The 69,939-nt window shown below is 41.3% G+C and overlaps 2 protein-coding genes across 4 annotated transcripts; both read left to right on the top strand.

Annotated features, from left to right (window-relative positions):
• The first annotated feature begins 17,123 nt into the window (after nucleotides 1-17,123).
• Nucleotides 17,124-22,803, top strand: mdh1ab (malate dehydrogenase 1Ab, NAD (soluble)). Its single transcript, XM_069658254.1, has 9 exons — nucleotides 17,124-17,180; nucleotides 17,724-17,822; nucleotides 18,326-18,422; nucleotides 19,837-20,012; nucleotides 20,420-20,542; nucleotides 20,662-20,838; nucleotides 21,234-21,347; nucleotides 21,613-21,702; nucleotides 21,870-22,803. The coding sequence occupies exons 1-9, from the start codon at nucleotides 17,178-17,180 to the stop codon at nucleotides 21,990-21,992; spliced, it is 1,002 nt and encodes a 333-aa protein (XP_069514355.1). The 5' UTR covers nucleotides 17,124-17,177; the 3' UTR covers nucleotides 21,993-22,803.
• A 943-nt stretch (nucleotides 22,804-23,746) lies between these two features.
• Nucleotides 23,747-66,640, top strand: ugp2b (UDP-glucose pyrophosphorylase 2b). Of its 3 annotated transcripts, none has more exons than XM_069658252.1 (10): nucleotides 23,747-24,007; nucleotides 28,384-28,511; nucleotides 30,325-30,432; nucleotides 47,113-47,298; nucleotides 51,384-51,517; nucleotides 56,599-56,896; nucleotides 57,019-57,216; nucleotides 62,043-62,285; nucleotides 62,475-62,579; nucleotides 64,572-66,640. In XM_069658252.1, exons 2-10 carry the CDS (start codon nucleotides 28,413-28,415, stop codon nucleotides 64,677-64,679), a joined length of 1,479 nt encoding a protein of 492 aa, XP_069514353.1. In that variant the 5' UTR covers nucleotides 23,747-24,007; nucleotides 28,384-28,412; the 3' UTR covers nucleotides 64,680-66,640. The 3 variants fall into 3 exon arrangements, with proteins under 3 accessions (XP_069514353.1, XP_069514354.1, XP_069514352.1); XM_069658253.1 differs by lacking the exon at nucleotides 23,747-24,007 and adding an exon at nucleotides 24,314-24,460; XM_069658251.1 differs by lacking the exon at nucleotides 23,747-24,007 and adding an exon at nucleotides 24,548-24,981.
• Nucleotides 66,641-69,939: the final 3,299 nt, after the last annotated feature.

The following is a 69,939-nucleotide window of genomic DNA, read 5'->3' as shown; positions in this document are numbered from 1 at the left end:
TTCACAGTGACTCTATCTCTTTTGTGCTTTCAAGTCCTACACTTCAGCATATTTGTCTAATGACCTGCCGCTCCAGTCTCTTTACAATGACACAAAAAGCACCACATATCACTCATGAACATGCATCAACTTCAGTGGTGAATATACAATCATCTTCACATTTCTAATTTGACTCCTGAGTACAATTCTGACCTGCTTACTAACTGTAATCACTTCAGACCTCTCAGCTCATCATGTAATGTTGTAAAGTGCACCAAACATGTAGATGAGATATAATAAGATAAAAATAATAGGTATTAACTTTTTTGAGAGCTACCAGTCTGCACTCATAAAGTTTCATGTCACTCTAACATACAGCACACACACACACACACACACACACACACACACACACACACACACACACACACACACAAACACACACACACACACAAACACACACACAGCATGCTGCACAGGTCCTGGACAGCTGCCACACTCATTCTAAATTTCTGGCTGGGGTTGCTGCGGGTTACCTGTCCCCCCGCAGAGCTTTGTGGGAGGGGGGTGCACGGACAGTGTACAGAGGGCTGTGTGAGGGGTGGGGGGGGTCTAGGTTATTTTACCCTGTCTTTACACTAGTAAAGAGGCTGCTTTAACATCAAAGGAGGGGAGGGAAAACATACGACTCCTCTTTCAAAGACAGTCCACAGGAACTACGACCTTGTCTGCTCTCTGCATCTCTTTCTCTGCTCTCCTTTCACCGTCCCCTCCGGGTGGTTACTGAGTGTGAGAGTATGTGTGTGTGTTTGTGTGTGCGAAGAGGAACAAGAGCAAAAAGAGTGTCTTTGTATGAGTGCTAGGACATGCGTGCTTGTGTGTGTACCAGAGATGGAAGAGAAAGTAAAAGACAGAACTGTGGGTAAATATTTATTTGAGAAACAATGGATTGCAGTCCTTTCCTTCTCTCACTCTTTGATGCTCTCAACAGCCACAACCCAAAGAGACATTTATTTAAGCTAACAGACAGACTAACATAGAGCTATTGTTGGATACGTGCTCTGTGTGTGATCCTGGACAGAAGGTGTCTGTACGGCACAAATATTGTTCTTGGTTTGATTTTGACTGTTGCCCTTTCTAATGTGCCGTTCCTCCACATCCTGTCCCTGATGGAGGAGTGATATGTGAGTGAGTGATATATGGATATGAGTGATATGATACGATATGTAAGTGTGTTTGATTTCATGGGGTCCTAAATATGCAGAAATTAAATGTTGCCTTGGGAAATGCGATGAGATGACGTGAGAATGACGAATGATGATGAAAATGGAAGCACTGCTGACAATGGCCCTGAAAAATTGGTCACAAAGCTTCGGTTATTTTAAAAATACATTTTGCCTCGTGAAATAAAAGCTTTTTAAAGGGCCAGTCCGCCGATTTTCAACCTGGCGTAATGCGTAATGCACGCTGGGTGTTGTAGGAATGCAGAATGAGCGAAACCACGAGCTGTTTGTACAACTTTCTCCACAGCTATGGTGCCAATTTCAAATATTATTGCTTCTATTGATTACAGAGCAGAGAGAGTGCCTTGGATTTTTTTTGAAAGACAGTTGCATTTTACATTTCTGATTGAGCTCATTTTTCACCCATGCCACGTTGTTTTGTTTAAATGTAAAAGATCTTGATTGTATAGTGTGATGTGAAGCTCTGTAGTCATCAAAGACAGAAATACTGTAAGTTTTGGGATGGAAGGTTGGACAAAAGCCTAAAACTCACACATTGGGGAAAAACAGAAAACAGTCATAAGAATTGACCCAGAACCAGTGGGGTGTGTTGACCCTGTGTCAGTGTTATTGTGTTCATTCACTTTATCTAGTACTATTGGGTAGAAATGTATCCAACAGAAGTGTTTTGATCCAGTAACCCAACAGTTATGTTAAGTTAACAGCAGGGTCAAAGCAGCCATCTTGGCTGAGTTTCAACTTCAGGCCCTGGGCCTGGTGTAGGTGTAGCAAAACAAGGTCAGGTTGACGCAGTATTGCCTCTCATCTCATTCATTACATCCATCTGTGTTGTGAAGGTATCAGCTATGGGGAAAAAATGTAATGCTAAACCATAAAGTTAAAGCCATAGGATGCTACGATGATACTCCTTTTAATTCTTTACATTAGGCCAAGATACAGCTTCAGTAATAGATTGTATGTTCCTCATATTCTGTACCCGTTCTGCCAGCATATTGGTTGGGCTAACTGTTATAAAACCCATTACAATACAGCATCTAACATGGCCATCTGTACCCACTATCATCTTAAAAGGTCAGATGCAACATTGTTAAGTATATCGTTGTTAGACAAGGTATGATGTTTAGGTGCTTCACACTAGGGCTTGATGCATTTGACCTTGAGGGAGGTAGTGCACTGGGATTCACTGCAAACATCTGAAGGCAAAATGTAATATGGGATGCATTTTTTTTTGCCCCTGTTGGACACAAAAAGATTTGTCGACATCTTCAGTTACAGTAAGATGATGATAGGCTAAAGCCCCTTTCCCACTGGTCAAAAAACCCGCTAACCACTGGCTTTTTTGCTTAGTGGGAAAGGCTACAATCAGCATTCAGACCCGGGTCAAATGACTCTGCAGAAAAGAGACCAAAAGGAGTATACTCCACTGGCAGTGGGAAAAGAGACAATCTGCATTTATTAGCGGGTCTTCCCGGGTCTGAAAAATCTGCGTCAATGCGTTAATTTTGGTGAGAAAGGTGTATAAGAAAAAATAAACTAAGGGTTTTAGTTCCTAGGTTTTAGTTTTTACAACACATCACGTCTTACATGCCACAGGGACTATTAGGGCCTCGATCCAGATCTGGATCTCCACTGCAACAAGAGAGAGACAGGCCTGAAATGAAAGCAGGCTCTAAGACATTTTGTTTGACATCTCAAGAATCCTTTCTCACAGGTGTACACGTTTTCTTGTACACACACACACAGACACACACACACACGCCAGAGGCAGTGCTGTCAGTTGGCGCAGTGGTCCCATCAGTGCGAGAGGAGTGATGTGGTAAATTACAGGGTTAAAGAGCTGCCATGGGGTGACTGACACAAGGCCATCACAGCCTTGTCTCGTTCCCCCGCCCCCAATACACGCTCACACACAAACCTTTATTACACATCACACACACACACTGCCTTTCTCTCCTTACCTGGCTCTGTGTAAGTTTGTCAGTTTTTCCTTCATTTCCTCTCTTTTTTCGCTCATGTACCTTCACTTATCGTCCCTCCGCCTACTTGTCCCTTGCCTTTTATCTCCCACCCCTCCCCTCTTCTTGTCTCCCATGTTTTTCTGAGGTAGCTCCTATTAGAAATGCATTAAGCTTTCTGACCCTGTCTGCAAGCTTCACTCGCTCTTTCTGGCAATTTTTTACTCTCCTCATTCTTTGTCTCGTCGCTCTCAAAGGGCAGAATTTCAGTGTCTGATTTTCTTTTTCTCTCTTGCAGTTTCTCCTCCACTCTTTATTGTCTCCTCTCCCTTAAAAGGACAAAGTTTGAAATTTTCTGACTTTTCTCCTACAAGCTTTATCTCTCGCAGACACTTTCTCTCGCCTACTGCCCGGTCTTGTTTGGCTCTCAGAGAGAAACTCCGCGAAGTACATACAAAGAGCAACCAGAAAGTCCACAGAGAGAGATAGGTGGGGTAACAGTGTGTAATTGTGTGTGTATGAGCGCATACTTTCCAATCTGAGTTACCTTGGAGTTCTGCTGAGTCTCAGCCACGGCCTACATGAACACACACTCATGTATTCAGTAAACACACTTAGGCACTCAAGTCAGTCCTACATCGCTCGCTCTCCAATCTCACCAACTCCTGATATGTGAACTCGTGCTGCACACAGGCGCATACGTATGCATGGAAAGGCATATACAGTACGGTGCATACTCTCCTATCTTTTAACCTTGTGATACCTGAGGAAATGTACACATGCACACATTTACATAAATATGAAACCATGCACAACGACTCCCACAAGCTCTTATCTGCAGTATATTCTTGAGGGAGAAGTCCTCCAGCTTCCAGTGTCATATCAGAGCAAAGCAAGGTGGACAGAATCTGAAAAAATGCCTCTGAAGAAAGACTAAGATAATGAGAAGTGAAAACCCAGAGTAATACAAAGAGTGTGAGGCCTGAAAGGAGAGTAATGTTCATCACAGGAGGGCTGTGACCACTGAGACACCAGATAAGATGTGTTAGGGAAGAGAAAACACTGAAAGTGATATTAATGGATTTTTTCTCACTTCAATTTTGGAAGAATCATTATCTTAGTTTGGGAATACAGTTCCCATGATGCTTTGGCGATGCAAACAGGAAGTATATTGTTGCCAGGATTACATCATGGCCTACAACTTGAGCCTCGTAATCTCGAAGATCTCAGTTTCGTTCTCTTTGGCAGCACCTATGGCGATAAATGGTAATTGCAGGAGCACACTTCCCAGATATCCAGACAGTGTTGTAACTCTTGATTTTCCTCGCTGAGCATCTTTTTCTTTGGATTTTCACTTATTTTTGAAGTTGTATCTGTAGTCATCGATCTTTTCTTTGTTTGTTCAGCCATAGTAGATTACTGTTTACTCGCAACACTTGCAGAGACCAGAAAAGCAGCCGCTTAGCTCCGCCTCCCCTCTCAGACAGACCAACCACTGCTGGGTGATGGAAACGCGTCACTAACTGGGCGCTGCTTGTGATTTTTTCCTGCAAAAGTCGCCACAGACACCCAGTCTGTAATACTGCAAATGCAAAGGCTTTCATCAGTGGGCCTTACCTCATTTGGTGATAGATAGTGACTTAACATTTATTTAAATTAAATCTTCAAGATTGTCACTTTAGTTAGGTAGCTATGTTGAGGACATTATTCCTGTCCGCCTATTCCGCCTGTCCGCCTATTCCGCTCTGATTAGTCAATTGTTTCTCCAGCCAGGTAAGAACAACCATCAATGAGCACAACAGCAGGGAATACTTCAGCAGCGATTTGTATATAAACCCCACTGTATTAAAGCAATGCACATGCATGATACAACATGCTTTTAAACGCACCACAATTTCCCTTTAAATAAACTTTTGGCCTATTTTTTGATGAATGCACCCCTAATCCTCTACCACAGACTGCTCAGAAAGACATTTCCTGTATCTGTAACCTTCCTGTGTCCTTGTATAACGGTTGTTTCGCCATTGCCCTGCCCCTTTGGGAGTCTAGTAGCAGGTCCTGAGACAATTGAACCAAAAGGGAAACTTGAGCAAGAGCATGCCTTATTTTTCGACAGTTGAATCAGGAGAAAATGTATTTTGTAGGCGTACCTTGTGGTGTAATAAACACTGTAACTTCTAGGGGTCACAAATGTTGCTTAGGATTTCTAGTCAAACTCGACTCTCCTCCATCCTCTCTCCCTCACAGTCTGTCTGTCTCTTCGTCACTCTACTTCACTGGTTTTGTTGAGGACCTAAGGCGCTACAGAACTCGACCTGCTGAGAGAAGTAAAAGAGGGGACGAACTGAAAACTATTTTCCTCAGAGTGAAAGTGCTGTGAGGCCTGCCGGCAGAGTATTCACTTACACACCTACACACACACACAACCACAGGCAAGTACAGCGTATGTTCTCAACTGTCCCATTACAAAATAGAGTTTGGTGGAGGAGAGTGGAGGGTGGGCAAAGTGGCGCCAGGCAGCAGGCCGAAAACCTCACACACACATAGACACACACACTCATTTAACAAAGTCCCACAGGAGCCCATTCAGCTGTGGGCGGAAGAAGAATAGAGGTGATGGACAGGCAGAACAAAATGAGGTAAAGGTAATACTATTCAAGTGAGGTGACAGGTACAGTCACTCTGTATGCATGTGTGTGCGTGTGCATTTGTGTGTGTGTGAATGTGTGAAAGCGTTTTCCAGGACGTGTCAATCAGCAGGAAAATGAGACTGAGTGACATGACTGCTGGGCAAGTCTCCTCATTGAGTGATGTTTGAGTGTATGTGTTTGTGTCGCAGAATGCGTGTGTGTGTGTGTGCATGTGTGTACTTGCGCATGCAAACGCTCATGTATGTAGATCACCTGAAGTAACATTCCTGGTTTGGGGGGGCATGTGGAGGTGAGGAGTTGAAAAGTTCATGTGTCCAGAGATGGAGAAAGAGAGACTTTTTGCCCCATAGTGAAGCGTCTCACAACACACTAAAAGAAAAGCTATAAACACAGGAAATGGGGATGGATCGTTCGATTTATTACGACCTTATTCTGAAGCCAAAGAGTGTGAGATGCGTTACTTCAAGGTAATTAGGATATGTACAGCCAAAAAAATAATCAAGAGTGTAATTTGAAACACAATCATGCAGCCTCAGCATGTTCGTGTGCTTGTGTGTGCATGTGAAAGTGGGGGATAGAAAGTCGGACACAGGGTGACAGAGGGATGAGGGGAGGCTTTTCTGAGCAGATGTGTAAACGTCATTAGAGGGGGTAATGGACGGAGGAAGGTGGGAAGTGGGGGTAAAAAAAAAAACTCCAGCAGAGGTATTTACCCAATGCCTGGATTAGAAACACAAACACAGCAGCAGTAATGACTGAAGCACAGGGGCAGAGAAAAACAGAGAATAAAGATGAATGTCTTTTCAAACTAATGTTCTGCCTTATTAAGACCTGACTGCAGCAACCACAAGAGAGAGGCAGATCCCTGGCTTCAACAATCCAAAAATTCCCACATTCAGAACGGATTCCACTAAACCAATGACGGTCGTCTTTCACTCCTGTTCAGCTAATAGGCCTAATCCTGGCAAGTGTTTCACTAAAAGCCGAGTGCATCTGCCCCACAGCAACGCCCAAGGGCAGGAAAGACAATACTTCCAAACCAGCAGCACAATCGCTGGCTGACTTCAAAGAGATTCTCGGGGACTGTGCGCCTCTCCGGTGTCTGTCCCCTGTCACAGCGAAGGTGACGCGTGTCACACTGACCGCGGTTTTGTTTATGTTGTTGGATTTTCTTCCTTTAAAGCTGTTTGGTGGCCTGTTGTTCGCCCCTCACCTCCTGACCACAAACACACGTAACGACTGTGAACACACGCATGGACCCACAAACACAAACTGAAATATGTCGATTTATGTGAAGACACATGCATAAAAAAAACCAACACATTCATACTTACAATTAATGTACTGTGTGTGTATCACATTCTGACTGAATAAACACATGCATATAGCTAAATAAAAAAAAGGTATTTGTTTATCTTTTAAGCTTTTGTCTTTTTCTTCATACAGTATCTTGTAACTCTAATGCCAAATATTTGCAATTTCAAAAATACAATTTTATACTTCATCTTACCAAAACAACAAAGACAAGGCTGTGAATATGTTTAGTTACTGTCAATAGGAAGTAAGTCACAGACAGCGTTTCACCTGTGTTATGCCTCTGTTACAACCTCCGATACTGGCTCAGAGGCGGAACGACTTCACTATAGGTTTCGTTGACAATAAGAAAAATAAAGATTATTGCCAGCTTTATTCTAAAAAGCAATAAAAGGCTCATTAGGCCAAACTTAAGGCATTGCGAGATGAAGCCTCACCGGCTTCCCACCGCACAGAAAAACGTTTTCTGTAAAGCACCAGATAATGGAGAAGCAGGAAAGCTAAATATTACACCTAGATCTTCGCCAAACAGGATGACTGTGTTTTCACCCACAACAGGGCAGTTGACTTTAAAAACTGTATTTAGCTCAGGAACTGATTAGCTCAGGATAAATGGTACAAATGTGTGTGTCAGATACTTTTACCTGTATGTTTGATCCAAAGGAATGCAGCTATGACACATTACATGTCTGTATCTGTGTCTAGTGTTTATACATGTACAGAAAAGTACAGCTTGGCTAAAGCTTTCCACAACTGGTGTACACAACCACATATGCACTTTTCAGCACACAAACACACACACCTGTCAGGGGCTCAGGAAGACGAGGTCTTTTAAAGTTGTTGTCAGATGCACAGAGGGGGATGGACCCTGGCAAAACGAAAGGTCACGACGAACGTCCCCTAGACTTCTCAGCAGTCTTATTTCCCCGTCACACACTCACACACACCCTGTCTGTCACCTCCCAGACGAGGCCATGACATCTTGGACACCTCTCAGCAGGCAGTGCCTCTCTCTGCCTCTCTCTCTCTCTGACAGGTTGTCATGGCACAGAGTGGTCGGACATCGATGGCACTCAGACCAAGAAGTTTGTTCTCTTTGCTGTGACCTCAGAGATGGACCGGTGTCATATCGCTTCTCTTCCTCTCTGCAGCAGGACTCTCCTGTCTAGAAGGAGAAATAAAATCCCTTCTAGCGTCTACTTTCCTCTACCTGGCAGTTGTCTATCACATTTCATCCCTGTAGATCTTAAGTCTGGGCCATGGCATTTTCAAACTTATATTAATATTAGTGGATTCCAATGACCTTAATCTAGATATTAAAACAAACTATGACAGCAGCTAACAATCAGTTTCTGGATTGGAAGTTTGGAAAATGGCAAATATTTCTACTTCTACAATGTCAAGAGACAATGGGGGAAAAGTTCTCTCTGTTATGTTGCTGTCGAGTTATTTCTCGCCTGCACTAAAAGGTCAGTCAAGTTGCTGTTAAGGTTTGAAATCAGCAGAAATGAAGCACGAAATAAGACACTTGTGCATGTACACACAAATCTGGCTATTCTCCGTCTTTCAGAAGCCCAAACACCCAGCCGTGCATGATAACAGCCCGATTCTGACCCACTACTCTTCCTTCGAGGGTACAGTCATCGTGGGGGTCGAACAACACGGCCTTCACCCCAGGACACAACACGCAGAGGAAGGGGTAATTCTACCACACTGATTTCTGCTGATTATTCAAAACAATAGCGCGGCTCTGCCTCGACTGCTGGGTCAAGTCATGTCTTGTCAGACGCCGTCTCCTCTTTCCATTGTACCTGATGGTTACGACTCGAGTACCACAGGGGCCTCTACCGGGCCCCATGTTAAACACATTCACCCTGCAGTCAGACCTGTCTGACGTAAAGAGAACAGTCTCGTCTTTCACATCAAACAACTATCCAACCGTACCCCACGCCTACAAGTCAAACACTGCTTTAGGTAAACGGTTACTGTGGGCTGTAGAAAAGACGATAAAATGCAAAACAGCTGCTAGAAATTATTAATCGATATCTATTTAAGATTTTATACAGAATTTGTCACCCATCATTGTACATCTGTACTAACCCTAATGTCAATCATACATCATTACGTCTCAGGGCTGAAGAGAATACATTACTGAATCTATCAATTGATTACGACAGCAGTTGGCGATTAATATCCTTTCAAATGTCTAATCAACTAATCATTGCAGCCCTTAAATCAATACTTTAAATACAGAGTTTCCCCAAAGGATATTGACAATGATTTATCTTTCAACCATAATGCAATCTGTACATTAAATAATCTTCATTAAAGGCTCTGTTTGACAAGCACTTGAGAGCTTAGCAGTAAAAACAACCCATCACAGTAAAAACAACCCATCACATTAAAGCATCTTAAGTCACTGCTCACACAGGGGAAGTGATTTTGACGGATGATTTGCAACAGTTGGTTTAAAAGCCTGCGTGTGTTACTATTGCAAAACCAACACCTTACAGGCGGCAATAAAGCTGAGATGACTACATGTCAAGAAACCAGGTTAGAAATTGGGTAATAATTTTCACCCACCAAACAGATATGAAGGGGTCTGGGCCTAAATAAATCTGTCCTGTAAGTCTGTAAGTGTTAAAACATTCATACCAGCATGAGACGGGCGATGTCTGTGTGCATGTGAGCGATGATGAGAGAAAGTGTGGATGAATTAGTGTGTGACGACTGTGACAAATTTCCCACCGCTGTTCTTTTTTAATGTGTGACAGGCCCTTCACTGGCTCATGCCCCCCCATCTCTGTCATACATGTACATAGGCTTAAAGTCGTCTGGGCGGGCCGATCCCGCCGGCTCACTGTCGGCACAGCAACGAGCGCTATCCTGGCTAACATCTGCTGCACGACCCGGGGCCACTCAGAAAGGGCCTTAATCCCCACACAGCCATGTTGTGGGGGAAAACATTCTTTCCTTTTAGTGAGTGCAGACAAACAGGGACGAGCAGCGTCGCTGGTAACCTGCAGGCAGCCGGCCTCTTGGAAGGACCAGGAATGCTGTCGGTTACGTGGCCCCCAATTGTGCCGCGGCCCATTATGGCTGTGCAGAGGGGTGTGACCGCCAGCGTCGGCAGCGAGTTTCCGTCACTGGTCCAGTTGGATGGATTTGGGTTTTGAGGTTAATGAAAGGTGGTGCGAGCGGAAAAGGTGGGGTGGGTCAGGGAGGGTTTGTCAGCCAGCCTTGTTATGCTAAAACAACAGTTGCATTGGTAAAAAAAAACAAAAAAAAAAACAACACCTTCCATCCTCTCTTATGCGCGTTTGCTGCCACATCAACCGGCTGTGGATCCAGAAACGCTGTTGCTGCCGCATTTTTGGTCATCCTTCAGCGAGTTTTAAAAAGTGTGTTTGTTGCTGTCAACAGTAGAGGGACTGGATGGTGAGCTTTCAGTCAGGAGTCAGGACATCAACATGTGGCAGTTTGGTGCCACCTTGTGTCCACTATCAAGACAACAGCGGCTGCAGGAGCACACAGGAACACTCTTAGTTACACATAAAGACACTCACACCAAGAATCACTCAAAGTCAGAACACGACAAGAGTACAACTCCACTCCTCCCTGAAACAAGCCGAGCCATGATCCTTTATATAACTGTTTCTGATAAACATCTCTGGCGGTGACGCACAGCGGAAATGAAGACACAGCCCCATCAATCAGTCCATCAACTGCTATGAATTGTGTATTTGTCTTAATATGGAGTTTGATTCCATCAAACAAATTTCACGGACCATTTCCTTATGCAAACACCTCGGGGAGGAAGAGAGAGAGAGTGCGGTTGAGGCTCGCATGGAGAGGAAACATACCTCAGAGGGGGGCTCGGTGTGTGTGTGTGTGTGTGTGTATATTAAGAGATTTAATTGAATAGTTCTGCATCAGTGCCAAGAAGTTAGTTGGTGTGTTTGCAGAGGTCTCTGTTCTCTCCGATTGAGGGCTTGGTTGTTGGTTTTTTTCCCACAGTAAGCAAATACTTGGCTGGAAACAAAGTCCTTCTCAGGTTTCAATCACAGACATTCATTGAGAGAGAAACTCGCAGAGGTAGAAGGTGCATTAATGCTTGTCCTATAAAAGAGCCAATGCAACACAGTGACAACAACTCCACTGGATTTGAAGGCTGGAAGCAAGCAATTCATAAAATCTCAGCAGAGCAAATGGTAACTTGGAAACACACAATTCAATAGGTGAGAATGATTGAGTTATTAGAAGCAACTTTGTTCATACAGTAACTAATGGCGCAGTACGTCAGCTATGGATACAAATGTGGTGTGAAGTCAGTTTCCACATGACATGACAGAGTAGACTAGGCTCCGTCAGTGAGCGGTAGCACACAAATTCTCACAAAATCTGCGTTAATAATGAGCTCAAAGACAGATGAACTTCTTGAAAGCAAGATGTTCTGCAGTTAACTTTCCCCACCTGGCCTGCTTTCATGTTAAGCATCCTTTGGAAGTACCTTCAAAGGGGAGACGCGAAGGTTTGCAAGTGCAGGATGAATCCTTTCCTTATACATTTCAACAGCATGAACATGCTGCATTTTTGAACATCATTTTTCATGTTTTATATACTGTCTTCTCTGTCTTTTCAACCTCCCTTGCTCTGTATTTGTATAGTTCTACTTTGCTTTCTTGCTTAAATTGTTACACCACACAGGATCACTTTGGTGGCCAAGACATCATCATAGATAGAAGATGCTGCTGCTTATGTTGCCATTAGAGCCTTGGGTAGGATTTATTTCAAATGATTTAGTACAGTGGTTCTCAACTGGTCTAGCCTCAGCACCCACCACCACCCCCTTCATGACAAATCGCGATTCAAATTTGTGAAATTTTTTAACCACACAAATTTATGGAATGAAAATTTGTGCAGTTTGGACCTGAGATGAAACTATAATAATAGTCAACCAAAATGAGATAAATCTTCCATCTACAATAAATTTAATTAACAGCATTTTTTCAACAAAAATAAACTGAGTGCAACAGAAGTGTAACTACTGTAGGGCTCATCAAGTTTCAAGAATGTAAATGTAATGTAGCTGGGATTACCCAATCAGTGGATGCATGGAGTGTGAATAAATAACACTACTGTTGGAGGCATGTGATGGGAAACCTATGTCTTTCAAAATAAAAGCGCAGCATAGACTTTTTTTCTTCAAGCGACCCAGTGAAAACAGCTCCGCGACCCTCTTTTTTTTAAGGTCCCGGCACACCAATTGAGAACCATGTATTAAGTATGTTAGCAAGCAAATTTACAAAGAATGTAATTGCTCTTCTCTTTGACAATAAATTGAATATTTGTGGGTTGGATGTGGACAAAACAAGCCAACTGAGGAAGTCATCTTGGGCTTTGGGACACGCGGATTTATATATTTTTTTTGTACAGAACAAACAAACAAATAAACAACTAATCAACACTTAAAGTTGCTGCCCTAAACTTTTCCATTAACTGAGGAAAAAGGTGCGAGTAGTGTGGTTTTTGCCTGCCTGAGTTCACTTTTGTATGTACTTCACCATTAACACAGTTTTTAAGCAAGCAAAAGGGTGTTAAAATCGCTCTGTTTCACATAATAACCAAATCCCTGTGTGAGAATTTAAACTGGCGACCTTCTGCAAAGGCAAGGTGACTGCTGCAGCAACAAGTGTTTTCAGAGAGTCTTCAACACTCATCCATCAACACCAGTCTCCAAGCTCTATCTGACAGTCAAGTGTGGTTAACTATAGTCACATACTGACACCTAGTGTTTCATTATGGTTACAGCAAGTAAGAGCAAATGAAGGGACAGGGCCACAGAGGTTAAAAAAAGGACCAAAAATCTTCTTATTCATCTGATCTAAAGCTTCATCAGGTTCTCTAAGACAGGAACATGACAGTGATCAGACACAGATATGCCAAAAAGTAAACAACACGATGGCACAGGGATGCAGAAGTTAAATATGATGGGAGATAGCAGAGATGATGTAATTATCTGCTGTGTTTGTTGTTTATGTATTTATGTGGGTGTGCGAGCTCGTGTGAATGCAGCCTGCTATCTCACTGTGTCTGCTGGTACTCTGTGAGGGCTATTTGGTCTAGCAAGGCAGATAAGAGGCCGATGATGATGAGGTCGGTGGATGTGCCGGCTATCTGCCTCCGAGCTGCCAACGCACCAGGGTCACTCAGGTGCACTCTGCGGGGACAAGTGGAGGAGCAGAATAGGGAGAGATAAAGTAAGAGGACAGAGAGGGTGGAGATGAGGGAGGTGAAATGACGAGGGAACAAAAGAGGAGGAGGAGATAGATCGGACAATGGAGTGAGAGAGGGGTCAGCGGAGGAGACAGGCGCTGCGCAGAGAGAGAAAGAGATGTGTGACAGCGTATGTGTAAAATCCACACATTGCTGAGCTCAGAGCATGTTCGCACAGCACGTACACAGGTGTATTCATGTGTTTATTGTCTGTAGCTTAGGATTTGTGCATGTGTGAACTTTGCCCACAAGCCTCGCTTCGGTGGGGCTCCAGGTTTGGCCTCGTGGGTGGGACAATACACCCACAATGCCGATTGTTTTCACAGCACACACACAGAGGATCAGGCCGGCGTGGCAAACTGGCACCAGATATTATCATGTGTGCTGCTGATGTTTTTGGTTTCTTTCTGATTTCCTTTTTACAAAGTCGAGCTATACCTAATCCCTTCGTGTCAACCTGACTGTGGAGACAGCCAGAGAAAAAAATAAACATTGAGAGTCAAACTTGTCAAATAACAATTACAGCAACAGTCGTTTCAATAAAAACTTGAGGGGAATTTTAGGTGATTCTGACGGATATGCACGTTCATGCTGCACCGGATGCAGAGCACACTGACAGGCTAATGAATATTTGAAAAACAAACATTGCAAGCAGGGTTTCCCCCAGAAAGTTGTTAGACCCGCTGGCAATCATATGTTGGCTGAGGCTGGCAGCCCAACATCAAGGGAGCCGATTGGCCGCCAGCTTATTTGAAAGTGTTGAATGTCACTCTACACTCAATAAAGGAAAGTACACTTATCTCAAAGCTGCTGGTTTCCCTTTAGTTCATTCATGTTTTAACTGTCAAGGCTAACCTCTTTAAACATTAAGTCTATGTTTCAGACTTAGGTTCAAGGTAACTGTAGTTTAAAAGACATATTAAAAATTTCTATTAAACTGAGGTTTAAAACAACAGGCTGGTATACCCCGGTGGAGTCCCTAGCAATTATGGCCTTCAATCTTTGGATAAAGATCCTAAACATGAAGTTTAGTTTGGGCTTTCAAATATATTTGATGCCCTACAATTCATGCAGCCAGATTTAGATACTGCAATACGCAAAAATATGAAAAACAAGACAGCATTTTGTAGATGATTTTTGCTACTTTTGAAAAACATCATTATCGGTTTTGAGAACTGCTTCCGGCTACCTGACAAACCGTCACCATGGCAATACTGACTGAGAGTTAAACAAAAAACTGGATACATAACATCATATTACCACAATCTAGCCAACTATCTAGCTATCAATCTTTCTATCGACAGACACAAGCACATACCACACAGAGAGGAAAAACATGTTGGCTAACTGGATCTGAGAGGAACACTGCCAGGCTGTGGCAGGTGCTTTAAGGTGTTTCTGAACCAGTCTGTGTCAGCCCCTGTCACTGGCAGGTGGAGACCTACTAAGCATGGATAGTTTTGGCCTTTGGATGGAGAATTGTTAATTGGCTCTGACTCATATTGTGCTATAAGTTTAAAGAGACAAACAGAGGGATATTGAAAAAATTGAAAATTATTTTTATGACACAATAATGTTTCCTTTCAGATAACAGTGTTGAAAATCAAATTCAACTTAATACCTTATAGGACTAAAAATGTTTACTGTTGTACATATCCAGGATTTTTCATGAGTTAAACATTAAATTATATTGGCATAAAATTTGATTTAAGGTCATTGTGTTACATCTGTTTTCCGACAAACCCCACTATACAATGTCTACACTTCAGATCATTTTAATGCCACAGGGAGTAAGAGGATATGTAGCTTATTTATGTAAGTGATTTTGTCCCTGAAATTCCCTGAAAAATGTCAGAGGTCAGGGCCTCATGCAGAACAGAAGCCCTGCTACTTAATGATCAAGGACCCCCATAGTCCTGACAGTCACCTCATTCTTCCTGATAACTGGACAAGCTCCGATGAGTAAGTGTGTTGTATGAACAAGAAGTTAATGCATGAAAGTATATTATTTGGACTTTAAGGTAACAACAGTGTTTTAGGTATGACTTTTGGTGTTAACAGATAATGACCAATACTGAAGAAGAATGCGATCCAACCATAATGTCATTTGACAGTGTTCTATCCATACAGACAGCCAGACAAGTCAGCCTACAGTGAGATCAGTGACTGAGGCCAACCAGGTGTAACACCATCTCCTGCTTTTTGTTCAGGTCATGTAATGAACCTGTAATGAGGCCATGAAATATTGATAACCATGCTCACCCAACACTTGGCCAATATAGGGGTCCACTCAACTCAAAACATGATAGTAAAAAGACACAATTTAGGACTACTTCCTGAAAACTGAAGATGAGGAGTCTGATTTAAAAACAATATATACTCTCAAAATATTAACGTTTAAAAACATTAAACATGTCCACAGTCAAAGCACAACAAAAAGTAATGTGACAATGAAGATATAATGGTCTTTAACATATTAAGGCTTTAAAGACTGCCTGAATTAATTCCTAAAGCTTCTGGGAAACTGATGACTTAACGTTTATATTTGTTGACAGAAAACGGGGAAATTGACAGTCAAACCGAGAGAGGGAGGTTGAGATGACACAAGTTCTTTTTCTAACTTCGTTCGGCGTTTCACATTTATCAAAGAACCGAGGTTACGTTATGTAACCCAAAGTTACTAACTTACCTTGATTACTGTAGTGACGAAAGTTGCAGTTTCCGTAGTCTTTTCCAGGTTGCTCAGCGTCAATGGTTAACGGACGTAGCGTTAACTACCGTTACAAAACTTAAACCATGCCTTTTGCTACACATATTAATAGCTAAAATAAGCCTTTGAGTTAATTTATGATGACACGTGAACGCCTGTCGCTGCTCACTCGGAGTAGTTAGCATTAACCAAACCTAACAACATGCTTTGCACTGAAAACGTCTACATTTAACCAGCTTTATTTCATATGAATAACCTATGTTGACGCCGTTCGTCACTGTTCTGTTCATCGTTTTACACATGTTGCTCTTCCGTATTCTTTAAGCTAAGCTAAACCGACAAACAAACTGTGCTCTCGATGCTAGGAGCCACTTTGCTACTGCACAGGTCGCTTAGCAACAACAAGCGATAGTTCAAAGGCTTCTTCTTCTTTTTGCTTTATTGGCGTTATGGTGCATTACCGCCACCAACTGGAATGGAGTGTGGATCGGGTACAGGCTATTAACTTTTTACAAATAAATAAATAAAACAAATAAATAAATAAGTTAAACTAATTATATTCTCTCTTTCAAATTAGTCCTTTTTAGATACTCTAACAAAAATCTATAACATTTATCACCAGAATTCCTTTGCAAAATATCATAGAAATCCAATCTCCTCTTCATTTTCCTTCAGTCTCATTACCAATAACAGAAATCACAAAGTCCTATGCTAACGAGCTAGCATATGAGTGTCCATGTAGCAGCCTGTTATGAAACCACCTGACCGTTTAAATAGTGTTATCCTGTATTAACCTGCTTGTAAAGACTACACTATATAGCTCTTGGTGACAGAAACGTTTTATTACTATCGACGCCATTGCTTGTTAAGTTAAATTGGTTTGTTTCTGATAAAGGACTACATTAACCCTCTAAAACTACAACTACCCGGGTCTTCCTTCTGCCGTCAGGCGGTTACGAGTGTCGTAAACAACTGAGGACTTAAATAGGAGTGACCTCCGTGTTGATCGAGAAGTGGGAGAGCGAGCACCGTAAGCTGTCGTGTGAACATGGTGAGTCTAGACAGTACACGTTGGCTATTTCATTTCCAGTAATGCATTTTTTAGCAGGGAGACAACTGTAGCTACTTTGATTTATCCAACAAAAAAATCTTAAAGTTTCGCTTAGTTCGGTAAAGTTTGGTGGGCTACACAAATTGAATGAAATGGTACTTGTACAGTAGTGTAACTACCTTCCAGCGTGGTGTAACCCCCACTTAGGACTTTAAAGTTAATTTTGTTCAAACATTTAGTTCGTCATCATGTTATATTTATCCTTTCTGGGGTTTGAATGAATGCTGTTGAGTGTATTGTAAAGATGGCGATGAACTTGATAACCTAAGTACATCCTGGTTTTGTTATGCAACAGTGAGTCCTCTATGGGCGGCACAGTGTCTATTTTTGAACTGACTCCCTGCTTTAGTAAATCTTGTTGACAAGAATAGACACCCAGCCCACGTGCGCTGGACAATCAAACTGTCACTCTCATACCTGTCCTCTTAGTGAAATCAATGCTAATAGTACTAACATCTGTGTTCCTTGTCTTTTGTCTTGCAGTCTGAGCCTATTAGAGTTCTGGTGACCGGCGCTGCTGGGCAGATTGCCTATTCCCTGTTGTTCAGCATTGCCAAGGGAGATGTCTTTGGCAAAGATCAGGTAAAGAAGTGCTTGCTAGCGTAACAAACTTAATTCCCTGATCTTATTAGGCAGTGTAAGAGCAGTGTCAAAAGCCAACTGTTTGTAGAATCCTGACAGCCCCCAGTGAACAGCTGTGAACGTCACAAGTTTTCCAGGTCATGTTTGGGGTAACATTGAATAGATATCCCCCCCTGTGGAAAATGATCAGGTTGCACTTGCTCATGCATATGCCTTTGGGCGAGAGAGGATTGTCCTTGAAGTTAGTGAAACAGATCTTTTGCCAAGAGTATTAGGTCAACGTTAAAACCACTTGATCCATTCAGTACAGGCCAAATTATCAGGAAGCCGCATGGCTTAGGCCTTTACACTCTGATCTAGAGACACCTCCCGCCCCCTTACACATTGTTATGTAATTGTACATGGGAGTCATGATTTAAGTGCATTTAAATTGAGTTCAGCACATTTTATTAATTTCATGCCATTCATGCCACTGCCTACTTCTTCCCGCCTCCTTCTGTCAGCCAGTCATCTTGCTCCTCTTGGACATTACACCCATGTTGCCAGTACTGGAAGGAGTTGTCATGGAGCTTCAGGACTGTGCCCTCCCACTTCTGAGAGGTAACCATTTTAGGGCGGGACGAATAACTGACTCTATAAAATTGTCCTGAAATTTTTGTGAACAGTTTTCATGTTAATACTAATTTTCCTTTCTTTCTGGGACCACTAGTAATAACAATATTATGAGTTTTCCTTTCATTACCACTCCTACGAACTCCAGGTCTCTGTCCTCAGTATGTGCTATCAGCATGTCAGTATGTTTTACATAAAATAAAGGCTTCTGCGTAGTTTCTTGAGCCTTTAAATGCCATTTGGGCTACAGTAGTTACAAGGACATGCTGGGGTAAAGTGCTATACTCTGAGTGCATATTATGAATGCATGTTTTTTTCTCAGGGAAGAATCCAATCATTATAGTTCAAACCCAGTCTGTCGACCACATCAGTGACGATTATACATGAATAACAACTCTTGAAATTATTTAATATGTAGAGTAACGGATGGACAAACACAATCATAGTTGCTGTATCTCCTTGTTTTCTGTGTAGTTTGATTTACAACTTGTTTTATGCAGCTCAGGTGCAGTCTTGTGATGGAGTTATTCCAGACAGAATCTGCTACAAGATTTTTAAATCTGTCATCATCATTGATTTTTACACCTTTCAGGATATACTTTACTACTTGTTTGGAGCTATGAATAGCAAAGCAGGTCCTCTAAATGTTGGAAAAGAGGGATACATATTAAGACAGTTAGGACTTCTCTGAGAGACTTGGTTAATCTGGGCACTAGTTTTCATCAGAGTTTTTGGTGTCATCACAGTAACCCCTGTCATGACCTCAGTCGTGAGGCGCCATTATGTGCCACCTCCATTGTGACCTGGAATTTTTCCTTTGAATTGGTGCCGTCCTTTGCTTTGTTTAGACAGAGGCTGTGAGAGGCCCCTGTATTAACCAACTGTGCTGCAAAGACAACGCTTCACGCACTGAGATGGGCCATATAGTACAAACACTGGTCACACACGTGATGCGTCCAAAATGAAGTCCTCCAAATTGTGTGTGCGTATGATACAAGACAGGATAAAAGTTTGGTTTAAAACTGTCGAAGAAGGTAACTGTCATAGTAACATACTGTCAGATAAACCACACGGACATATGAGACTGTAGCTTTGTGCTCACTCTAAACATGCACTACCAACTTGGTTCCAAGTGGGAATCTTCCAAAAAAGCAAGTTTAGGACTTGTATAAAGTCATGTGAAATTGGTGTATCTGTGATTTTATTTTATATTATAAGAATTGATTGTAAGAGTTGGTATAATCACCGACTTGTATCCAACACTGAGACTTTGTGTGTCAAGTGTCAGCTTTGCCTGTTTGCTCAGGAGTAAATGTTGCCTTTGAAAATGTCAAAAAACAACACGTAGTGAATAAACCCGTTCAGCCAGCAACAGTCATACATTCATTTTAATTTGCCACAGACATTGTACCAACTGACAAGGAGGATGTAGCCTTCAAGGACCTGGATGCAGCCATCTTGGTGGGCTCCATGCCCAGGAGGGAGGGCATGGAGAGGAAGGACCTGCTCAAAGCCAATGTGGCCATCTTCAAGAGCCAGGGAGCTGCCCTGGAGAAGTTCGCCAAGAAGACCGTCAAGGTAATTGCACAGGACTTTAAGACATACAGTGACATGCAGATTAACTGCAACGCCCGATCCCTTTCTTTGGCACTTGCATTGCAGGAACTTGCAGAAAAGAATTTTGCTTCCAGCTAAGTCACTTGTGTTACATTGTTCTGAGGTTGCAGAAATGTTCCCTGTGTTAATCATTTGTTGCTGCTGTATCTGTGCTGTGTTGATTCCCATTGTTCAGAGCCTTGATGTTGCTGTGCCTGGCAACTAAAACAAACATACAAGTTTGTATTCTAATGCTTAGAAAGCAAACTTAATCAAAAGTGAGGACTGTTCTTGGGCTATAATCAGTATGTTACAATAATAAGTTTACATTTAGTCCGATCAGATAAGTCTGTGTGGTTCTATTTTAAAGTGTCCTTGTGTGTTTTCAGGTGCTGGTTGTGGGAAACCCTGCCAACACAAACTGTCTGATTGCAGCTAAGTCTGCTCCCTCCATCCCCAAAGAGAACTTTTCCTGCCTCACCCGTCTGGACCACAACAGGGCTCGCTCTCAGGTGCGTTCCTGATGCTGTTCTTTTCACACTTTTCTTCACAAATTTGACTTTGAGCTGCCACATTGTCAGTTTTTAGTCTGAGCTGTTTATGAAACCTGAGTTTGGTACTGGTCCTGTAGGTGGCAATGCGCTGTGGAGTCCCTGCCACCCACGTGAAGAACGTGATCATCTGGGGAAACCACTCGTCCACCCAGTACCCGGACGTGCATCACTGCTTGGTCAACATGTCCGGGAGCGAGCTCGCCTGCTTTGACGCAGTTAAAGATGATGCTTGGCTTAAAGGAGACTTCATTGCTGTGAGTTTAAAAAGAGTGACTTTATTCTACTTGACTGTAAGATACACTTTCAATTGTTACAAAGTTCCTGTGTCAGGCGCTATGCTGACATTATACTTTCCAGGTCTGCTGAAGTATAGAAAACACATACAGGCTAAATATTTTTACATTTTAATGAAGATTCTTGATGTATTTTCTATGATGAAAAGGAAGAGGTATATTTGATAATGCAAGTAAAATTAATTAAAAACAAACCTGAACTTTTGTACAAATAAAAAGCAATTGAATCAGATTTTTATTGATGTCCTATATCTAAAAACCTTGACAAATGGAACCGAAACAAGCCGTGAAGCTGACTCTACATGCTCTGTTCCTCTGCTCACATTCCCACTGATTGCCACTGTCTTTTATTTCAGACAGTGCAGCAGAGAGGCGCTGCAGTCATCAAGGCCAGGAAGCTGTCTAGCGCCATGTCTGCAGCCAAGGCCATCTGTGACCACATGAGAGACATCTGGACAGGCACCCCTGATGTAAACACCATAGTTATTTGTCCTGTAGTTTTAAAGTCTGCTTGTTCAAGAAGTGGTCATTACGTTGACCAAAACAATAGATAACAGTAACTTGTTTCATTGTAAGGTGGAAATTACAAATAAGATTATTACAGGTTACACATGGCTCTGTGAAGTTTTTATTATTGAATACCTGTGAAACATTGAGGGTGATGAGATTCCATACTAGGAATTAAAAGTATTGTATTTGAATTGCAGTTGTAACCAGTTTCTTCTCCTTTTTCAGGGTGAGTTCATCTCCATGGGTGTTTACTCCTCCGGCAACTCCTATGGAGTCCCAGAAGACCTCATCTACTCATTCCCTGTCCAGATCAAGGTCAGGATGATCTAACTTTCTACAGTTGGTTTGATCTCAACAAGTAAACAGCAATCAGCTATATTGTGTTTGTCCTCAAAATGGGAAACACTGTGGTTTTACAAAAGATGCACATGTCAGAACTATGTCAGAAAAACAAAACTTATGAAAGCATGCTGTTTCCTCAGGACAAGACCTGGAAGATTGTGGATGGCCTGGCTATCAACCCATTTTCCCAGTTGAAGATGGACGCCACAGCAGCAGAGCTGATAGAGGAAAGAGACACAGCTGTGGATTTCCTGAAAGTATGACTAGACTCCTCAAGGCCACCCAACCAGCACTTAGACCGCCCCAAAACTCCAGACTCACGCCTATGAAAAAACACTCCAGCAACCTCTGCATTACTCTGTATGTGTGTGAGAGACCGAGAGAGTGAGTCAGTGTTTATGAGTGTAAAGTTGGATTTATACTTTTGCGTTGGGAGGCCACAGCACAGAAACAAACCTCTGCCTAAAAATGTGCAACAGATACTGAGATACCAAACGGTGACAGTGATTGGCTAGTTTGGGTTACTTGTGTTTTCTTTTCACATTAAAATCCAATATTGATAGATTGGTGGTAGTAAAAACAAGCTTTGTAACTGTGCCCTTTTCAGTAACACCAGATCTATTCTGTGATTTGTCACAGAGCCCTTTGCACTACAAAGCTTGTACTTGCTCTGATTGGCACGGTCTATCACAAAGTGTAAAAAAAGAATGTAACCAGGTTTACTTTGGCTATAATTTATTTAACGGCATTAATCTCCTTTTCAGTAGACTGCATGGTGGCTGTTAACTGTAATGCACAAGTATAATTCCACCTTATTTATACAGTATATTCTGAAAGTCCACCAAATCTGTTACCAGCTTTTTTCCTATACTTTTTCTCTGGGGGTAAGTGAAACATGGATGGTTGTTACATATAGTCAGTGGTGCATTAAGTTCTTGAACACTAAAATGAATAACTTTAAAAGCTGAAACAATAAAAAAAAAAAAAACAATGAAGTGGTGTTTTTTTAATGTGTTTTCCAAGTGTGTTTATTATCTGTATGGGTATCATCACACAGTACAATAAAATGCATGTAAGGTGAGTTGGTGACTCTAAATTTTTTATTTTTCTGTTTTAGCACTGTGCTGGAAGAATAGAAGATGCTCTATTGTATGCTCCAGTCACACCATCTGTAGATAAAAGCTAGAAGGGTAGTTGTGGGACCTAAAAAAATGAAGGCTAAAGGAGTAGGGGGGGGGTCTTCCAGTACCAGGATACAATATATTGCAATTAATCCTAGAGCTACAGAAAAAGGTGGGGAAATATTTTATTTAAGTTATGGTGCTACACTGAATGGTAACAAATTATATGTAAATATATTTTAATTTTGGTAATATCTGACTTTCGTATCCTGTCATTCCTTAAGACAAACTCAGGTTTTAATTCCATAGTTGAGTCTTGTCTTGTTTTATACAACCATGTTGAAAGGGTTTTTTTTAGCAAACAGTTGTGAGGATATAGCCTACTGTAAAGTAGATCTGAAGTAAGAGCGCAATGTCACAGTTCCACCAGAAGGGCGCGGTATTCCCTAGTTCTTTGTCCCCCTTACCAGATGCATGAGGCACGATTATGTAACATCTGCAAAAAGTTAAATTCACAATGTGTCATTGATTATTCAAAACAATCATTAAAAGGGACAAATCTTCCTAAAAAGATTATTCAAACATGAATGGGGTGGATGTAATGTATTTTAAAAAGTACTGCAGCCAATTTGATACTGCTCTTCTTGAATATGTTTGTATGTACTTCAGAAGATGAACCAGTACTTGAAAAAAACACCTCATATACAAAGACAAAGGTAAGAACAAATACTTAGGCCTCTCCGTAGTTGTTATTTTTCTATTTCCGAAATTTATGTGCATTCTTTAACCCGGAACTAGCTACGAGCACGTAGCTTATTTCCATTGGTAGACAAATCTGTGTCACAGGAACACAGCCTTCTGATTGGCTGCCACCATCTTGCAACGTTCCCATTCGCCCCTTCCAGGAATGCCACTGTAGTGTAAAATATCCTAAAACTAATCACCTTTTTAAGTTCTTCAGGGTTTTTTTCGTTTTGTGAGTTTTATTCTGCGCTGGGTAGCATAACCCAGTTGTTTTAAAGTGAAAACCTGCTTAAAGAAAATACATATTGTGTGTACCCCGCTGTCTCTTCTGTGAGATTTCAGTGGTCCTTCAGATCCGCAGGACCAGGCCGACCCCATCGACTTTTCTTCCGCCAGCATCCTACAGTCACACAGTAAGACATTGCTTTTCATATACCAACATTGTATCACTTTGCCTCTTGGTGGGATCCATTTTTTCCCAATGAGTGGTGTTGAGGGTTGTATCTTCACTGTGTAGCCTTTTTCTTTCTAACATTGTCGAACACGGTCGCGCTTCCTAGTGATGTGTTCACGGAACCACTGTTGCGTTGAGATGTCTTTATGTTCTCCAATAATGTACACACTGTGGCAGCGTTAATATTCATCGTTTCCTGAGTACATACCGTCCCTCTCTGTCCATTCATCCATCGGCCATTCATTTCCGCAGCCTCTAGCCTCTGAGGTTCCCCGTCAAGCAGCTCATGCGAATGGACTCGCAAGTGTGCATCTTTCCGGTTAATAATTGACGGGATGTTAGTTGCCTATGTAAGTGGACTCTGGTGCAGAAAAAAATCGGGGCTGAAAATCGCCGACTCTGAAGCAATAAGGTAATAAAAATGAAAGCAGGGGGCGAGGCAAAGGGATAGACATGACTAGAGGTTGGGAGTCACAGCCAGGAGGATTTGTGACGTGGTTTACAGTATTGGGGCTGGAAAATAAGAGGCAGAAAACGCAAGCAATTAAAGATCCTGCTGGATTCAATCCAACTTCATGTGTATAGGCGACTTCAGGCTGTCAAGATAGATAATGTGAACGGATAATTGGGCGCTTGTCTTTGGTCGTGTTTTTTACGTAAGGTAGACAGGACGTCTCAGCCTCTCTGAATGGACTTAAAAGGTCGTAGCCGTCTGAATGAATGACCACTCGCCTTACAGGACACCTCAAGGAAACTTTTTAATACATTTATGGATGATTGGCAATGACACTTCGGCTTTCACTGTGAATATTCGACTGGAGTATTTGATTTTTTAAGCGTTTACTCTGTTTTGGATTTATAATATAATTGAACTGTATGTGTTGGTGAAGTGGACGCTACCTGGCAGCTGAAACATGGCACTTTATGTGGAAGGTAGAGACAACCACATTTTTTAAATGTATTCTGAGCACCGCATTAGTTAGTTTGCCTCACATATTAGTTGATTTATTACTTGTACGTCAAAGTTGAAAAACATGACTAATGCCTTAATGTGAAGCATGATCAGTCTGATATCTTTCAATTACCACATGACCACTCTCCTTCTCAATAACGTCCTGTGTTTTGGAGAAAGGAATTGAACTCTAGATTTTTAAAGGGTGAAGCTTCTTATTTGTCCATGAACGCAACATCTCATCCAGTTCAACCACTGGTTTAGTTTCACTCCTTCAGCCTTATAATTCATTAGCTACCCTGTGTGTATTTTCTCTCGCTGTATTTCCTGTTTCATGCCCTATCAATGCTGTTTAGCCAGGTGCTGGTAACTTACTACTGTTGCCAAGAATAGAGCCTTTAGCAATCTAGGCAAACCATGTGACAGTGATAGTTTATTTTTGGGCACAGTCAAGTTGGTGTATTACTTAGAGGTGTGATTAATTAGGCTGTAAATTGGAAGTTTTATCATGAGTCAATGTTGTATCAAATCTTTGGACAACAGTACGGTATTTACTGATATCATATAAAGTCTGCCGTGATACGTTTTTGATGTGAGTCAATTCAGTGGGCAGTGACAATACAATACAATACAATCAATTACATTTACATCAACTCATATAAGACTACTTAAATATGAAGCGACAACTTTGTGACTGCGGGCTGGCGTATCTATAAGAGGACAATATAGATCAAAGTTTCATTTAATCTTGATGGTACTCAAACATCAATCATTGAATTGATTAAGGATCTACCATAATGTATCCTTACACCCCGAGGGATAACTGACTGATTTTAATCCTGTTAATCAATGTATACTTTGATCTGTCGCAGACGGGATAGAAACAGCTTTACTTATCTAGGAAATTGCGATTTGTCGGCCCGTAGACACATATGTACTGAATGATTTATTTAAGTAGTTTATCTATTTATCAATAGATTAGTGTACACAGCCTCTAAAATGCAAGGTCAGAGCACTTCGTCTGCACCTGGTTTTTATCTGCTCCTTATGACCAAAAGTGAAAGTCACATATGATAACATTTTTAAATACTGCTGTCTAAAAAAGCTGAATCAGGGATTGTGAAACTTCTCTTTACTTCCTATTTTATTTTTTTTCCGCTGTCGTAGCCAGACATGGCGGTGACATGGGATTCGTCTTGTCACATTTTACCAGAAAAGTTAATTTCCTGCTGTTGTTATATCCTCCGTGCCAAAAACAGCACATTATTATGTAGTAATCATTCCAGGTCACTCATTGTGTTACTCTGCTAACCAGTGAGGATAGTGCTTTAGACAGACAGGTCTCATGTTCTCCCTCTCCTGTTCACACTATCTCTAATATACCTTTTAAATTATCTCCATTAACAAGCCCTGTAAGATACTTTGTCACAATCCTTCCTGTTTAAATCAAACATGTGTCTCACCAAACATATCAGCTCAGCTCTCATTTGCTCCACCAGCATGCGCTACACCTGTATGTCGTATCTGTACTATGATTTTTCCTCGTTTCTTTACTTTTATTTTGTATCTTTTCATCAAAAGCATTTACGCTAACTAGTTGTGTCTCATCACAGCATTAATCTCTCCTACCACAGAAAGCCAAACAGGCTCAACGGGTTTAATTGGGTCGCATCTTTGTGTTCTTGCATCAATCCTGATCTGCGTCTGGAGCTTTGAAAGTTGATCAGGGGGTTTTCAGATTAGTGGGTCTCTTGTTTATTTTGTAAGATGTTACCTAAGCCAATTGTGCTAATTGACAATTAAATGAATTAGGCTCAAAATTGCCTTGTTAACCAATATAATTACGCTACTTTAGCCATTTTGCTAGTTTTACAGTCCTATTTGGCACAGCTGTGGTAACAAAAGAGCTGTTAAGTGTTGGCTGTCACTTCTTTCATTAATAACTATGCAGTGGTAAAAGTGTTACTAAGCCACTCAAAAAAAGGCCATTTCTATACCAATCCTCTCCTATGTTTCATAATAGTATGAGCATATTAGCTAGTATTTTTACTAATGTAAACGACTTCTCCATAATAATTATTACAAACAGCTCATCTTTCCAGCTTTCTTCCGCTTCTTATCTTATCTAATCTTTCAAACTAGTACTGTATGTCTTTGTAATGGAAACACCATAAAAATCTCGAGGGCATTGTTTGTGATAACAGGTACTGAAAAGTTTCCATATGTATATCAGACCTACATTTACATCTTAACCTTGGCTGGATGATTTTTCAGGTGGATGTTACCCTGATAAGGGCCACTGAATACTTCCAAAAATGTGGTAGTTATTTAGTTGGGGTTGAGACCAACGATTATTGTCATTATTGATTTATCCATTACTTGTTTTTACAGCTCATAGGGTCAATGTTTGTTCCGTAAAATACAAAGATTATTAAAAGAATATCCTAGAGCACAAACTTACATCAGTCACTGTAATAACAATTGAATGTTAAAGTAATAATCTTGAAGATTTTCATTTAAATAAATGTCTGTTAAGTCACTATCACCGAATGAGGCAACACAATGGTGATTGAGCCTATGGCCCACTGATGAAGGCCTTTGCATTTGCAGTATATAGTATTATTATGGACTGGGAGTCTGTCTGTGGTGACATTTGCGGAAAAAATCACCCAATTAGTGACGTGTTTTCCATCAGCCAGCAGTGGTTGGTCTGCCAGAGAGGGGAGGCGGAGCTAAGCGGCTGCTTTTCCGGTCTCTGCAAGTGTTGCGAGTAAACAGTAATCTACTACGGCTGAACAAACAAAGAAAATTTGATGACTACAGATACAACTTCAAAAATAAGTGAAAATCCAAAGAAAAAGAAACAAACTCGACGCTCAGATGAAGCAAACAGTCTGAAAAGGAAAGCGACCGTCAGCGAGGAAAATCAAGAGTTACAAACAGAGCCAACCGTGGACGTCTGGTTACAGTGGGAAGCGTGCTCCCGCAATTACCTTTAATCTCCATTAGGTGCCGCAGAATAGAACGAAACTGAAATCTTCGAGATTATATCTTTAAATTCAGAATAATGTACAACAACTATTGGCTGGAAACTATTTCAGAACCCATAATCATTCAATGTTTTGCATGAAAAAATCATCAAAAAAGCTATTTTTCACTTTCTGTGAGTTTGAGGGTCTTTGGGAGTCTACATTTAAAGATACAGAAGAATATCTGTAACCTTCACTTACAAAAATTAATGGCTTTATTCAGTGGCAGACAAGGATGAAACAGTTACATTGAGTAAATGTGGAGTTAATCAGGAAACTGCTTTATGATCAAATTGAAATTGTTTGCTGCAGTGTTAAACGTTGTCCACGTCTTCCTCCATCTTTCCCGTCCAGCTCTGATTAAAGGAGCGGCCAACAGAGGGATGGCTCAGTTCCAGGAAATGATGCGGCAGCAGCTGGAGAGCTCCATGCACACAGAGCTGGAGAAACTGCTGGACACCACCACAGGCGCAGAGAGAGAGGTATTACGCTAACACTCCCTCTGTCCCCCTCCCTCTGTTTCTCTCTGACCATCTGGTTGTGATTTAGAGGGTGGTTGGGTCGCACACGAACGCTGGGAAAACACACAAGTGACACATACTACAGCACAGCGCCAATGAGGGTTACACCTACGTGCTTACAGACACACACATTTACGTCAAGTATACGTCATTCAAACTATGAAGGCAACGTTTTAAGCAAATACTCATCTATTTCATCAGACTTAATCATAACTTTATGAGCCATCAGAGGCTTCCAGCCCAATTTAGACCCTGTAGATTTGTCCTGTTTGCTCAATGTGGAGTCTGATGTTGGGAGCGGTCACCACTCAGCCAACAACAGCAAAAACATTAATCAAAACCTCAGTCAAACCTAAACTGTCTAAAAAGATCAAAGCTTGGCTGACCATGATTTGTTTCCTTGGGTAAAAAACAAAGCTGTCACTGAGAACTTTTTGGGGTTGGGCAGCTGCCTCTTTCAGACATTAACCAGGTACTTTGAAACTCCCAGCAACCACAAAAGATGCAGGTACAGAGAAAAGGTGAGTTAGTAAACACAGGCGTAGTCAGTACTTCATGCACGCTTCGATTCAAGGGTGTTCAAAGGAAAGGCGTTTGTATTTGCAGTGAGCGTCAATAGTTGTACAGGTTAAAGGGCAAACTACACGCCTGGAGTTCACACTGTTTACTTAGAAAGTGGTTGACCAGTTGGTAGTAGTCCATTGTAAATGGATACACATGTCGTAATATGTGACATTTTGTGACATCACGATAGAGACGATATAGAAAAACACATACGATAGACATTTTCATTTTGTTTTAACGATATATATTGCCATATTGCCCAGCCCTAGATGGATGATGGGAATGTTTTTTCTTTGCTTTCATTACCTTTGTCTATTGCTTGTCCTTTTTTTCATTTTCTAATTTTGTGGAAGTATATGGTATATGGTACTTCATAAATAAATCCTTGAAGTGGTTTATAGAATCATGACAGTGCCTGGAGAATTGCAGGATACTTGACTCAATAGTACAGTCCTCTTTAAAATATCTGTCTGTACCATTCAGAGTGTACCACATCACTTTCTGTTGTTTTATATAGTGATTTTATTGTGCACACATGTACATGTACATAAGCTTAACGAGTGTCAATGTTTACCTTTGTAGTGTAGAGGTACAATATGTTCAGGTGGTAAGATTTTACTGCAGATGTATCTGGCTGCAACAGGAAATAAATCCGTCATAAACGGGTGATAGCAGTAATTCCCAGGGGACTAAAGGTGGTTCTATAATAACTGCTGGCATCCTTATAATCAAGGATGCCAGATTAAGTCAAGAAGATCTTGTTCAGCAGCTTCTCACATCACTAAGTGCATCTACTGTGATTCACTGTGTAATTTCTCACACGGCACCAAACCTACACTTTACATTTGATTATACTTGTGTTTCCAGCATTAAACGTTTCAATGCCTCGTAACTGACTCACCATAAAGTACAAGTCAAGATTTTCAGCCAAGATCCCGACTTTAGGAAAACCACTGCTGGCAAAAAGAAATGTTTGAACAGAAAAGTTTTCACAGACACCTTTATGTAATGCTGTGCAGCTTTTCTGGTAGTTTGTTCAACAGCCTTCAACCAGAGAGACCCAGCTGATAATCGGTGCACTCTGAGAAGCAATTAGTACATTTTTCTGTGAATTAGCTTGATGGTTGAGCAGTCATGTATTTCTGACCGGGCAAATGTTGGCCTTTGTGGGACGAAAAAACCTTCAACTAAAATCCTTGTTATTTTTCAGGTGTCCAGGAAAGATTTCGAGGGCTTCAAGAATCTCTTCCAAAGATTTCTGCAGGTTAAAGGGCCGTCGGTAGAGTGGATCAAGATACAGAGACCTCCAGAGGATTCGGTAAGTCTTGTTTACATCTCAGAAATTAAGAGCATCATGGTGCGTGACAAATCCCAAATTTGGAATTTGCTTCATTTACATCCCATATATGAGCTTGTTGTCGTTTGTGAGTAGATCTTCACGATAAAGCAAAAGAATGATGTAGTTTGCATGAACAGGGGCATTAAAAAAAGTCATTAATACACCAAAAAGTAGTTAACATCCAATACAGAAGTTTTAGTGAAGGTGTTTTGCCATAGCTACAGGTGAGATGGTTACAGACAACCCTGGGAGTCCAGTTTGAGTACTTCAGATTAGTGTTCAGGTGACATAACGCTGCTCTAATACTTGTACTACAACTCTAGATATGTATCACTCTTACAGTCATTTCCTCATTCTTGTTAAATTAGTTTTAGAGCTACAGATTACAGCAACGCCCTAAAAATGCACCAATGTTGTCTAAGCGTCACCAGTCACCAGTGCACACAATCACATTTGAACACCTTTCTTTTGAAAATATTCACCATTATATTGTCTCTTCTTTGGTGGCTACAGCAGTGCTGCAAAAAGCAGGTTAAAAATCCTTCATCAAATGCAGCTTTTGCCTTGAGTTACCACTGCTACAGCAAAGATGAGTCTCAAAGTTAGCCAATGGTAGTTGCAATTCCTGGCCATAAATAGGGGCGGCAGTGACGCCAAAATTTCCGCAGTCTGCCGGAAACAGTAGAAGAAGACAACTTTGCAACCGACCTGTAGACTTATTTCTTAATTGTGCATAAATTCTGTATTTATGAAGGAGGTAGAAGTCAGATAGGAATGGTATACTCAGATGTTGAGGAAAAGTACATATTCATTGCTCTTTCTAATTAACCGTTCCTGCCCGTCTAGCCTATCAATAACTTCAATAGGACTGAAATCGAAGTTGGCCAAAATGAAGAGATCACATGGTTTAACATGGACTCCTTTGTTGTGGGCATGTGTTTACATAGCAGTCAATGGCTTTCTACTCTTCACTGACGTGCAGCAGCGGGGAAAAATAGACTTGATGCGTAAAACCAACGGAGCAGCAGACTCGCGTATTGTGCCCGCCTCCCGCACAGCATACGCGGCTGGTGGAGATTGCAGCATTGAACACTGGAGTGGCTCTGTCCCGGCACACACGTTGCCTGTGTAGCTTCCCCGTTCCCCGGCTCAGATGATCACACGTCCTGGCGCCTGTCACTCATCGTGATGAGCTGACATGAAAGAGCCATAAGCTGACGCAGAGGCGTCAGAAGCATCAAACATAAATAAAAATATGATGCTCATCCCTACTTTTAGTTACTTTTCTCCCCCACTTTATACCATTTAGATTCAATTTCTTTCCACTGTGCACTTAATATAGCTTACATGCGGCTGCTCCCGCGGCTATACACACACTGATTACTCTCGAACAGGGGATGTGTATGTAGTATGTCGTTGTGTGCCTATAACATATGGCAGGACTGGTTATTACAGAAGAAAACTGTGCCAGTATGAGTGGACATAGAACGCACAGGTCCCTTACTTAACCCAATACAATGACCTGAAACATGTCCTCACCAGATCAGATCAACAGTCAACAGGTTTATAAGATCCTGTCACAACCAGTTCCAGCCCAACTTTGAAGTACCTCAAATGTCGGTCTGTCACATAATTAGATTAAGTATGCAATAAGAGTCAGTAAACTCGAACTGTAATTGTGCTGTCAACATAAGGTCCTTTTATTTCTTTAAGTATAAATGTTATGTTAGCTTGGATGCCACTTAAGTCAAATTAAGGATCCTTATTCCTCACATCCAAGCCGCCCTTTTCTCATTATGCCATGTCAATGACTTTGCTCTTTTTCTCGACCCAGACAAATAAAGCTGTCAATTATTAATCAGCTTTATTGATGTAAAATAAATCATTCATTCGGTTCCAGGTTAATTCTGTCATTAAATTATTCATGGCTCAGTTTCAGAATCATTTAAGGACACTGTGAACCAAAACATTCAACAGCGTAACAGATGGCTACCAGCACGATAAGTTCAGGTTAATCAAGTAAAAAGGTAGATTATAAAGAGACGAGACATTTGAGATCCCAAGCTGATGTTTAATAGGTGATACCAAGGTTGTCAGTCGCATAAATCTTCAGTCTTTTTGATGTCAAGATTGTTTCAAGTGAAGACAGTGTGAAGAAACCTGCGTGAAGACTCGGAATTCGTCTCTCTTTCAGTAACACAAATCAAGGACGATCATTTCTTCAGAAAGCCTTCAGCTCGCCACAATCTCTGCCGTCTGTCACAGCGAATGAAAGTGAAGTGAACACAGCAGCTGTTTGGGAGTTTCTGTCTCCTGTTCACTAATGAGACGAGGTGAAGTAGAAGTTACAAGCATGTAACTGGAGTTATATAAGTATGTGTGGCCTCTGTCAGTGTTTAGAACACAGTGAATGAAAGAGAATAACAGTTAGTTGGAGCGCTATGATAAAAGCAAGACGCAGACATCTGCTCGTGTTGTGAGGGGTTCTTTTAACTGGTGGTTTCTGCTGCTGAGCTACAAATCAAACCATTGCTGTTATCATCCACAGCTGCACTTTCACTACCCTCTGTCTTTGACCATAAGTCCAGCTTAAAGCTGCAGTAGGTAAGATGGAGAAGAGAGCGGAACCTCCAGGTCCCTCCCCCTCTCTCTCCGCGGCGCTCAGTGCTGCCTCCAGAGCCCCCCCCCCCCCCCCCCCCCCCCCCGCAGAGGAGCCAGCACTGAGCGCGCAGGCTAGTAACCACAGCAACTGAAGGAGCCAGATATACACCATGTAAAAACATGAAATGACAACAACCGCAGCCGTTGTATTACACCTCCAAACTATCGAAGCAGATTCACATCAAACCAGCAGAAATCAGTGTTTTTGCTGTGAACGGTAATCTACAGCTAATTCTATTTAACAAAACCACCAGCACTTAGTTTGCTCACAGAGACTGTGGAAAAAACAGAGCCAACTAAGCAGTGATGTTGTGAACATTTAACCGTGAGAGCACAGGCACACAGAACTAAAGTCTGAAACGGTAACACTGCCTGGGCACATCACAGAGATATTTTCAGCCAGTCGGCCATGAAACAACATTGCAAGCAGCATTTAGAACAAGCTAACGTTAGCCTGACTGTAACATCAACATAACACAGCGTCACAGCAACCGCAGACATGTCAAACAATGCAATGTGAAACAAATACAGCAGGAATGAAGCTTGGGTAATTACCTGTCGAGCAGAACTGTCTTTTTAACCCTTTCAGGTCCCGTAGCTCTTCCACCTCGGAAATGCCACTCCAGTGTTTACTCTCGCTTCGTTTCTGTGTCGGTCCAACTCTTTCTTTTTAGCTTGCATGATTTTTGATATGATTTTTTTTTTGACATGATTTTTTTCACAGATTATCTCTCTCATGTACTACTGCATGTTTAAAGTGACAGTTTGAGCAAATATGACAAAAAAGTCCATTCACAGCCCAGTGTTGGGAAGAAAAATGAGAATTAAACTCAAATGCTTTTTTTCTGCTTCTCTCGCCTAGTAATAGGCATGTTGTTTCATGAAGTTGACAAATGGGAGCACCCTGACATATTTCTTTCTAATTATCTATACATGGAAGTTGCTATTATTATTGGCAACAGATGAAGAAGTATTCAGGTGATTTTCTCTATACCGTAATATATAAAAAAGTACTCAGTAAAGTAATTTTAGGTTTTCATTAATAAAAACATATATACAAGTTATTTCAACACAATTTAAATTTATTTTAATTTAAAACACATCAAAAACACACATAATTTATAGCCTACCATCTGTTTTGGGTGTGTTGAGTGGTGAGTGCAACCCTGGTAGCTACTGGTGCAGTAGTTGAGCTCAGCCTACAGTAACATTGATTGTTGTGAGGGTGGCTACTGCACTGGCGATCATGATGGCGCATGTCCTTGACGAAGTTAGCTTATAGCGCCACCGTCTGAGTAAAATACCGTAACACAATAAAAAACCTCTCTCTGCATTTGATACTGGTATATTGGTCGCACCAGTATACATGATGCAGGCCACTTTTTAGATTAAAAAAGATGTATTAAAAGTGCGTCTTATAGGCTACACCAAATTTTACGGTAGGTTGTGTTTTTTTGTACATTATAATAATATAATATATTAACAGCATTTCAATGTTGTAGCAGGTCCGAGTGACATCTCATGTATAGTTGGGATGTCATGCTTAATAGTCATGTTTTAATATACTTATAATATGTTTGTATGAAAACACAGCGCCATTAAAATACACAGGAAAGAGTGGAAAAAGAACAACATTGTAAATGCTAATTATAGTGGAGTTGAAGTAACAAATAAACTAGAATAGCCCTGTGATTGACTGGCGATCAGTCCAGGGTGCACCCCGCCTCTCGTTCAATGACAGCTGGGATTGTCTCCAGCCCCGCTGCGACCCTGGACATGATAAGTGGTATAGATGGATGGACTAGAATGAAATAGAAGTAACCATTTAAAGAAAGGGTTTAACATAATATTATGCAAATCAACAGATTGGATTGTGTCATGTGTGTTTCCTTCACTGACACTGGCTTTAAAATGCTCCATCAGCCTTTACATACAGCAGACCTCTGTAGACTGTACATCAGCTACTCTCTATCCTCTTGGCAGCAAACTAGACAAACCCTAATGTTGAAGTCCTCCTTTGATTGCGCTGCAGGTCGGTCACTTACAAAGTCACACATAGTGCAGAGTCAGTGTTTCTCTGCTTTTCTGAGCAGGATTTCCTTTTCCACATTCATAGGACTTCAGTAGTTTTCAGTCACAGGGGATGCTCTCTTGGTGCTTCTCCTTCAGTTTCCTGAACACTGGGTTTCCATGCTTGTGTGAACATCAAAGTACAAGATTGAGAGGTTTTAACAGAGTAAAAAAAAAGTGCAGACGTATCTGATTCGATTTGATCTCAGGGGCTTTAAAGTCTCAACGCAGCGTTTTGTGTCAGTCAAAATGTTAAGCAGTCGGAGGCGGCACTGGAGAGAAGCCAGCGAGGAGCAGCAGAAGACACAAGTCTGAGTTTCAAACCCTGAGAAAGTTATTGATTTCTTTCTGCTGCGACTTTGTGTTGAACTCAAACATATCAGTCTATATTAACGTGGAGTGCTTAAGAAAGGGAAATATCTTGTATCAAATAACTTACCGGGAAGAAAATGGTCACTACGGAGACAGAAAGTAAAAAAATATCTGGATCAGATGTGATCATTTATTTTTGATTCACTGTGAAGTAAAGCAGTCTGTGACGCTTGTTTACTGCCAAACTACAGTGAGACTGTTTGAGTAGAATTGATTCATTCTTATGTGTTTTATTTTGTTGTTATGGTAGAGAGAGTGACTCACAAAGGACTGAAAACACTGCAGCTGTCATTTATTAAGGGATGAGATCAGATTACAGACATGCTGAGGGAAAACAAACTCCTACAGTCAAGACATAAGCAGCAAAGTATGGATTTATATAAAGAGGTTCATGTAAATATTCCTGTTAATGATGCTGAAATCTGCAGGTTAAGTGTTGATGGATTTGGAGATGTGATCACCATCCAGTAATGACATAATCAAAGCCAGAGCCTGGGATCTACAAACGATGCACATTGTTGTACTTATAGTTTTACACCAGCTTGAATGAATTAGTTTCAGTGTCACATGATTTACTACGCTGACAACAAACTTGTATCCTGCACAGAGATAAAATCATTTTCATATGTGACCATTTCGACATCGCTAAACGTCACATGATCAAAGTTAACAAATCATTTGTCCATAGTCTGCAGAGATTTAAGGAGAACCACTGAATGGGAGAATGTCCTGTTGTGACTCAGATTTACCCGTTTAACACTTTATCAGGAACATGTATTAAATGGGAAAATGACTAAAGCAGTGTGTCCAAACCTTCTGACTAATGAATAAATGAATAAAAAGGAGGCAGTGTCTCCTGTGGGCCCTGCATCATAGTTCATGCTCTAAATAAGGATGTCTGGAAAGGTGCGTCGGTTTAGCTCAGTGGTTAAATCGCACGTCCCATATACAGAGGCTGTAGTCCTCGATGTGGCGTCCCCGGCCTCGACTCCCACCCACGGCCCTTTGCCACGTGTCATGCCCGCTCTCTCTTCCCCTTTTTCCAACACTATGTACTGTCCTCTCTCTGAATAAAGGCATAAAAAAGGCCAAAAAATCTAAATAAATTTAAGGACGTCTTGAAACTAGGAAGGGTTTTATTGTCCTGCTCAATGCATGCACGAATTAAACAGACACAGTCTAAACATACGCACATTTTAGATGACAGATTCTAGCATTAGCAAGCTAACTATCTATTGATAATGTCAAACCATTTAGATAATGTCACTTAATAGTCTAAGCCTATCCTTTCTGACCACAGGAACCTGCTATGACTTGAGGTAGATGTCTAGTGTCGTCATGAATATATACAGCTCCGGAAATAATTAAGAGACCACTTCACTGTATGAAACAAAAACTTAACTTTTGTTTTATTTTAAACAACATTTCTCCCGACTTCCAAATAAAATCTTCTCATATAGGTCTTTTATTAGCAGAAAATGACGACTGGTTAAAAGAACAAAAAGATACAAAAAAGATGTTTTTCAGATCTTGAATAATGCAAAGAAAACAAGTTCATGTTTAAACAACAGAATACTAAAGTTACGGGCATGCTCGCCAACAGTCTTGCTGTCGTTGCTGTTGGGTGACGTTAGGCCACTCTTGTGCAAAATTCAAGCAGCCCGTCTTTGTTTGATGGCTTGTGACCATCCATCTTCAATGGTGTTCACATCTGAATTGACAGTGACATGAAGAGAGAGAAGCTGATTTAAAGAACATTTGAAGTGGCCTTTAGTGGAAAAGATAATGTAAGTCTCAAAGCTTAGTCCCGTATTTTGACATTTTCAAAACATAACACGATTATAATGGTGAAAAGTGTTTGTCTACAACTGTGGCTTTCAAGTTTGAGGAACATACAGTGGCTTTGAAACGTGCACCTGCGTACCTGAAGAACAGGCGCTGTGTGTAACTCTCACCTGTCCTACAGTCCTGGTCGTGAAACTCATGCATGCATATGTCAAGTACTTTGGCTCTGCCGGGGTTCTCTGGCTCTATGATGATATTGCACATTTCAGACTTTCATACCACAAGATGTAGCACCGTTTACAAGACCTGTGATAGTTGACTATCAATCCTGATCACCGTAATAACAATCTAGAGATCAGACCAGTTAGCAGTTAGTTGGTATTAATAGCTTTCACCTGATCTATAAAGCAATAATAAAGGTTTTATGTAGTGCAAATGAAGCCGTTAGTTTCAGCCAATGAATCCTTCATAAAGGATGACTCATTAGGTCGCAGAATTTTTTATTCATCACATTTAAACATGCATAAAATCTGTTAATTTCCTGCATGCTGTTGTTACTGCTGCAGTCATATTTGTTTTGAGTCCTGTATTTCCTGACATTCCCTAATTATCTGCTCTACCAACTTTATCTCTCCTCATAGGGAATATTCCTCTAGATAGATCTTAAAGGGTTGGCCTCTTGCATGTCAGAGATGTTGTTGTCTAGCATTTGTTTGCCACGTCTGCTTCTGTCTCACTGAACACCGACAAAACTTCCTCGGTTGCTCGCCCGGCGCTGGACTCTTTAATCAAACACGCACACGCACAAAGCCCGATCTGTCTTCTTCCTCTCCAGTCTGCAGCGACTGCATCACTCCCCAATTCTGAGCCGCCTCATTAAGTTTTACAAACTATGACGCGAGAGAGAGAGAGAAAGAGAGACCAGGAGACGATTACAGATGGAGCGAGGAGCAGGCAAAGATGAATGAAGTGCAGAGAGAGGAGGCGTTTCAGAAATTGAGAGTTACATAAAGAGAGATAGGAGATTAGAGCCGTGGAGAGGAAAGTGGCGGGACAAGTGTTGAAAAAGGGAACATTAAGTGAAAGAGAAAATGACAGTGACGCACACTAATGAGAATGGCACACAGGCTGAGAGTGTTTGTGTGAGAGAGACGAGGGCAGCATGTTATCCCATTGAGTGACAGTTAAAGAAATAGGAGATAAGAAAGTAAAAGAAACTATTTTTTTAAGAACCGCAGCCAAAAACAGCCTCTGGATCCTCTCCCAACCAAATTAATTATTCAGTCGCTTTTTAGTCTATGAAGCCACTTTTGACACAGATTGCCCACTCGCTTCTGCAGCTAGTACAGATGACAGGCTGACCTGCTGCAGCAATAATTAATTGGTATATTTTTGCCGTTTTTTTCTTGCACATGAATGAAAGAAAAGTGTTGACGTAAACACAAGCAGAGGAAGGTTGAGTTCTTTATACAAGCAGTAACGAGGCTTGCACGATATGAGAAAACGGCGATGTGCGATTACGTTGTTCAATATTGCGATGACGATATGAAGTGTGATAAATAAACAGATATTACAGATATTATATGAATGCACTCATATTGCGATAGCGATGATGCCTTATTGTACAGCCCCAGCAGTAACCAGATGGTATGCTCAGTAATATTGTTTTAATCACAAAAAAGGGAAGTGCAAAAATGAGCCGATTATAAAACTTGAAAAACATCATGTGTAGAAAAACACAATGTTATCACATGCGGGTGACTTAAGGTTCCTTGTTTCACTCTGACATTCCTCCACATCAGAGAATGAGGAAGAGGTCAGTCACTTGTTTACTGTTGCTAACGTAACATGTGGCTTTTTGTGAGAATGAAATTACATATTGTGAATAAGGGTGAAAAAAACATACTGTGAATAAAACCATACCTCATCCCTGAATGTGATCTTGCAGATAGATCTTCATTAATTCCAAGTATAGTAGATCACTGTTTACTCGCAACACTTGCAGAGACCGGAAGAGCAGCCGCTTAGCTTCGCCTACCCTCTCTGGCAGACCAACCACTGCTGGCCGATGGAAAACGCGTCACTAACTGGGCGCCGCTTGTGATTTTTTTCCGTGAAAGACGCCACCGACACCCAGTCCATAATTCTGCAAATGCAAAGGCTTTCATCAGTAGGCCATAGGCTCAGTCACTATTGTGTTACCTCATTAGGCGATAGATAGAGACTTAACAGACATTTATTTAAATGAAAACATTCAAGAGTATCACTTTAAGTTAGCATGTCATAAAGCGACATCACTGGACTATATAGCAACACAATAAATATCGACAATTATTGGGTAAAACTCGCTGTTTTTATTTGTAGAATATAAAGCATTAACTTTTTTTTTACCACAAAACAATTGTGTGTAATTCATTTTGCATTGTGAAAAACTCATTAGGTGACAGTGACAGGAATGTTGCTCTTCCAGAGTAACTGGCGTGTGTGTGTGTGTGTGTGTGTGTGTGTGTGTGTGTGTGTGTGTGTGCGTGTGCGTGAGTGTGCGTGTGCGCGTGTGTGTCAGATTTGATCAGATTTTGGGTCTGACTCAGCCATCAGATGGAGCACTGGATTTACCTGCTCTGTCAGTTACAGTCAGGTGCTATGGTAACTCCTTTAATTTCCTGAGAAATCTTGTTCCTCGTATGCCTCTGAAATGCTGTTTGGGCAGTCTGGCCAAATGTTATTGGCTAGCTAATAACATCACTGCATAGCATTATACAATTAACACAGGCCTTTAAAAGACTGTATCCAGGTGTGTGTTAGAGATACTAACATCATTGTGTATTTCTGTAAGCCTAACTCTAACCCCTGGAGATAAACTCCAGGTGTAACTGAGGCTACACCAGTGACATCTCGGACATCAGATACAGAAATGTTTTCAAGGTGTTTGGCCCTGAACCAGATAGAAAGATTAGATTATGTTCAGAGTTTTGCAGGTGTATGAAACTAGGGCTTGGGTCAAGCGCTTCAAGTAACAATTATATTCATCACTTATAAATCTGTTCAATATTTTCTCTACTAATTGATTATAACTTTGTCCATAAGATTTCAGATAACAATGAAAAGTGCTTATCATGAGCAAAAGGTAACATCCTATGTCTTGTTCTGTCTGCTTAAAGGTCCTCCAACATAAAGAAACCATTTACTCTAATGTAAGACCAAGAAAAGCAGTGAATTCTTTCATGTCAAAACCTGGAGCCATTAAATGTTTGGCATATTTGCTTAAAACATAAAGGTTTCATTGATTTTCCAAATTATTACCTTTTGGTTAAGTAATTGTGGCACCTCTAAAAACATTGAAGAGAGACAGAGAGAATAAATCTGTCTTAATCTGCAGCTTTCTGTTTTAGTATATATTTAGACACGTTTACAGTAAGCATATTACAGTAGTAATCAATGCGGCCGCATTAACAATGCCTCAACATGTTAATGTGACTGATCAGTTATAAGTGACAGTTTGGCCTGTTCGTCCCAATAGACTGATGTTCAGTGGAAGGCTCCATGTTCCTTTGTTCTACATCTGAGTATAACATTATAAAGGTAGAACAGTACAGCAGTATAACAGTAGAACAGTATAGCAGTATAACAGTATAACAGTATAGCAGTATAGCAGTATAGCAGTATAATAGTATAACAGTATAACAGTATAGCAGTATAACAGTATAAACAGTATAATAGTATAGCAGTATAGCAGTATAACAGTATAACAGTATAGCAGTATAATAGTATAACAGTATAGCAGTATAGCAGTATAATAGTATAACAGTATAGCAGTATAACAGTATAACAGTATAACAGTATAGCAGTATAATAGTATAACAGTATAGCAGTATAACAGTATAACAGTATAGCAGTATAACAGTATAACAGTGTAGCAGTATAGCAGTATAATAGTATAACAGTATAGCAGTATAATAGTATAACAGTATAGCAGTATAGCAGTATAACAGTATAAACAGTATAGCAGTATAGCAGTATAACAGTATAAACAGTATAATAGTATAGCAGTATAGCAGTATAACAGTATAAACAGTATAATAGTATAACAGTATAGCAGTATAGCAGTATAACAGTATAAACAGTATAATAGTATAACAGTATAGCAGTATAACAGTATAGCAGTATAGCAGTATAATAGTATAACAGTATAACAGTATAACAGTATAGCAGTATAGCAGTATAACAGTATAACAGTATAGCAGTATAACAGTATAACAGTATAGCAGTATAGCAGTATAATAGTATAACAGTATAGCAGTATAACAGTATAACAGTATAGCAGTATAACAGTATAACAGTATAACAGTATAGCAGTATAGCAGTATAATAGTATAACAGTATAGCAGTATAACAGTATAACAGTATAGCAGTATATCAGTATAGCAGTATAATAGTATAACAGTATAACAGTATAGCAGTATAACAGTATAACAGTATAGCAGTATAACAGTATAAACAGTATAATAGTATAACAGTATAGCAGTATAACAGTATAACAGTATAACAGTATAGCAGTATAGCAGTATAATAGTATAACAGTATAGCAGTATAACAGTATAACAGTATAGCAGTATAGCAGTATAGCAGTATAATAGTATAACAGTATAACAGTATAGCAGTATAACAGTATAACAGTATAGCAGTATAACAGTATAAACAGTATAATAGTATAGCAGTATAGCAGTATAACAGTATAGCAGTATAATAGTATAACAGTATTATAGTATAAACAAATGTTTTATCACACTTATCTGTATTGCAGTTGTGAGCAGATATGAGGTCTTTTCAGGCTTTAAATAATGTAGTTCTCAACAGCTTTAACTCCCCCCGGTGGAGCATCCATATTTGGATAACAATTTGCTTCTTTAGTGTGTTTGTGTGTGTGTGTGTGTGTGTGTGTGTGTGTGTGTCTGTGTGTCTGTGTGTCTGTGTGTCTGTGGTTTGTAGGAGATGAGATGAGGTAGAGGCAATTTCCTGCATTGTAATGATGCTGCAGTTTAACATGGCCAGGAAAGGTATGTGGTTTGCCACAGCTTGAATATCTTTAGACACAGACAACAATGGTTGCGGTCTCTTAAAGAGAAAGCTTCTAATGAGGCAGAGAATGGAAAAATACAAATATGGAAAACGTTTGATGGACTCATTAATCTCACTCGGTGTCGGCCATGTAGTATAATGTTGAACACGACCTTAAAGAGGATGTTGGTTTCTTTCCTCTGAGGTTTAGACATGTTTCTCTCTATTTTAAACCAATGTGAATATGTGTTCATTGTTGTAAGGATCAAGACAGCAAAGCAAGAAATAATACAGCTATTTTTTTTAAACCTCAGATACAAACCACAGGTCAATTATAGTGTCTCACACCAGTATGTGAGACTCTAAGCTGCTCACTTGGTGCGACATTAATCAAGGCATATCGTGTTTACAACGAGTCATTAAACATTAAACGTTTAAGGTCAAGGTTTGAAGTTTATTCCTTTTTAATGGGAGATTACCAGTCCTGAGCTCCTGTTTTTATTGATTGAATATGAGAAGAGATGTGAGTTACTGACTCAGCTTTTTCTAGGGAAACATTATAAATAAAAAATGACAGGATGTAGTTCTGTTTTGTTTGTTACCGAGGACCAGCCTACTTTTTCTCTCAGATTCTGTGCCAGTTGTTTCACATGAGGTTTAAAAGTGACATTTCTCTCCAAACCAGAGTCCCAGATGTTTTGAGGATTAAACCACATATAACACCAGATATAATCATTTGTAATGATGGCAGGAAGAGAAAGCATCAAAGGTGTCCAAAGTATTTTAGCTAGTTTAAGTCAAGATAAGTGTGATTGACTATCAGTCCAGGGCGTACTCCGCCTCTCGCACAATGCCAGCTGGGTTAGTCTCTTTTTAATTAACTGCAGGTATTAGTTTCATAGTCGCACATTTTCTTGTGTCTCTGTGTTAGCAGGGCTCTGTATGTGAGCTCCGCTTTGTTAGATATCCATTGCACAACAAAAGACATTAAAGGTTCAAACCAGAGGCGGCTGCCACATCCTGGACACAGAGCATTAGCTTTCTAACCACCGTAGCTAAGTCAACAACAAATTAAACATGTTAAACAATTGCCCTTCTAAACATTCAGCCGTCTGTGTCTCTGTACACTGAACTTAAGTAATGACAGTGTGGTTTGACTCCAGTAATGCTCACATCGTCCTCTTCCACTGAAGTGTATTAACATGGTCGGGACACATATTTGGATGACATTTTGAATCCCTCTGATGTGTATTTCTATCAATCCAAGACTATAATCCATCGTCAGGCTCGGTTTGCCTGAGATGAAATGTCCTGTGGGTTTCTCCCAGGTGCTCACTCATACAGCTGACAGCAGCTATCTGTCAAAGTGAAAAGTTAAAGGAGTGTGGAGCAGGTTGGACTAAAGCTAACGGCTGAAGATTTTAAAATAACACAAAACCAAATAAGCAAAGAGGTGTCCCCTGTAGAGTTGTACCATAGACTGTATAAAAAGATGGACGACATGACAGCTCCCTAAAAGTGAAGCCAAAACATTTCTCTCGCCCCCTGCTGACTGGCTGCAGTATAGGTCATAAAGCCCGCCTCCTCCATGTTAACAGATGGGACATGAGTCAAACTATAAAATCAAAATACACGGCAAATAAATGTTTCTCAAACATGGTTTCTGTCATTATAGTTAGTTCTTATCATGCTGATTTACGTCCAAGTGTTCATTTTTCTGACAAGTTTATTTTTAATTAGTTATTTGATTCTGTAAAAAGGATGATTGACAGCTCTGTTGACTAATTCGGCTCCTGCAGCCAATCAGTTCCTGATTAGCAGAGTGGAGGACGATCTGTTAGTGGAAATGTAACTAAAACAATCACTACAGTCATTGAAGTTTCCATACCTGTGAACGTTAACCTCAGAGAGAAGCTGTTTGCTGTTAAACACGCCGGTGTGCGGGATCCTTGCTGTTTTTTCGGTAAGTTAAGTGTGTGTTTGGGTTAGCAGAAGTGGCTATGGCCGCTTCATTCGTCGATCTCTGCTGCGCAGTCTCTGGCTCCAAATGACGTCACCATCGCAAGATGGCAGCGCCTATCACAGGGGCTATTTTGCCATCAATTTCGTACAATGGGAGCAGATGGAGACGCGTTGTCCATCTATATATATAGTCATTGAGTTGTACCAATGGTGGTCCGATACCATAATTCATCGGCAAAAAAAAATGCATCTTCTTTCTTCTTTTAAAAAAAAGCATGAATATTAAGGCTGCCCAAAGTAACAACTGTTTTTGAGCAGTGCAGTGCTAGTAGAGAGTGTAAACCATAGACTGTATAAAAGATGGACAATATGACAGCTCCAAAACATCTCTATCGCCCCCTACTGACTGGCTGCAGTATAGGTCATAAAGCCCGCCTCCTCCATGATGGGACATGAGTCAAACTATAAAATCAGAATACAAGTCAAACATATTTTTTTCTCAAACATGGTTTGTGTCATTATAGTTGATAAGTTTGGTTTCAATTAGTTATTTGATGCTATAAAAAGGTGATTGACAGCTCTGTTGCTCCTGCAGCCGATCAGTTCCCGAGTAGCAGAGTAGAGGAGGAACCGAAACTAAAACATTAACTAAATGTTAAACTTACCATATCTGTGCATATCTGCTTCAGGCCAACATTAACTGTGCCGATGTGAGGGATCTTTGCCATTGTTCAATAGGTTACATGTGAGTTATAGTTGGCGGATGGGCCACCCAGTCCAGGGGCTTCAAAGTAAGGAGGTGGGGACGTGTCGTCCATCTTTATTTAAATCATTGGTGGAAACGCTAGTAAAAGTTAAACAACAAACAAAATGACAGAAACCAGTGTTTTCTCATCACACATGTTAAGGCTGGTTTTTTTTAAGTTTTGAAGCTAAGATCATCAAAACAGCTTTTCTGAAGTACAATCTGTTTTAAGGTAGTGATTCATTCAGTGTTCTGAGGCAGGCCTACAACTACAGTATGATAGCAGGGACATCACATCCATACCAGGTTAGTCGTATCCAATGTTAAATTATATACTATATGTTTAGAGCACTGTCATTGGCAGGGTACTCTGTATCAGCCAGTACTCGAGTATCGGTATCTGAATCAGTATCAGGAAAGAAAAACTGGTATTGGAGCATCGGTCGTTACTTGTGTTAGCGTAGCTTGAGTAGCTAGCAACACACACCAAAGCATCTGTATGGCCCAGAAAAGGGGGAAAGAACATCTGGGAGTGGAAGCTGTGTAACTCCAGGGGTACAGGGGTAGGATGGGGATCCCAGCTGAAAGACGTTTGGCTCAGTGTAACAACACAGCGTTCCCTTTCATGCCATCTGTTTTATTTCCAATACCTGCAGGGATTTGTTAGAGTAAACACTGTATTGTCCGTTAACAGTGAGTGTTTATCATCAATCTGCTTTCCTTTCCTGCTTATCACATGTTTCATGAAACTTAGTGACGATCACTTCTCTGTGAAGGACAGAGAGTGAGCGGCAGGCAGCTGTGTCCAGGTTTTCTGTTGTATTCGTTACCTCAGCCTCCATGTGGTGTGAGGTGAAGGGGCGAGGGGAGAGAGGAGCTGTGAGTAGAGGAGGGGTGAGGTAAACACCAGAGGAGAGAGCGTCTGTTTCCATCAGGAGGTCTGCTGTGTGTCCGCTGTCACTGATCGGTGGCACTGTGCTCTTAGCCGGAAAGGACACAGGATGAGTCCCGGACTTTTCCTCTTCAGTGAAGAATCACTGACATATCAAAAATGCAAGCAGACTCACACAAAGCTAGATTTGAACAGTGACACGCTCCTAACAACAAAAAGCTGTCCTAACATCTGGTTAGTATTCGCTGTCCCTGGATGCCTCCGCACACTGCTCGCAGGTTTTAACGTGATTCCAAACATTCCTGCTGAAAGAAGGGAATCCGTTCAAGCCGAAGAAACCTTGAGGAGAAACACAACAACAGCCACTTTGTTTTAAATGCTGCTTCTGCCTCACTTTCAGTGTGACGTTGACATTCCTGTGTGTTTACATAAGCCGCTGTCCTCAGGTTCATTATAGTTTAATGTTTTAATCCTCTTTCATAACTTCCCTTCGCTCCTTCCTGCTCTGTGGGAGGGAATAATATACGACAATGCACGATCTGCGAGTACGCTGGTGTAGTATTGATCCAGCAATGTGGCTTTACATACACACACTTGCACGCTCACACACACACACACACCGTACCTCAATGATTTTTCTTCTGCCTCGCTAACAGAAGTGCTGAAGGCCACATTTAAAACTGTCTGTGTTGTGCATTAAGTCATTTTTTTATTTACGCAAAAGCTGCCACATAACGTGTGATGTTCTTACATTTATGCATGCAACATTTCCTTCCTTGTTCAAAAAAGCACTTTGCAGCAAAGGAGTCACAATTTGGTGACATTTTCCCTTCTCCACTTCAGTTTACCCCATTACATTGCTCATCTGGTAATTACTAAGCCCACTCTTAAAGCAGTTGCTGTCCTACATTTTCTAAGAACTTGACAATTTGTTCGCAATACGCAGAACAATCTAAGAAAATTGACCTCGCCGTTGACTCACAGAAACACTCTGCAGTGAAGAACAAATTGCAGTAGAAATTACAGGAACTGTTAAGTGTTGATTTGTAAAGCACTTTGGCGCTCCACCTGCCATTTTCCTGACCTTTCCGGCTGCTTCCTGTCTCTCCTCCAGATCCAGCCCTACGATAAGATCGCCGCTCGAGGCCTGCCGGACAACGTGGCCGACAGCCTGAACAAACTGGTGGTGGTGAAGCTGAACGGAGGCCTGGGCACCAGCATGGGATGTAAGGGCCCCAAGAGCCTGATCAGCGTCCGCAACGAGAACACCTTCCTGGACCTCACTGTGCAGCAGATCGAGGTAGAGAAACAGATCAATGCTTGATTATACTTCAATGTAAGATTCGGTTCTGGTTACTGATACTCTTAATGTAAATTGAGGTGGAGGATATTTACAGTGCTCTGGTTGATTTCTTGCCTGGTTAGAGGCGGAGTTTGGCAGAGTTCACTGGGAGGATGCGGGGTGTGTAACCCTTGTTCTTCCTGCCCGGAGCCTGAAAACATCCTCCTGGTGGTCCAAAGATCCTGTGCTAATGGTGCAAATACCAACACTTGATTCGAGGACTAACTCAGCTAACAAGCTAAAAGCAACTACTGAACAATCTGGGACACTCCCTACATCAGAGGATATCAGGGGGAAAACCAGTAAATATTGCATCCATGAAATATTATTTCTGTAACAATTTGTTTGTATAGTTGTAAAGTTGTGCTTTTTAGATTAAATCAAGGAGGCACAGACCCGAGCGCTGTTGCCTCTGTCTGCCTTTCTGTGTGGAGTTTGCATGTTCTCCCCGTACATGCGTGGGTTCCCTCCCGGGTACTTCTTCCCGCAGTCCAAAGACATGCTTGTTAGGTTCATTGGTGACTCTTAATTGCCCGTAGGTGTGAGTGTGAGCATCAAAGGTTGTCTGTCTCTGTGTGTCGGCCCTGTGATTGACTGGCGATCAGTCAAGGGTGTACCCCTCCTGTCGCCCAGTGACAGCTGGAATAGGCTCCGGTGTCCCCGCAACCCTATACAGGATAAGCGGTGTAGAAAATGGATGGACTAATGGACGCATAGAGGCCTAAACCCCCAAAAAATCTCAAGACAAAATCATGAACCTTGACCTATACCGATAGTGATGTAAGGTCACCACAGTACCGCTGCACAAACCTGGAGGATGATTTTTGACACCTTCTACTAACGTCATGCTTCTGAATTCCATAAGAATTATATTGCATATTGGGACTTTAAAAAGGCAAAGCAAACGTGACCTCACCGTGCAGCCAGGCATTGCCGTGTTTTTGTCTCTCTTCTCTCTCACAAGCGCAACTGGCAGCATTTCTTTACTAAACACATCCTTACTGTGGTTCAGTTTTAGCAGCAGGATCCAAACCTAGCTCAGAGGTGTGGTGTTCACAGCAGAGGACAAGAGGACAGTTGACACATGCAATGTCTGTGTTGTCAGAATGGGTGGGACAGGAGAGCAGGAAGTGATGTAGTGTCTGATGTAATACAAACATCTGTGTTTTTTGCACTGATGTTTTAATAATGTCTGTGTCATTCTGCCTCAGATTTCACAAGAGCAGCGGTTGTTCCTTTGTATTTTACACCCAAGCTACAACAGTACAAACGCAATATGTGTATCAGAGGAGAGAAATGACGATGCTGCGTGCGTATCACCCTCCAGGCACAACTCTCTAACTTTGTATTTATCTGAGGTGCCGGGGAAAGAGCTGAAAGTCTTTTGAAAGGAGTTCAGTGTGATATCTGGGGGGAGCCGTAGTGAAAGAGGATCTGTTGGTGTGCAGGCGGGCAGGTCTGTGGGGGTTGGCAGGGAAACAGAGGAGGCTGTGTGCTGCAGGAGAGGAGTGTGTCTGAACATGTGTGTGTGTGGTTATTTGTGTGTGATCATACATCAGGTCAAGACATGTAGAATATAAACACCTTAACTCCTGCTTTAGACAACCAATCAACTCACGTTGGTTCATAAATGCTCCTCATTTCATCAAAAAGGCTGCTGAGAGATTTCTGACAGTAATGTACAGAATAAAGTTTTTAAAGGAGCCGCAGCAAAACACAATCTGCAAAGAGACGATGCCAGAAGATGGTGCGTTCAGTATTTTGTAATCTTCTTTGCACAGGGGTTGTTTGGCTACCTAGTATTTGTGTTTCATAACATCCCAATGGGACGCCTCTCTCCTCCCGTCACACTGCTTTCTGTGTCCCAGCCGCTGCTCCACATTTTCTGCTCAGGTCTGCTCAGATTACCTCCTAACTGAATCAGTCCATTTAGAAAGAGAGAAAAAGGATCCCATACACACACACACACACACACACATACACACAACCCAGTCACCAAACTGCCTCAATGCATATTTATTTGGAAAGCACACAGACCTGTGCACTCACACTTAAATCAGACATGGAAGATCGGACAGGCGTCCTGGAAAGGCGCCACCTGGCTGCTGAACATTTTACTGCTTTCACCTGAGCGACCGTTTTTGTTTCCACATCTGTTAAGTTGAGCAAGTTTAACAGGCTACAGTTCAGATGTGGCTGTTTCAGATGCGTGTGCAAGTCTTTGTTCAGGATATCTTAAAGGTACAAAGCCGGAATGTCTCCAGACCCAAAAGTTTGAGCAGAAATTTTAATCATGGTTCAATTGTTGTGATATTTTCCGAAGCAATAAATTACTCGTTGTGGCTTCAGTAACTATTTTCTTTTACAGCAGTCACTAAACATCTTTAGGTTTGGCCTGTTGGTTCAGCATAACAAGATATCTCACATATTGCACGTCGCACAAGTCACATTGTACTTTGGGAAAATATGATTTTCTCTAATTTACCAAATAAAATAGAGAAAAATAAAAACATGAATTCAGAAAATTCACAGATTAATTGATTATAACAAAATATGTTTGCTGCTGTCCTTTATATATTTTATTTTGAGTACTTTTAGGCCAATAAAAATTGAAAGAGTAAGGGACTCAGTCTTTCCTCTCTAAATCTTATTCCTGGCTGAGTGGATGTGTGGGAAGTGTAGGACATTTTTACTCACACAAAATATAGCAGAACAGTTTGAGTAACTGCATTAATTAAATCCAGAACATCTAAACAGTTTTATTCCTGGCTTGTTGCATTTCATGCTGCCCTCTCTGTCTCTCCTCTCTAAGCCTCTCCTATGACTGTCTGATGAAGGCACGACATGCCCCCTCGAGTAAAGCCAGCCGCACCTTAATCAAAGCCTTACCAATATTATCAGTCTCTATAGGTATGTGTTTGAGGGTGAGGAGGGAAGATGAGTGTGCAGAGCTCTTCAACATCCTGAAGGGTTAAAAATATTCCACAGAAATTAAACAGTCATGACATTTACCTACCTGTTGAGCCCTATCAGATGAGATGTCAGCGTTAGTTTACATAAAGTAGACGGCCAGCTAACACCCATCCTGGTTTATGTAGGGCAATCATTCAAAGACTACTCATTCTTTGTCTTCTATCACAGCATGGACATTCAGCTCTTTAGCTCTTTCAATGTCTCCCAACTGATTCATGTTTGATTCCTCATCTTCAACTCTCCCGTGTTGTTACTTTGCTTCACTTTATTCATTCCAATCAAACAATCAAGTAACATAGCGATTGTCAGGACACCGTGTCTTCTCCTGCATAAAGAAATATTTACTGTTCTACTCTCCATGTACTAATTTAATGAACATTCAATATAATCTATGGAACGCCCTACTTATCATATGTTTCCTTACAGCAACACATCAGTTGCATTAGCGAAAGCATTGATAAAGAACTGTCTATGTGCTCGACTTAAGATCAGTGACTCTAAACATGAAAGGCATTCTCGATACTCTTTACTCCACTTTGGGTTTTTAATTGATACATTTAAGCTCAGACAAAGGCTGCGGTGGTGCAGCGGTTTGCACTGTTGCTGGTTAAAATCCCAGTTCGGACGTAGGGGATGATTTGTGCAGTTTGGATGTTCTCCCCGCCCGTGCATGCGTGGGTTCCCTCCGGGTGCTCCCTCCCACAGTCCGGAGACATGCTCGTCGGGTTAATTGGAGACTCTAAAATGTGTAGGTGTGTGTCTGCCTCTATGTGTCAGCCCTGTGATCAACTGGCAACCAGTCCAGGCTATACCTCACCTCTAGCTCAGTGACAGCTGGGATTGGCTCCAGCCCACGCAGCCCTGAACAGGATAAGCTTTATAGAATATGGATGGATATATTAACATCCTACAAAACCTCAAGATGTGCAAAAATGTTTATTCAGATCCTTGGCATTTCAATCAATTTGCATTTTGCAAGCAGCTGCTGCTCGGTGTCTTCCCTGCATAAATAATGCCAAAGTTCACTGGCATTTATATAGTGTGTGTGTTTGTTTTTTAATACCCTGCAGCACCTGAACAAGACGTACAACACAGACGTGCCCCTGGTCCTCATGAACTCCTTCAACACAGACGAGGACACCAAGAAGATCCTGCAGAAGTACACACACCACCGCGTCAAGATACACACCTTTAACCAGAGCAGGTGAGACACTAATAACATGCTCATGGAAATAACATGATTTTTTTTTACCTACACGGGCCCAAATGGTCCCTCTTATAAATCAGTATTGTTAGATTTCATAGCAGTCAGCAGTATTGAACCCAAATATAAAGCCTCAACTAGGCTTCCTATTAAAATGAACTGATCCATATTCAGTACCTGGTTAGCCAGTGAGCTGTCTCTCTGTGTATGGCTACTAGAGAAGTCAGGAAGCCTTTAATATTGAATGTGTGGGCGTCTCTGATTGGTTAGTCAGGTGGAGCCTGCTTTTTACTGTGTCTCTTGAATTATTTAGAGCCCTTGTATGGTTCATGTGTCAGACGGAGGGCCGCACCAAGCAGCTTTTGGACATTAGTAGCAGCAGCGAGGTGGTTGGGGGAGGTTAATGTAGCCGCTCTGTAACTGCAGAGAGAATGTCCGGGATTTTTATAGTAAAAAATATAAATTAAAATAAAAGTCAAACGATTGAGGGGCACTCAGACTGGCCACTTGCTGAGTTTGGTGAGGGAATCATGTCAGTGCAGGGTCAGGTGTGTGTGTGTGTGATTGCACCTGATTAGGACCAGGTGTGGGGAGCCTATATATGCCCTCGGGCTCCAGTGCTCTGTGCTGACTCATTATCTCACCTTCAGAGGTAGTGAGAGGTTCTCTGTAGCACCTTTCCCACTGGTCAAAAAACCCGCTAACACCCGGCTTTATGCTTAGTGGGAAAGGCTTTTTAGACCCGGGTCAAATGACTCGGCTCCGATCGGCATTGATGGGAACACAAATTCAATAAAGACCTAACCATCGTAGCATCTTCACTGTTTACTGACCCTGTTTCGGGCACGTTTGTGATGTAGGATGGTGATGCAGCAGAAAAGAGACTGAAAGCAGTATAGTCCACTGGCAATGGGAAAAGAAGACCTATAAGCAGGTCTTCCCGGGTCTGAAAAACCCTGCGTTAGGTGGGAAAGGGGTATTAGAGTGTAGTTTGTTGGTGCTGGTATAGGTCTTTTCTAAACTTAGACTTTTGTTTCCCTTAAAGCCTTGCCAGGCCGCCTTTGTGTTATTGTTAGGTAGTGTTTCCTTGGGCTCCCTGAGAGGTTATTCTTGAGTCGGATGCTTGGCAGCGGTGGTTTAGTTTCAACCTATCGTAGCATTTTTTAGTGAAAGGAGCTTGTTGTTTTGTAGCTTGTCATTATTTTGGTATTTCCCTTTCCCTTCCAATCACTTGCAATTGTTGTGGTTAAAGATAACTTTAAGAACTGCAGTGGCGTCCTACTTCCCATCATCCTGACAGCCAATGTGTCAGATTTTTATCGTCTGTAAAACTTTATCTCAACACAGTTCCTGCAAAGAGCCTCAAAAATAGAGTAAATATTAAATGCAAATCCAGCTACACTGTCTCCTTTTATGACCTTACAAAAATAAACTACAGAAGCAGCTGAAATAACCATGATGTATGCAAAATGACAGATTTTTAGGGAAGCAAGATTAAAATGATCACGAGGCGCTGGTTTAGCCCGGTCAGTAGAGCAACATATACAGGCCGTTCTCGCTGCATTGGCTGCTAGTTTGACTCCGACCTTGGCCCTTTGGTGCATGTCGTCACCACTCTCTCTTCCCCACATTTCCTGTCTCTTCACAATCCTATCAACAAAGGCAAAATGCCCAAAAAATAATCTTTAAAAACATGAAAATGATTAACCACAATCAGAGGGTGAGAACGGGCTGAAAAAAGTAGCCCCTTGTACCGTACCTTTCGGAGGAGGCATGAGGAAAAAGGAAAATTCACTGCTGAGATTACAGCTCAACTTTTACTGATACTGATGTAATCACTGTTCCTTCTGAGGAAGAACATTTTGTTTTTCCACTCTTGGATCAAATATTTAAGAGACTTGAAGTTGGAGATGACATGAAACCTTTGAAGTGTATGAGCTTATATCAAAACCATTCATCTGAAACATCTTCCCAGAGTTAGCTGGAATTAAACCTCATTTAAAAACGACTCAGCTCCTCTCACCTGACCAGCTCATCTGCGCTCTGAGATATGCTCCAACTGCCAAAAAACGCAGCCAGCTCCCACTCGGTGCCGTTCCTCACTACGAGGGTTGTTAACTCACCCTGACGCAGATCCTTCTTAGAAACCTTTGATCAGTTTAATGCATGAAGCGATGATGGCTCGGGCTCTCTGGCTTGTTGCCTCATCTGCCGTGTTGAAAAAAAGTTTACCTCCTGATGGTGGTGTTTGAAGTCCTGAAGCGATAAGAAAAGAAGAAATTTACATGTCACCTGGCGTGCTACTGAGCTGCTGAGTGTCCATGGCTTCACCTCAGGTGTCTGTTTTCTCTCTGTGCTGTTTCATGTGCGAGTGTGAGATTCACAGCTCTGGAGTTCAGTGAGTTCATCTGTTTCAGTGTAGAACTACATACTTCTACATACATGCTCAAGCTGCATCGACTCTCTGATGGGTTCTCCTTTTAAATATTCAGTAAATGTTTTGGTAATCCATTAATCAGTTTGAGTTTTTGGATTTTAGCACCTTGAATATGAATGTTTTCTGGCTTCTTTAATCCTCCATGACATTAAACTGTTTGGGTTGGGGGCAAAGCAAGACATTAAGGACATCACGCAGAACTTTAACACTTTTATAATGATGAGCATTTGTGTCTCAACTCAACTTATTTATAGAGCACTTTAAAACAACAGAGTTGGCCAAAGTGCTGTACATACATAAAAACACAAAACAGTTAAAACAATAGAAGAAAACAATAAAAGCCAGAATCTCAAACTGAGTTGAAAGCCAAAGAGAAAAAACAGATTTAAAAACAGGAAGTGAGTTGACCTGCCTATTGTGCAAGGGCAGCAGCTAAAAAGGCTCTGCCCCCTCTCGACTTCCTCTTCGTCTTTGGGACGACTAACAATAACTGATCTGCTGACCTGAGGGAGCGTACGGCCGAAGCAGGTCAGACAGATACTGAGGGGCAAGACCATGAAAACATTTAAGAGAAGAATTTTAAAATCAATCCGAAAACGAACCGAGAGCCAATGAATGGATGCTAAAACCGGGGTGATGTGCTCTCGTTTTTTGGTACCAGTTAAAAGTCGAGCAGCAGCATTTTGAACCAGCTGTAGTCGAGTGAGTGACTTCTGGCTAAGACCAACATAAAGTGCATTGCAGTAATCTAAACGAGCTGTGATAAAAGCATGGATTAAAATCTCGAAGTGATGCCGGGACAAAAAAGGCTTAACTTTGGACAGTTGTTTCAGCTGAAATAAGCTGGACTTGACCACTGAATTGATCTGTGCGTCAAGTTTAAGATCACTGTCCAGTCTTACACCCAGGTTTGTTGCTGTTGGTGTCAAATATTGACTTAAAGTAATTTTTCATCACTTTCAAGCAACAACTTACCAATGATTTGAGAAAAGGATTGTTAGTTGCAGCCCTTCATATTAGTTGTTACAGATTTTATTGAACAAAATGAACCGGAGAAACTTCAAAGAGGCTCAAAACTAAGTGAAACTCAAGTATTGAAGATTTAGTGGCAGCTCGGGGCCTTTGAAAGTGTGTTGCAATCAGGAATACCATCATACTTGGATAATTAATATATTTTCTTGTTTTGGTTTTACCCCTCCCAGCATTCCTCCCTTGGTTCAGACTCAACGCTCTCTCATTGGTAAAGTTTTCGGCCAAAGTAGGCAGCTGTTTATAATGAAAAGCCCAAATAAACCCTGACAGCCACCAGCTCTGCACCAGATGGCAGAGCCTATTTCCTTCAGTAGTTGGCTGAGCCCAAAACTAGAGCTAAAAGGAGAGGGAATGTTGGACCTAAGCACTCCGAATAAAGGCTAATGTTGTTTGCTGTCTTCTGGATGTGTTATAGACAACTGTTTGCTGGCATGTTTGCCATAATAACTGTATATGGTTATGATATATCATTGTTATATTTAGGTGCTTTTCGAACTAGGAACCTTTTGAGGAACTCTGTGCATTTCGATAGCAGAAACCTGGGTCTAAATTAAGTTCTGGGGTAATTGATTTACCCCCTGAAAAGTCCCTGCTCAAGGGGTAGTACTTTCCAAAGGTCCAGGAACTTTCAGGGCGGGGCCTGCAGTGCGGACCTGATTGGTCGAGTACTCGCAGGATTTTATTTCACCCGCCATGTTTAAAAGACTGCAGCTGCTTCAAGATTGTTTATCACCGTGCTTTGAGATGGATGCTAACAGGCTAACTGTAGTGTTGCACAAATGATGATACCGGCCCGTTCGTCGCGTTTTATGGCGTCATCTTTGTTGTAAGGCCTTCATCTTCTCCGTACCGCCACCTATTGGACTGGCGGTGTAGTGCAGTTACTTTAATTGCTTCTCCATACGTCATTGGCCTGATTTAGATCCTCTTCCCGGGACTTTAGGCCGCTGTGGAAATGCACAGGAATAATTCAGTTCCTTGAAGAGAAGTTCCTGGAACTAAAAGTTCCTGTTACTTTTGGTCGAAAAGCACCTTTTTTTGTGCTGTCCAAGCTGGCTAAAAAGTTAAAGAAATACATTTAAATATTGGTTTTGTCTACTCTAAACCTGTTTTATAGTTTAAAAAGACGAGTTTTTAGCTGTTTATGAAACGGACTGAAATTTAGACTGATGCCTCTGAGCTGCCAAAGCAAACCAAAACATCAGCGACAAGACTGATTATTTCTGTATAGTTATTTTTTATGCCTATAACCGCTGGCGGGGGAAGGTGTCAGATGAGGCAGTTAACTTAAAGTTGCCATATCAGCCTTTTTTCTGTGTTTTACACGGAAAAATTCACAGCTGTTGATGGGTTTGAATGTTAAAAGAAAGCGGGATGAGATTTTTTGTTGAAAAACCCTTACACGTGTACAGGACAAGATCAGCACACAGGGGGCGCCAAAATCAACACAAACAGAAAGTTACTCACTGGAGCTTTAAAAATAGTAGCATGAGCAAGATACAGAAATTAATCATTTAATAAATGATGATATTGAGTTATCATCTGACTGTATTATGAACCAATAATCTCTAACGCATGATGGCTGATCTAATTGTTGTTTTCCTCTGTCCAGGTACCCTCGCATCAACAAAGAGTCCCTCCTCCCCGTGTCCACAAACCTGAGCATGAACGGGCAGAGCGCTGAAGGCTGGTACCCTCCGGGACACGGTGACATTTACGCCAGCTTCTACAACTCGGGCCTGTTGGACCAGCTGATCGCGCAGGGCAAAGAGTACATCTTTGTGTCCAACATCGATAACCTGGGAGCCACCGTGGACCTCCACATCCTGCACCACCTGGTCAGCCAGCCCAACGGGAAACGCTGCGAGTTCATCATGGAGGTGACGGACAAGACACGCGCCGACGTCAAGGTATGACTTATATAAAACAAGTGTTGGCTGGGAATTTCACACTATGACAATGTTAGCATAGTTTACTTGCACATGGATGTTTTTGATTTCTTCCATGTTCCATGTTTGTTTGTGATTTTCAGGGTGGCACGCTGATCCAATATGAAGGAAAGCTGCGTCTGCTGGAGATCGCCCAGGTCCCAAAGTCCCACGTGGACGAATTCAAATCAGTGTCGAAGTTTAAGATCTTCAACACCAACAACCTGTGGCTCTCGCTGGCTGCCATCAAGAGGCTGCAGGAACAGAAGGCAATGGACCTGGAGATCATAGTCAACCCCAAGGTGAGCAAAGACGGGAACCATTTAAAAACCAGTTTGAACCATCTCTAAATACGGGGTAGTCGTTAAATCATGGTGCCACATTTTAATATTAGTTTTCTTCCAGCTTGAGTTATTATTATTCTGCTGAGATGAAGGAAAGAGAAACACAGAGTTTCTGAAGTGTGTGAAGGTTTGCTGTTGATTCAGGTGAGCTCAGGATAACTAGTAATGGTCTGAGATTAGAGGATATTGACCTCAGACGTAATGTCTAAAGAGCCAGACAGAATTGTTACCATTTAAGGACAGATATGAAAAACTATGGCTTACAGTAACTACTGATGATGGTATCCATCACATACTGGTATGTTACTCGTGGCAACATTACAGCCTCCATCAGAGCAATTCTGTATACAGCAGAATCAATCCTCTTGTACTGTACAGATGTTTTCATACTGAGGCGCACGTCCTCTTCAACCCTCCAGCTACATGACGCAAAGATACTGCATGAGGTCAAAGGGACGGCTTCTTAAGAATGATTTATTTTTGCTCGGCCCGCTCATCACCGGGGCCAGAGGTTACAGCAGCTGCAGTGGCTGTAAAACACATCTTATGCATGGACCTTTGGGGCAGACATAACTCACTTAATTCTAATCACACAGACATAATACAGTCATTGCTTGATTCAGTGGGACGTGTCCTTCCTCTGGATATCTTTAACTCCGATGTGCATCATAAATAAAACCCTATAAATCCACTTAGAAAACATAGAGGAAACATGCTCCTTGTAACTGCAGGTCTTTCCTGAGAAATATCACGTTTTCAATATTTCTGCAGGATTAGGGTCGGTCGATGGGGTTTGTCACTGCTACCCTCATTGAAGGCAGGGTTTTTATCTGATGCTTGGGAAACTGCAGTGACATCATCCTTAGTCCGACCAAAACTGGGACCGCAAGGCTGGCTATTCATAATGAAAGGTTTATGCCATGCAAGCCACGATTCTCGCCGACCAATCTGTGGTCTGCAATATAATTAACACCTGTTTAGTTCGGCTCAGCTCACTTGGAACCACAACGCAAAAAAAGTACCATCAACCAAAAACTATCCACAACTTTTGTCAATGAAAACACAAATCAGGATGCTTCCAAGAGGAAACACATTTAAATATGGGATTTTTACCCCCATATTTTGAGAACTGTACTGTATCATTTTTGTGTCTCAGTCATGCGTCTATATTTGTATTCTGTAAACATAAGCTACTCTTAGGTCAGTCAGATCAGTCTCCTGAACTGTGCCATCTCCAAAGATCCCTTTCTGCTTCATTCCCTTCCAATAAATTATGGAGCCCATCAGCGTGAAAGGATTCATAAATGTCCTGTAAATGTGCCCCGCTGTTGGATTATGGCCGTAAAGCCTCGAGGGAGAACCAATCCAAAGACAAACCTTACCAGGACGTGTGTGAGTGTGAAAATGACGCTGAGATGAAACAGTTCACTTCTCATAACGAGCCACCAGCCTCCCTGTGTCGTATCATCTGTCCTGTTTAATCGCCTGTCGTGTAAGGAAACACGCTGTGGTGAGCAGAGCAGAGAGATGTCTGCGCCACCTCCTCTGAATACGTGATACCTCGCTGGAAGCCGAGGAGACCCACATTTTACAGCCTCCCCGCGGTTCTGCCGTCCTGCACGGCTCCACTCGCTGAGCTGTTCGCCGTCACGCGAGGCTGTTTTGCATACAAAGGAGAGAAAAGGGGCTTCAAAGTAATCCAGTTTTCTGGCCACCTCTCGGGTGGCTCACCTGCCCCACTTGGACTCCAGTTTCAGCTGTGTGTTTGCGTGTGTGGGATGGCACAAGAGAGACAAAGACGAACGTTAAAGTTTAAATTCCCTCACAGATATTTAAATTAAAATAACGCTTAAAATTGTATCTTCGATTTTAAGATTTTACGAAGCTGTGTCTCGCTCTGCTTTGCTTGCTGAGCTCGTTCGTGCCGCTCTCACACACATTTGCATCCACTTAATCTCTTTTTAATGAAGAACAGAGTTGTTCAAAGCAATTAAAAGGAAAGTGAGGCAGCAAAAATTGAGCTGCTTGAATTAACATGAAGTAAAGGTTTGAGTAAACGCCTTATCACCATTTTTCTGATATGGATTGGCATGATTTGCTCGAGCATCATATTTAGGCCCCATATGCTCTCTGCACATGTTTATCCTTTGTTGCCCTCCCCAGCTCTCTGTGACAGAGCGGCCCTGTTAAAGCAGTGCAGCAAACACATCTGACTTGATGTGACTTGATGCTTGTCCTCACTCAGAGGCATGACACTCCGCCTCTGCTCTCCCCTCCTGCAGCGGAGGAGCACCGCCTCGGGGTATGCAAATCAGCACCCAGTGTAATAAATTCCGAGCTGTGCCTGATTATTGCTTTTCCTTGCCTATAGATGTAATTTTCCAGCCCTGGGCTACAGAATCTCACACCGTGACATAGCAGGCGTTATGTAACCGGTGATAACAGTGTGGCTTTACATAAGTGTGTGGTCCTATCTAGGTAAGAGTGCGACACCTGCAGAGTCAAAGGAGCCTGTTACTGAAACAGACAACTGTGGCTCCGCTCTGTTTAAACTGTGAGCACTGGTGTTTCAAAGAGGCACTTAAGATAAAAGCCTCCATGAGGTGGTGGATGTTACATAACTCCCTCTGATAGATACACCTGAGGCCTGTGACCTCTTATTACTTGTTGCTATATCACCTGTGAAACCTTCAGAGTCTAATTTTAGCTCATTACAGTCGCCTCTGTGGTTTGAGGACACATTATTTTACTTTAAGAGGAGTCTGCAGGCATGCTGGCAGCTTCACGAGGCTGCACTGAGACATAGTGGTGCACTTTGCTAACATGTTAATGTTTCCCATGTTCACCATCCTCGTCCTTATAAAGTACTCTATCTATCTAGTTAAGCTTGTTAAATGGTCTGTACTTATACAGCCCTGTTTTAGTCTTCTGACCCCTCAAAGTGCTTTTACACTACATGTCACAGTCACACACAGGCAGAGGCCTAAGTGCCAGTCTTCAATCAGTATATAGTATATGCACATTGATACACGATGGGAGTCATTTGGGGTGCAAGGACACTTCGAAATGTGACTCTAGCAGTCACCCCAACCTTCCGATTGAAAGACGACCGACTCTACCGCTGAGCCACAGCCGCTGCATGCTTGCATTTGCGAAAAGCACTAAACTTGAGCTGAGGCTGATGGGAACTTCCTTAGTCTTGCGGGTATTTGGCCTGACTAATCAGAAGTTTCACCTGATGATGGCACTAGATGAAAGGTCAAGCGTTATTAGGATTTATCCTCTAGGCCTACATGTTAATAAGTTAAATCTGGATCAGAGTGATCCGAATTTGGAAATCCCATTTTTTGCCCTGGTTTTTCAAAGTAACACCGGATTGGATCAACCTGATCCAGATAAAGACTTAAGACTAAAGAATCCAGATTACCAGCACTCTAAATGGGACTACATACTACAAACTTTGTCCACAGGGGGCACCAAAACCCGCACACAATGAAAGTTCCTCACAGACCATCCATCCATTATCTGTACCGCTTATCCTGTTCAGGGTCGCGGGGGGCTGGAGCCTATCCCAGCTGTCATTGGGCGAAGAAAGGGGTACACCCTGGACTGGTCGCCAGTCAATCACAGGGCCGACACAAAGAGACAGACAACCTTTCGCACTCACACCCACACCTACGGGCAATTTCGAGTCACCAATTAACCTTACAAGCATGTCTTTGGACTGTGGGAGGAAGCCAGAGACCCTGGAGGGAACCCACGCATGCACGAGGAGAACATGCAGACTCCGCACAGAAAGGCCCACCTTGCCCGAACCGGGGTTTGAACCAGTGACCTTCTAGCTGTGAGGCAACAGCGCCAACTCCCTCACAGACCAAATCCTTTATATTTTTTTACAACCCTAATATCAACTGTTGTTAAAAGTTTTATCACACTTTGTTCCTCTATCCACCCCTCAGCTAGGATCAGGATAATCCTAATTTTTTAACATAAAACTGGGGTTTTTATCAAGATAAAACTGGATTACCTGATCAAATCTGATTTCAGTATCCTTTTTTTTTTCTTTTGAACAACCTGTTCTCATTATTTTTTCCAATCCAATAGCCATAATCCGGTCAGATCACTTTTAATAAACTCGGCCCAGGGGTGCTGGTTTAGCTCGTTGGTGGAGCAGGAGCCACACATACGGAGGTAACAGGCTGCGACGCAACGGCCGCAGACTTGACTCCTGCCCTCGGCCCTTTGCCATCCCCCACTCTCTTTTCTCCCAATATTTTCTGTCTGTCTTCAGCTTTCCTATCAATAAAGGCTAAAATGGCCCAAGTGATAAAAAAAAAAATGCGCCCAGAGGATCACAAATGTTCAAACTTTCCTGGCAGTCCATCCAATAAAAGTTGAGGTATTTCAGTGAAGTAGTAGACCAACAGACAGACATTGTAATCCCTACAGCCGTGCAGCATGGCTGTAATTCCTTGCTAATGTAATTGAAACTGTAAACACTGCTGCCAGATAATCCAAAAATGTAGACTATTAAGAGAAACAACATGATTTATTGTTTTCTGATATGTTTTAGATGTTTATTCTGGAAATTGATGTTGAAGTTGTGGGTTGTTTTGGTTCATTGTTGTTCATCATGAGTTGAGAAATGTGCAGAAGAAGACAGCACAATAACTTCCTCTTCCTTATATCCAAAACAAGCAGGTAAAAATAATTCAAAGAATCAAATTACCATCCGCAATAACCAGAACGCCCTCTCTCTCCTCTCCTCTGCTGTTTGTCATCAGACGCTTGACGGAGGACAGAACGTCATCCAGCTGGAGACGGCCGTCGGCGCCGCCATCAAGTGCTTCGATAACGCCCTGGGCATCAACGTACCTCGTAGCCGCTTCCTGCCTGTTAAGACCACGTCAGACCTGCTGCTGGTCATGTCCAACCTGTACAGCCTGGATGCCGGCTCGCTCACCATGAGCCCCAAGAGAGAGTTCCCAACGACGCCACACGTTAAGCTGGGCAGCTCCTTCACCAAGGTAACTATAGTAACCCTGGTTATTTTGATCTGTATGGGAAGTTCTGTGCTGATTTATGTGGCCCTTCTTCAAAACGATAGGCTTAATTATAACTACTAACAGGTTAAACTTCTGGGCCTTTGTTAGTATCGCTGGAGTATTTACTCTCTTAACTGGAGATGAAAATTTGTCATGTCGGTCTGTGTTCAGGTTCAGGAGTATTTGACTCGCTTCGAGAGCATCCCCGACATGCTGGAGCTCGACCACCTGACTGTGTCTGGAGACGTCACCCTCGGGAAAAATGTTTCGCTCAAGGTAAAATTCTTCACTCTAATTAAGTTTTACTGAATAATAGATGAAGACCAGGCCCCCTAAATCACTGGAAACTTTCATGTGAAATAGTGTCGTGGTTTTAAAGGTTTCAAAGGCTTAAATTACTCTCAGAAAAGAAAAGTAAATTTATATTAGCTTTGATGTTGTTGAGCGTGATAACCCAGAAAGAGCATTGCATTATTTATTCTGATGCCCACACTGATGGCACATTGTGCTCAAAGTGCAATGTGGGTATTAAAACAGGTCAGAAACTCTAAATACGTCTAATATTAATCTGTGAAGGTTCTCAGTCATCCGGGTCATAGTAATTCGAAGCTTAATCCATCCGAAAGGCTTCTTCAGTTCCAAACTGACCGGTGGACAGGGCTAGAAATATAAGCCTCCGTAGGTCATTAGTATGCTAATAGATGTGTAATCAGGGGTGAGTCGTTAGCCTAATGGCAACAAGCCTGTGCTAACGACACCCTTTTGGATTAAGCTTTGAAGTGTCTTATATTCAGTTCTTAAGTTTCCATATTCATGCGTGTGGTAGAGATGACAAGTGGAGAGACTCCAGAAAGATTGTTTAATGCTGAGAGATTATAATGTAGAAAATTGTACTTAAAGCTCCCTAGAGGAACTTTCGCTTTGTGTTGATTTTGGCGCCCCCTGTGGACAAAGCCGTACCTCTTATCTCTCTGCTGATTTTGTCCTGTACATGTTTAAGTGGTGTTTTTTAACAAACCATCTCAACCTGCTTCTTTAACAGTCACATGTATCACTCACTTTAAAATGTTGTCCTGGAAAATGTAAACAAAGGCAGCGAGCAGTTAATCTCTTCGTCTGACACCTACCCCCCCACCAGCAGTTTTTGGCATTAAAAATAACTATATAGAAATAATCGATCTTGTTGCTGATGGTCTGGTTTGCTTTTGTAGCTCATATAGAGTCACCAGAATTAATTTCAGTCTGTTTCATAACCAGCGAAAAACTCCTCACAGGAGCTTTAAGTAAAAATATTGTGAGTTTTATAAAAATGTACTTGAATATAAAAAGTAAGTCACACACAGTATTCCCTGAGTGCATTATATTTTAATGAAGGGGAGATTAAATGTTATGAAAATGATCATTTAATATAAAACTACTTTAGAATTGAATAAAAGCATCAGCCTTAAAAATAAATTGCAGTATCTGATCAATTCTTTTTATTTATTTTTATTTAAGGCTGTAACGTCTCACTAGAATTTAAAGAGACAAAAATCTTTCAATTACAGTCATAAATAATTAATAAGAAATAAGAAAAACTGCTATTAAATGAGGCCATTAGTAAACCACCTAAATTAAATAACCTGTCACTTAAACTGCCGTATAAACAATCACCAAGGCAGACAACAATGAGATGTCTAACAATACAAACTCCTCATTTCCTCTGATATTACTGTGTTAGCTTCCTTTTCCCAGAGCCTCGATCAATGGGGAGATTTGTCAGAAACTGCTAAATAAATAAAAAACTCACTGAAGTTAGAAGTCAAGGATCCAACATGAGAATGTGTACAGTATATGTTCTCAAGAGTGTCAGCCAAGTGCACAGCGTCATAGATTTCTCCGGAGCTCTGCAGACACAGCAGCAGCTTCCTCTCTGCTGATAGATCATGTTTATTTGTTCCAGTCTCACACAGTTTGTCAGGAGATTTTCATGTGACTCTTGTTTTGTCATGGATCAGACTCGACATGTAGCACCGTAAAATACTTGAGAGAATAAATGTATTTTTTACAGTACAAAGAGTAATACTTTCACCCCTGGTTATAATAAGGGTGTAAAAAGGACGTAATAGAGGCTTTCAGTGTTGACGTCTTTGAGAGTAAGTGGCCCTGCTGGCAGGTGGCTGTCATTGATTTATTGCTTTAATTAAATCCTGGTGTGAAAGTGCCTCGCTGTTGTCCTTTGTCTCTCTGACAAACATAAACTCACATCATCGCTCTTCCTCCTCGCAGGGCACGGTCATCATCATCGCCAACCACGGAGATCGGATTGATATTCCAGCCGGCTCCATGCTGGAAAACAAAATCGTATCTGGCAACCTCCGCATCATGGACCACTAACGCCTTTATACAAACCCCCCGCACACACACACATACACACCCTCATCATGTGACCTCTTGTTGTCTTTATCCCAGTCATGTGACCTGTTTGTCATGTTTCCCCGATGCTAACAGATTGTGAAAGGAAGTGGCTGTCCCCTGAGGGCTGTGTGTGATTGCATGTGCAGTTTCTCTCTGCAGATGATGCTTGGGAGTGCTTGTAGCTGGGATATAGTGCCCTCTACAGGCTGATTATGATAGGATATAAACATATAATAGTATTATTAATGAGCTTCTCATAGCTGTCACTTCAAACATAGACCTATATCCATGTTAAGATATTATTTTGATTCTTTCTTTGTAGTGATTTAGTTTCTTAGAAAATCAAATCTGCCAAAATCGACACAAAAATAGAGAATCTGTCATAAGATTGATGATGTTTATAGGGATGCTAATAGGGCAACACAATCATGTTCACCCTCAGCGTGCTCTTTCAACACTGCTAATGCAATCACACAGTGTACTTACATAGACAGGTAAATGTGTTTTCTGAAGTAGTGTAAAGAGTTGAGACCTTTTATTTCAAGCACAAACATCGTACATGGTTCTGCAACCCAGCTGTGACAGGATATGTCAAACTTAAAGAAATGATGTGCTTTCATGTTTTGGTCATTTATCTGGCATCTATACCTGGGGCTGGAGCCTTTCCCAGCTCACAGGTAATCCAAACATAATAGTTACTTATCTAGCAGACCCAGAGCAGCATTGAAATCCAACATTCATTCTGCTGTTAGTTCTGCTTTTGGTCCCGCCATCTTACGACTCTTTCGCAGCTTAATGCTACATGCTAATGCTAATGTTTAGCAGCTTGTTGTTTACTTAAAGTGCATTTCCACATTTTTTAATTTGCACATAAAAAACAGAGAGAAAATTTCCCCCAAAATATTGCAAAACATTTTATGCTAATCGGATGCTAATAAATGATTAAAGGCCTGATAAACATCCATTTAACTTCCAATGAGGAGACGTATGTGAACTTGTTGAGCCCCCTTCTGTTATGTTTTATGCCAGGTGAGTAGAGAATTAGTGCCAGTAGTAAACGGAGACTTGTGTTGGTCATGTGGTTCTTGGCAGGTGGCTGATTACTTCACTGATCAGACGTTAAAAGGCTGAGATGAAGTCCAGTGATAACTTGTTAATATGTGTGAAACCTTCCTCACACTAGATCTGTTAACTATTGCTAATATAAAAATTTTGAAAAGAGGAGCTATACAACATACAAACATGAGTTTGTAGAACCATGCAGAAAAGTTCTAAGTAAAGTTTGTGGGAAAAAAAAAACTTGTTCGACTGTAACTTATAAAACGACATAAAAGAGCGTAGAACATACCTCCTTTGGGTGCATTTAAAACTTAAGTGTCCGGGGAGTTTGTGCCATTAAGGAGAAATGAGGCTCATGTGATGCCTGAACCCTCTCTGTCTCTGACCTTTATATTTGTTAATAAACACTCTACTGATCCATATCCAGACACAATCACACCATGAAATCAAATGTAATGATTGACAATGATATCATTAATAAGTGAAGGCCTTTATTTGTGATGCAGATGATGACAAGTATCAACAGTTTTGTGCATTATTTTTGTTTTTATCCTGTATGTTTGCTCACATCGTGACCTTAATGTCGTATGAGACCTCATGCCTCCATTATGTCTCCTCTGTCGCCTCTGTCCATCCCGCTCTCAGCATAAACTCCCAACACACAGCAAGGTGGCAGGTGCATTCTTTGGTTTACACACACAAACAACTCAGACATTTTTAAAACATGTACTCAAAGTTTCAGTGTGAGAATACTTGAGATGGGTCCACGTGCGGACCAGAAGCCTGAAAGCAATAAGTGTTGATCTGTGACAGTGATGAGGTCTCAGCCCAGCCCAGTTCTGCCCCCTCAGAGCTGAATAAAGTGCAATATGAAATACTGAGCATGTGTCTTCTGTTGTGTCTGTGCACCCACAATCAACCCACAATAACCCAATAACAGGGAATATCAAGTCCTTAGAATATTCCGTGATTATAGGTGGGACCATTGTCCAATTAAGGGAGTTAAATTAGAAGTATGATGGTTTGAACTCAGGTGTTAATGAGGCCAGAGTAAAAACACCACTTTGAGGCAGAATACACTGCTGCATCAGGTCATAACTGGCTCACTGCCGACCCCTGAGTTTAGAAAATACCCACTGGTTTAGGCCCTTGGTGAGAGCTGCAGTTGTAATAGGTGTTTTTCCCAAACCAGCCACAAGGGGCAACAATGAGCCAATTCAAAATGTAGAACAAAGACTCAAAGGGGAAATGTGTGCTTTATCTTAATGCCTATGTAAATAGAGGCTCTTTCAGTCTGTGTGCTATAAATCCCTTCATCTGACACCGACCCGGCGGCAGGGGTAAAGGGCATTAAAAGTAACTTTATAGAAATAATCAATCTTCTTGCTTTTGTTTGCTTGTGTCAGTCATATAGAGGCATTATTATTTTTAGTCTGTTTCATAACCAGCTAAAAACTACTTACAGGAGGTTTAAGTTTGATAAAGTGTTATTTTAAAGTTTAGAAAAAGAAAAGATTTACAGGGTGAAGACTAACTGGTTGTTTTGGAAAGTTAACGTCTGGTTGACTGACCCATGAGCAACGCACAGTCACTTCCCCTGATCTTTAATAGATGTAGACTGACTATGTTAACTTTTAATTTTGACATATAAACAGGTGTCAAAGCAATCATTGAAAGTCTGTCTTAGTGATAATCACTGTCGTTAAGGAAGTAGTGTGGGCCCTCTATGAGGACTTTAATGAGATTAGCAGCTCTCCTATCTGTACTATGAGCAGTTGCCAGGCAACTGCCCAAAACACAGCACATAAACGCCTGTTCAATGGCAAACTGTTTGGTTTTTGTACAGATTAAACCAACATGATATCATTTATAGCTTTAGAAGTGCGAGTAGGTTGATTGTTTTTTTTTAACCACAAACTGGCCGTATCTTAATATTAAATAGACATATGGAAATGGTATCAATCCTCTTAATTAACTCTTGTCTAGAAAGCAAATACGACTAAAAAATTTCAAACTTTTGCTTTGAATTCTCTCCCTTCTCTGTACCATCCTCTTTCCTTCTTTTCCCACTGCTTTTGATGATACATTACAATTTTAAATTGCACATCTATATTTATTTTGTTGAGTTAATTTGGTTCTAATATTTCCTCCTAACACAAAAGAAAAGATAGATTCAAGGCTGCATTGAAAATATTGAATTCTAGCTGTAGTGTCTGAATGTCTTGTGTGTGTTCAACTGTGTTTATGTTTGCTGTTTTCATAACCTCAGAAGTAAGCACCCGGCCCAACAAGTCAGAAAATCTAAACAAAAAGATTCCAGCTGTTTAAAGACAAACGGAGCCTGTTTGACATTTTAAGAGGGAATTTGTTATTTGAACACTATTTGAACTTTAACAATTAACTGCCAAAGTCACTTTGCTGAAAATGTGTTCGTCGGAGTAAAGCTGCTTTTTAAGATATTTTACTCATGTTTTTTTTTTTTGGGAACCTCCACCAATCATTCACCAACACTTCTTTAGTTTAAAGACACTGGTAACATTTGAAAGTTTAACAGAGATCGAAGAGTGGAAAAATTGTGGAGAGCAATGGAGAACAAAGTAACATCAGTAATAACAGGAAGACAAAGAAAATGTAAAAGTCTTAAAAACAATCATTACTTAATTGATGAGTTCACCAAGTTCCAGTCATATAACAACAAAAAAATTACAACCCCTGATTAAACACACAATAACATTTTGGTTAGCTTTAACAAAGTGTAATGGTATCAATATCAAACCACCTCCACATGTTTAACTACAGTAACACAACGTTATTATTTAACATAACAGTTTGGGCTTTCCATGCAGCACTGGGCCTCCTTCTCTGCAGCTCAATCAGGCCATTGGACACATAAAGACTTCAATGGCGAGGCAGCAGTTATCCAAATGACAAATATTCCCAAGTAAACAAGGTTGTGGTCCATCTCTTCATTTGTCATGGCTGGTCAGAGTCGCTCGTCGTCAGTTTAAACTTCATACACCTGCAGGAAACAAGACAGCTGATGTCATAATGTGCAGTTCCTGGTCTGTGTAATTACCGTCTAATTCAAGTTTATATTACTTGAAGCTTAGAAGGGGGAATTCTTTCTTCAGGAAGCTAAAAAGTCCCAAACAGATCTTCCCACTCAAACCCCACCTAGCACTTAAAGATAAGAGAGATAAAACTAAATGTCTTTCTGAGAAATAACGTGAAAAAAAAAAAGACAACACAATTCTGAAAGTTAAGTTTTATCCAGAGTTGATGGATTTTATTGGGTAGATAATAATGTTCAAAGTTAACGCTTTTTTAAAATTAATTGTGGTTTTTAGGTGAAGTCGAGTCAAATGTGGGTAAAAAGTTGATTTCAGCTTCAACAAAGACATTTGGCTTTGATTTGTTGTTGATTTCAAACATTCTCATATAAATTCTCATTCACTCACTTAAAACATTAGAAAACAATACTTACAATCCTCCTGTGGGGATGACGTCTGTCTATCACAACTGCTTGGACTCTCATATCCTTTTTTCCCGCTGTGAATTTTTGAGTTGAGCTCTGGACACTTGTAGACGTCTCACAGCTTCCGCCTCTGCCAACCACAATATAATCTCCGGTGACGACAGCTCCCTGATAGACTCTTGTGCATTTCTGCTGTGTGATGTCCCAAGCACCAAGTGAATACTTATTCTCCTGGTAGGCAGACAGCATCAATCCTGCCAGTGTGCGATTTGTGCTGATTTGGTTTGAGTAATTTGCCATCTTTAAAACGCTTCTGCAGGAAGTTACAGCAATGTACAAACTCTCCTATATACAGTCTCTCTTATACACATGCAAAACCGAAAGGTTAGCGGTACCCTGACCCACCATGCCACGCCTTCTGTACTGATAGAGATGTTTCCAGTAAACTGTTTCAACATTATCGGCTGAAGAATCTGGAAATGCTTGTTCTACATGCCATGATGTGGTAAAACTCACGCAGGGATGGGACTTTCTGGGGGCCAGGCATAGTGCGTAATGTTCTCTCAAAGTTCACTGAGGTGGCAAACATCCAAAACATTCATAGAAGCAGTGGGGAATATTATTTAAATATACGTCCCTTTAAGACTTTAGTGGGACGTTACATATACATGGTGACGTTGCATGGTCCCCTGTTTGTCATATAAG

This window comes from Semicossyphus pulcher, unplaced genomic scaffold, assembly GCF_022749685.1.
Source record: "Semicossyphus pulcher isolate SPU_LCO1_2020_fin unplaced genomic scaffold, fSemPul1.0.p SCAF_12, whole genome shotgun sequence".
In the NCBI taxonomy this organism is placed as follows: Eukaryota; Metazoa; Chordata; class Actinopteri; order Labriformes; family Labridae; genus Semicossyphus; species Semicossyphus pulcher.
Note: the sequence above shows the minus strand (reverse complement) of the source record. Positions and strands in the feature narration are given on the sequence as shown.

What these genes read in the sequence shown, in the direction of transcription:
- mdh1ab (XM_069658254.1), top strand. An exon ending in TCGCCAAGAAGACCGTCAAG is followed by an intron (nt 20,013 to 20,419) that starts GTAATTGCACAG and finishes GTGTGTTTTCAG; the next exon opens with GTGCTGGTTGTGGGAAACCC. An exon ending in TCTGGACAGGCACCCCTGAT is followed by an intron (nt 21,348 to 21,612) that starts GTAAACACCATA and finishes CTCCTTTTTCAG; the next exon opens with GGTGAGTTCATCTCCATGGG.
- ugp2b (XM_069658251.1), top strand. An exon ending in TCACTGTGCAGCAGATCGAG is followed by an intron (nt 47,299 to 51,383) that starts GTAGAGAAACAG and finishes AATACCCTGCAG; the next exon opens with CACCTGAACAAGACGTACAA. An exon ending in GGAAAAATGTTTCGCTCAAG is followed by an intron (nt 62,580 to 64,571) that starts GTAAAATTCTTC and finishes TCCTCCTCGCAG; the next exon opens with GGCACGGTCATCATCATCGC.